At 40.8% G+C, this 60,948-nt stretch overlaps 4 protein-coding genes across 4 annotated transcripts; all 4 read right to left on the bottom strand.

Annotated features, from left to right (window-relative positions):
• Positions 1-3,264: 3,264 nt before the first annotated feature.
• Positions 3,265-12,529, bottom strand: LOC137297011 (universal stress protein in QAH/OAS sulfhydrylase 3'region-like). Its single transcript, XM_067828956.1, has 4 exons — positions 12,066-12,529; positions 8,026-8,106; positions 6,629-6,735; positions 3,265-4,732 (listed from the first exon to the last, which is right to left on the bottom strand). Exons 1-4 carry the CDS (start codon positions 12,145-12,147, stop codon positions 4,514-4,516), a joined length of 489 nt encoding a protein of 162 aa, XP_067685057.1. The 5' UTR covers positions 12,148-12,529; the 3' UTR covers positions 3,265-4,513.
• A 3,114-nt stretch (positions 12,530-15,643) lies between these two features.
• LOC137297008 (universal stress protein Sll1388-like) lies at positions 15,644-23,189 on the bottom strand. The gene is made up of 4 exons (XM_067828951.1): positions 23,048-23,189; positions 20,807-20,893; positions 18,619-18,731; positions 15,644-17,890 (listed from the first exon to the last, which is right to left on the bottom strand). Exons 1-4 carry the CDS (start codon positions 23,121-23,123, stop codon positions 17,651-17,653), a joined length of 516 nt encoding a protein of 171 aa, XP_067685052.1. The 5' UTR covers positions 23,124-23,189; the 3' UTR covers positions 15,644-17,650.
• Positions 23,190-28,590: 5,401 nt separating this feature from the next.
• Positions 28,591-38,201, bottom strand: LOC137296180 (universal stress protein YxiE-like). Its single transcript, XM_067827892.1, has 4 exons — positions 37,968-38,201; positions 33,319-33,399; positions 31,004-31,110; positions 28,591-30,093 (listed from the first exon to the last, which is right to left on the bottom strand). Exons 1-4 carry the CDS (start codon positions 38,032-38,034, stop codon positions 29,881-29,883), a joined length of 468 nt encoding a protein of 155 aa, XP_067683993.1. The 5' UTR covers positions 38,035-38,201; the 3' UTR covers positions 28,591-29,880.
• A 3,400-nt stretch (positions 38,202-41,601) lies between these two features.
• Positions 41,602-44,902, bottom strand: LOC137296117 (universal stress protein in QAH/OAS sulfhydrylase 3'region-like). Its single transcript, XM_067827805.1, has 4 exons — positions 44,482-44,902; positions 43,324-43,404; positions 42,963-43,078; positions 41,602-42,670 (listed from the first exon to the last, which is right to left on the bottom strand). Exons 1-4 carry the CDS (start codon positions 44,552-44,554, stop codon positions 42,479-42,481), a joined length of 462 nt encoding a protein of 153 aa, XP_067683906.1. The 5' UTR covers positions 44,555-44,902; the 3' UTR covers positions 41,602-42,478.
• Positions 44,903-60,948: the final 16,046 nt, after the last annotated feature.

Raw genomic sequence — 60,948 nt, 5'->3', positions numbered from 1 at the left:
AACCTGAATCAACGCATCGTGGACTGGACTGGGGAGCTGGTAAGCCGTCCATTGTTGGGCTTAACGAGGACGAATAGCCTGAGTAGTTTTCACAATAATAAACATTGTCACTATTATTAACTCGATGATGTTTATTTAAGAGGGTAAAGATTTGTTGTACAGTCATATTTTCGGAACCATATCTGATTAGGGCACTATTTTAATTTGATGTGTCTTCGATGGTACAAGGCGACCAAGGTTCCATTACAGGGCTTATGAACTACAACTTTCCGTGGTCATGTAGGCTCCGTTCTGAGAAAGCCATGTTATGCAGGATTTCCCTGTGAAGAATGTGGTCAGTAGATATAGGGGGTGTATTTTGCTGGTCAGTTGTTTCGAGTAGCAGGGAAGGCATAACCTTCCGCATTCAAGGTGAAGTGTAGGAATGAGCTGTGAGTGCTGTCCATACCCAGTGATGCCCTTGTTACCACTGAAAGGCTGGTGTAGTGTCGGCTGAGGTCTTCTGGAAACCTGTTCCTTTGCGATAATACATCGGTAGAGTAGGAAAAAACATCTTGGCAGGGACATAGAACGATGTTTATATTACGATCTCGGTTTGCTTGTCACACTAGTTTGTGGAGGGTCAGTTTACTTGTCTGTTTCTCAGCTCCAGAACTGCATTATTTTCCCCTCTGTCAAGCTCTTTCTGCAATGCTAAATCTCTTTATGAAGCGAATCCTGATTTCCTCGGGTTTTTAATCACACTATCCACTGTTCTTTTTCAATTTAAAGGGAATTATTTGTTTCCGTCAAAGCTGTATCTGTTCAAAGACTGGGCGTTAATTATTGATTTGAAAACCATCAAGTCGATATTCGATTTAAGAGGATATAACAATCGAGATCACTTGGAATCCTTTGGACACATTCATCCAATATCCAAATACCAGGACGCTCAATGTTTTCCCTCTCGAAATATCCCTAATTCCTCCTCTTGGGTGATTTTGAAAGACGTGCGTGCTACTCTGTTCAGTGAGACAGCGTTATATTAAGGAACAGATGACCTTGGCTGGTTCATTCCTGTCATGTAAGATCCCGTTACACCACCATGTCTACACAGGGCTACATAGACCATTGATTTTGCCAGCGGTAAATGCTACAGACGACGGAAGCCGATTGATATGTCGATATCACTTTCACATTGGTCTCCAGCATTGATGGCTTCCTCTTTCATACCTTGACACAACACACTTCCTGCTGTGATTGTGAAGACTGTGGACTGCGACCAAAATAGGGACATGAAAGTTGCTAATATAAGGCTCTACGTTTTGGGTTAGGAATCCTCGGTAAGGTAAATACTGTAACCATGGTAACGCAGCGAAAGGATCAACTTTCTCAGTTGTCCCTTATTCTTAGCAAGAAAAGCATGGTTTCAATAACAGACAAGGGCGAGGTCCCATCAAATCGACAAAATCAATAAGGCAATCATATTTCGTATTACTAGAAGCCTTATTATATTTAACGTTCTTACTGACTCGGCTGCAAGCTGCTATTGGTAGTATTCATCAACCCATGCTGGCCATAACAGGCGACTATATGCTTGTCGCAAGAGGCGACTAACGGATCGGGTGGTCAGGCTCGCATACATGGTTGACACATGTCATCGGTTCCCCATTCTCAGGTCATTCTGTTGATCACTGGATTGTCTGGTCCATATAGCTGGAATATTGCTGACTAAAGACTAAACTCACTCACTGGTATGTGTAATGTAATGTACTTATTGAGGGTCATGTAATCAAATCAAAGTTTTTGCAGTATTGATATTTGAAAAACAGAAAATCTGTGAATTTCTTCCCATTCATCGGCAAATTTACTTTGTTAGTAATCAAAGTATTAAATCTGATGCACCCTTGATAACTGAGGGTTTAAGTTTGATTTTGTTTAACATTCAACGTTCAATACAAACAGTGAGCTGCAAACTAGTAGTATTATCTTTCGCCAAACACATATATGCATGAGCCGATTTGAGAAATCGCTTGTTGAGATAACATACTTTGGGAAGAGAAAATATACACATGTGGACCTGTTGTGTATTCCTGATGGTTTATTGAATCAATAGTGACCTCAATTGGCATGTTGCGTGCCCGGTGGAAGTCGTTAATTTTGTATTGCCACAATTGCCAGACTTGTTTATACTGACAGAACCTAACATGCCTGGACAACAGAACTGTTCTGGGGAAGCTGCGCTCTAGAAAAAAAGGTTCTTCAAAAAGACAAACAATAGAATACATCTGAATGTATGTGATGGACAATCTGATGATACATTTAAACATATTTCATACTTCTGACAAAAAAACCCAGCATTATTCTTCAATATTTTGTTTTCAGTCTAAACAACAAGACGGCTCCCAAAGTCCTACATTCCTTTGTTGGTAGTCGTGTTTGGTGTTGAGTAAGTGTCAGACAGAGATCCTCAAGTAGATATTCTATCAAACAGGACTCTAATGTGATTACTAGATTGGCCTCATGCAATCTTGTGACTTTGACCTTTAGGAAACTGTAAAAAAAATTGATTGTCCAAACAAACTTACCTAATCATAGCTGAGAGCGCTTCAGTTCAATTTAGAGGTATCAGAAGCTGTCTGAAAGGTTTTATCGTAACTGGTAGTAGTGACCTTGAATGTTGACCTGTGACCTGCCTTGGTCATATGTCTTTGAAAGTATGAAAACTCTTACATAATGTCTATCTGGTACAACAGGGAAAAAAATGCTATTCATATGATTCAGTCTTACCAATTACTTTAACCAAGTTTTCTTTTGAACGCTGTGTGATGGTGGAAATATTGATTATTTTGTGTGAGTAAATTGCTGTGGTCATATCATGAAGAAAGATTTCCCTGGGTACATTAAATCAGAAAACTCTTTCTGTGCATGAAATAGCATCTTCTAAAATGCCAGTCAAGCAACTGTAGTCATATCAGTTACCTCTGTGAGGCAGGGTTAAATGTTGTATGTGCAGTTCACCATGGGAAGCTACTCAGATACAGCAAGGTGATTCTCAGCAGTTAGATCTTGTTTTATCTCCAAAAGACTGAGAACAAGCAAGGGAAACAGAGAGCCAACCTTTAACCTTCTTTTGACGCCATGCTGCCAGGAGTATAAAGACAGACCTTTCCTAAGACAGATGTGTGAACAGCTTAACAATGTAAGAAGTCATCAGACATGTAAACATGTGGACAATATGATACCGATATATTCAAAAGATATAGAAATACAACACAACGTGTCTTTTCCTGCCAACTGTTTAATCAATCATGTCTGATTATAACATGCCTCTGCATACACTAACAATATCAACAATCAATATTCATTGAAACAAACAGGCACACAATTGCAAATTAATATCTGGTATAATAATTTTACGTTTTACACACATTTCACTTGCCAGAACAATATTGATATGTCTGGATAAACAAAATGTTTCCTTAATGACACCTAAAAGACCAAGCTGATATTTTGATAACGGATAACCAATATATTTGCACTGTAAACAAGGCTTATGGTTATCCAGCCAAAACGCGTACAGCTGATGCTGCAAGTCAGCCATATCTCTCTTAATATCCCAGCCACTTTGAAAAAAGACAAATGCAGTGAGTAGTCAAACGACTTGATTATATGAATAGTAATAAATACATAGGAAAATCTACACTACTGAATATGGAGAGATATTCAATATTTGGTATCTTCTAAAGCACAAAATAAAGCTTCAACACTCTGACTAATATTTGAACATAATGCTTAATAAATCCTTTGGTCTTGTCCTGGAATGTTTTCTTGTCAGTTATGAAGCAAATTTTCAACACTTATTTCACCTACTGACACATGCAATAGTGTTCTGCATGGTTGAATTTGTTATTCTATGCAAAATAGTTGCAACTGACATTTGGTCCCATGCCTTCAGAAAATGGGTGGAAATGTTCCAAATTTGAATGGAAATAGTTCCAGTTTATCAGAATTTATGAAAATGAGAACACTTTTGACAGTTAGTAAAAACTCATAGATAAATATTCTTCATAACTGAGAGACATCCAGGAAAACAGAGTTTTCCCCTGAACAAGTCTATATACTGATTTGAAGTTGACTCATTAAGCATGACATTTATTACAGTGATTAAAGTTTAAGTTTTCACAGACATTAGTTCATGACACTGTTTTTCGAGCTAAGAGACATATCACTTGAAACCATCTTAAACCAAGAATCACAAACTGCTCCGACATTCAAAGCAAGCTCAATATGGACAGATTAAAGGATTGAATAAACTAATTAAATTGGGTATACTAAGGCACAGAGTATTTTCAACTTTTAAGCTTCATTTTTTAGCAGAACCGTCAGCAGAAACCACGAACTTTCTCCAGCTTACTACTTTGTCTGAGTAACAGAAGAATTGAGCTAAAAAGACACAACGGCCTTGATAACACAGTCCATGAGTGGTATTAACCAAAACGTCAGTCTCAAATGGAAGTGTCAATTCTAGCAATTAATGTCCATGTTTGTCATGGGAGCCCTTCAGTCGACATACGACGACAGGGACGTGTGAATGGTGAATAATGTAGTCACTGACACTGCCAACAAATGTGCGTCTGATCTGCCCCATTCCGCGTGTTCCTGTTACGATCAGACTCGCCTTCTCCTCATCGGCAACTTGACACACAACCTCGCCAGGGCTTCCACCTATGCTCTTAACTTTACCACCAATCTGAAAGTAAATAACTCAGCAATTTACTTTCCCCTTCACTTTATTCAAGTGTGGAGGAGGATATTTAGTAATTTGAAAGTTGTACTTTGACAGTGGGATCAAACGTCAAACTCTGTCTTCATAAAAGACACAGAACAAGTGGTGGGAAGATGGTTGGTCGGGACCAGATGGGTCGACAGTTGGGTGGGAAGGTGATTGGTGGAGAGCGGATGGGTTGAGAGCTGGATGGGAAGGTGGTTGGTGGGGAGCAGATGGGTTGAAAGTTGAGTAAAGAAATAATAGAAGGAAAACGAAGTTTTAAGGATAGTCAACTTCTTTATTGCAATGGATGTGACGTTTCAGTGTAGGTACTATTACCGAGTGATGCCAAGTGGCATCCACTGCAATAAAGAAGTTGACTATCCATAGAACTTGTTTTTCCTTCATCTATACAACTTCTAAAATGCCTTTCAAAGAAAATAAATATTTGTTCAAAAATAGAAAGATCATAGAAATTGAGCATTCTGCCTGTTTTATTCATAAACTTCACATTGGAATGGATAGTAATGTTAATATACTAGTGCTACAGAGTACGAGAACACCCTAAAACCCAAAGCACGCAAAAAGTTGCATTCACCTTAGAGAATAAATGACCTCACCATGTTTTAGTTATATATGAATGTCAAATCTTAGGGTGTTCCCAAACTTTTCTTTTGTAGTATAATGTGTCATGTATGTTTAAACAAAAAATCTACATGGAAACAGGAGAGCAATCTAACCAGAATACAGATTTATCTCAGATTCCATGATCAGTTCCTGGTTGAAAGCAGAAAAAAATCCCATTCTCACACCAGTATCCTTCAGGATGTCATTGTACAAAGTGATCTTAGCATTGATGCCATCATTACTTTCATACCTTAACACAGACTTAAGTTAGTCCTTCCCCCCCACCCAACTGCCATTCCCTATCCTCTTCTCCCTCAGTATCTTTCAGTTCCTCCCAAACACACTGATAATGTTCCTTCAACCCCTCTGATTCCAGTTGTTTCAAAAATAAAGAATGTTCCGTCTTAATGCCCCTTCAGCCATATCCTCTCCCCATCTTCCAGCTTCTTAGAAACCTAACAATCAACTTATTCACTCTAGCAACCAACTTCCCACCCAGTTCTCAACACATCCACTCTCTACCTACCCATCCAGATCTCAGCCCATCCACTCCCCACCAACCAACTTCCCATCCAACTGTCAACCATCCATTCCCCACCAACCACCTTCCCACCCAACTGTCAACCCATCCATTCCCCACCAACCAGCTTCCCACCCAACTGTCAACCCCTCCATTCCCCACCAACCACCTTCCGACCCAACTGTCAACCGATCCATTCCCCACCAACCAGCTTCCCACCCAACTGTCAACCCCTCCATTCCCCACCAACCACCTTCCGACCCAACTGTCAACCGATCCATTCCCCACCAACCACCTTCCCACCCAACTGTCAACCCATCCACTCCCCACCAACCACCTTCCCACCCAACTGTCAACCCATCCACTCCCCACCAATCCACCTTCCCACCCCACTGTCAACCCATCCACTTCCCACCAATCCACCTCTTACCAGCTCTCAACCCACCCAATTCTCAGCCCATCCGCTCACCACAAACCCACTTCCCACCAGCTCTCAACCCACCCACTCCCCTCTGACCAACCTCTGATCAGCTCTCAACCCATCCATTCCCCACTAGCCCACTTCCCTCCCAGATCTCAACCCATCCTCTCTCCACCAACCCCTCAATGAAAATTCAGCTTAGAACTGCATAGATTGGTACTCATGCTTTTGATACTGGATTGTCTGGTTGAGGTGTGATTATTTACAAATAGCCACAATATTGCTGGCGTAAAACTACACTTGCTCTCACCCCAGCATCCCTCAGCTTCTTCCCCAGGGTCTCCAGGAACTCCTTCACCTTCTTCTCCTCATCCCTGTACAGGTCAGTCAGTACAGTCACATCAGCCATCACCATCGCTGTTGGTGAAAATCAAAGTTAGATTATGCAAACTTGATAAGCTTGCATTGGGAGTCCTTCTTTCACAAGCCACAGGCAGTGATCTGTGCATGGTCAACAATATCATAGCTTATACTCCCACCATGCCAAATCTGACACAGATTGTACCGGTCTGTCATGCCTGCCATTTCCTTCGTGACTTGAGGAAGAATGGTCTTATCACAAATTGATCTAATCACTTAAAAATATCTAATGCAACTGACTGCAATTATAAATTTTTCTGTGACCTTGAATGCCCTGACTAACGCAATGTTCAATTTGTACTTTGATATGATTTTGGATACTTCCATATCAACAGTGTAACAATGAGAATTCTGAGTTCACACAACACTGCTTCTGAAAATGGTGACTTGGTTATACATAGCGTCAGCTCCCTGCAAGTTACCAGGAGATAGTATAAACCATACTTTATTATTTGCCTTTTAGTTCAATTTTCTAAAATCTGAACTTGAAATACTTTAGCAAATTTTTATGTTTTTCAGCTTGTGCCATTTGGAGTCATCCTTCTAAAGTATGTTACAGATTCTTTCTTGTGCAGGGTTCAATTTCACGATACTTGCAAGCAGTGGTGCAAATGACACAATAAAATTTACAATTACAATAACAAAGGCAGTTTCAGTGGCTACAGGGCATACTTAGGAATCATGTCACATGGTGATTATTAAATCAGTTATCAATGTAATGTGTTGTTCAGAAATGGAGAAGCATGGCAAATGAATACATGAATATACTTTGCAAATATAGTATGGGATAATACAAAATAATGAATGTCCATTGAAATTCAAAGAGGTGTTGAGCTGGCAATGGCGAGGAAAGAAGGAAGGTTGGTCAAAGATGAACATGAGAATTATCAGAACATGCCATATTGTAAATATGCAATGAACTAGTAGTGAGAGAATAGACATGGATGACTGGTACAATAATGGTGAAAAGGATCCCTAGTGCAATGGGAGATTCCGACTGAGGAAATATTGACTTGTTTCATTTAAATTTGGTGCTTTAGCATTGCAGAAGGGCTGGGCAGTAGGAACAACAAAGCAGTTCACGGACGGCGAGAGTAGGGAAATGCTGGTTGGAAACAATATGATTCTGTGAACAACTGAGCAAACAATAGACGGCTTTAATAACATGTCCCCAGCTGTTCACATATCAGCATGAATATTTATAAAGATGGGAGTTTGAGTGAAGTAATTTATTTTGACGTGAATGAATCATTAACATGGAAATTTTTCATGCATGTTGATACATACGTGACTGGATGATTGTGTGGTACTCTGGACAGTGGACAAAGATCACATGGTCATTTTTTCTGTGAATGTTCTTCATATACCCTGAAATGACGAAACAAATAATTTAAGACATCACATTTTCAAACCTCTTGTTGTTTTGGTTTTACATCTATGGAGAATATTCCTTAAACATTGGTGAAAAAGCATGATTTTGGATGTGCTTTTTAGTTTTGAGTTTTGAGCCATTACACAGATGTACCTGTTTCTCAAAATACATATTTGCAGGTCATCCAGACTCTAGGCACTTTATGCTGGGGGGCCTGAAGTGATCACCGACTTAACAGCAAATTAAATACAAATTCTTGGTTACGTTTTATGCTATTATCAATGGATGATTTAATTAGTTTCAAACAAGCCAATATTTACACCATTTTGATTCCACTGGGACTTTCAAAGTATATTAACTGAGTCATCTGTTAATCCTCATGCTTACCACAGTGGTTGTGAGTAGGGTGTAATGTTGATTTGACAAGTATTCCCCTATTCAGTTGGGAGGTAAGTGAAAAAACTATTGCCGGTTTCAGATATTTATCATGTACTTGAAACCCATGGGTATGCCGCTGACGAACCAAGCAACAGGAAGGTAAAACTCGAATCTGAGTGAGTGAGTGAGGCAGTGAGTGAGTGACTGAGGGAGGAAGAGAAGAAGAGAAGGAGGCTGGTTGGTTGGTATTACCCTGCTTTAAGCAGTATTCCAGCCATATCACAACAGGGAGAGACCAGAAATGGGCTTCACATATTGTATCGATGTAAGGAAATCAAACCTGGCATGGGGAGCAAATGCTTTAACCACTATGCCACGCTATCAGAATTTTAATGTTCAGTCTCATGTGGCAAAGATTTATTATTTTGATTGCTGACACCTGTACCTTGTGTTGGGATTCTCGTTGGTATGAATTATCCTTAGAAATGAATGTACCTAGCCTCAAAGGTAATAAACTTGTGCAATATTCTTGCAATGAAATAAACTTGAAATGACCTTAATCTTGCCTGGCTTGTGTACATGACATCTGTCAAGATTTCTATGACACCTACCTCCGTCTGTCACTAACAGACCAGGAAGTGAGGCAACAATACATCTTCACAAATCTAACAATGTACATGCATGTAAAGACAAGCTATAGTGGAAGGTAGAACAAACAGAGCAGTAGAAATTATTCTCATGAATTATTTTTTACAGAATATATATTATGAATAAGGGGAAAGTATCACAAAGCAAAATAATAATGTAACTAAATAAAATTGCCAATGCTGAAAAATTAATTGCATGAATGAATATATATTATATATAATCACTGCAGGGATAGAACTGAAATCTTTTCAGGTAATACAGTACGCCTTTGTGAAAATAAGTGTACCTATAACTTCTGATATTTCCAGTTAAACTAAAAACATCACATCAATTACTGTAAACTGTCTTATTTCCACCCCTTTAAATTTTCGCGAGTGATGGCCACTAAACCTTTTCACGCCTTCTTATTTTCGCGAGGTGATCTTGTTACAGGGGTGTCTCTGAATGTTTTTACATGACAAGCAGGTGCGTGACCTTTGAGATGTTATAAAATAACAGATCTGCAAAGTGATCTAACAACAAATTAATGTAATTGATCTCAGAATTAATCCTTTTTAATTAGGTGCTAGAGCAATGAAAACAGAATGTGATTGAGCCGTGTTAATCCAGCGGTGACACGTGATTGAGCAATGGCACCTGTATTGTTTTTGTGTTGTTGAATAGAGTGTATGATATATCTATATTATCGCCTTTTTATTCGCGTGTCATGAAGTCTGACGCGAAAATTCGCGAAAATTAAACGGTCACGAAAATTTGGCGTTTTACATTATATCATTTCAATTTACTGTTTACTACATCTCTTAACATCATGTAAACCTCTAAACATATCTTGAACACTATCCTGCCTGCTAGTATAGTTTAGCTTCCTTTGTACAGGATTCGTACACAAACCCACAAGCAATATTATCATCCTGGAAACAGGATATCCTGTTATAAGCACTGGCATACAAACTACCTAACCAATGTTAAGCTGTATAATTGAGAGTGTCAATGATAAACATTTGATGAGATGCAAAAACATGTTTTGAATCACTTCATTTGGTCAAATTTATTGTCTTTTCCATTCAATGTATCATTGTGAGCATTATTATCACAATATAAGTTATCACATCGTGTCGAGGGAAATACAGGGTTTTATCAGTCCCGAGTAAGGTTGTATTCCCCGAGGCCTGTCGATGCACACTTTCTCACTTCTCGCGTCGTCACCGAGGCGTAGCGGGAGGATATGACTTTCGCAGCGGGAGTATAAAAGTCGTATACTCCCGCTGGCGGATCGTGATGGATGTACATGGTATTTTATCAGAGTCACATGGACCCATCAAAACTTGACATTCTTACATGAGGCTAGATAATGTTAGTTGTGCTCTGAGGGCACATTGAAAATGTTTCATCCGTGCCATTTCAATATTTATCATGCAATGGTACACAAATTAAGCACTATTTTGATTCTTCGACAAAGTAACTGGTTGCAGCTTGGGATTGCACCAATTTGCATTATTCATATCTATGCTACTCTATTGTATTGTATAAATTTGTAGTGAGGGCTTCATATTGTTAAAATCAGGCATGCTTATTATTCTGGCATTATATATTAATGTATTCATAAAATTCTGTTTTTAAAGAAACCATTCCAAAATTTATGCCACATTCGGTATGCTAACTTTGTTATTCATATGGCTGTTGTAACAGATGAGTATGCAAGGAAATTCACACTACATGTGTGGGGAGCGTCATCTGTTACTGACCACATAAATACTAAAATCACTTTGTATTACCTTAAAGGTCACATGCAATGTAAAACACAACTTTGCTGATTCTGATACCTTTCAGTACGCATTTGCCGAAACAAACCATCAGAAATGCCAATTGAAACTTTAAAGTTGAAAAAAGAGAACATGAATAAAAAAAGCCTGCGTAATTGGAGTTCAAACGATTCACTGATTTTCCCCCAGCACTCATAACACATGCACAGTGAGTAGGTTCAAGTAGCTTGAAACAGTATATCCTCCGGAGTATGAGGTAGTGAGCAGTAGTCTAATCTTCCAGAATTGTGTACAGAAACGTCTAAATAATCTACCCATTACATTAAAAAAATAAAAAAGACATTCAAGATTAATGATGGAAAATGTGTGCCTTAAACTCATTATCAGTTTCAATGTAACATGTACCCATTGGCGCCCACTGAGGGTCACAAAATTTATGAACTGACCTCCAATTTACTATCCAGACTCCCTACTATAAAACATGTTATTGTAGAGGGCCTGGATAGTAAAACAGGGCTTAATTTTCCGATTTTATGATCTGCAGTGGGGGCCTGTGCATGCACCTGACTTGGCAGATGAACAGACTTACTTATATTCATGTGATTGGCCATCTTTGGTGCTTCATGTTCCCCTCAGCTATGCCTATGACTCTCACCATCTCAGACCATGAACAATGTCTGGGGATACATCTGCCTCTATCTCACCTCACATGAATCAGAGACCATATAATGGTCTATTGTAATTTGTATGGTCTCTGCATGAATAAAGTATCATATTTGAGCTCTTACATCTATTGCTATCCGCTTGCCATATTACATTAATATGATATTTATCCCACAGACAAACGTTTATACTGTTTTGTGCTGCTATATAATATATACCGTCAATGACTTAATGCGTGACCAAAACATTATGTCACAGGGAACATTTCTACTCTGCACCGGCACACCTCCTTTTATTCTCATTTTTTAAATTACTAAAACATTTCGTCTACGCTGGCAAATCGATATTTGCGAAAACAGTTTGTGTTCAAAACAACTACTGACATCCGTGTCCGGCCCGTATTCACTAAAGTTAACGATACTAGTAGGCTGCTCTGACACGTTGAACAACACCTACCCGTCACATGTCACACCAGTGTCCACAAACTGCACATTGCTACTCACACTGAAATGCTTCATCGGAGTGCTTGCTCCCGTCCATAGCAATGACAACTGTTCTTTCTGCCTCTGCATCTGTACCAGCCATTTTGCAAATCTATGAGTCCACGATCTTCCGAATGAAACTGCGAGCCCGTCTGCCACACCGACAATGCACCTTTTGTCCTGTTGCTCCGAGCGTCCTCGAATGCGAGGTCAGTTGTGACTAAATTTGATGTTCAGGCCTCGTGCTGCTGAATACGAAACTGGTAATAACGAAATGTAGTTGTACTTATATCTGGGAAAATGAACAACACATCATAATTATATAGTCTCCTTGCTTATATGCATCGTACAAATCATTTCTGTACATTTTGGAGCAAAATTGTTGTAATGGTAGGATTATTTTTGTTAGTAGAAGTTAGGCTTGTTTTGGGGTTCGGGCAGGGGTTAGCTAAGCAACAAATAGTGCTACAGGTTTAGGCTTCAGTGGGCTGGTCCATTCAGCTCCTGAGGGGTTAAGGGGCAATAGTGTAGGCATTTCCAGATATTTGGAGTCAGCATTGTTTCTGTTATTTTATTCAACATTGTTGATTGTTGATTTAATTTAGGAGTTTAAATAAATTTATTTTGTTTGCAAAATCTTGAGTTTGGATGTCATTATGATTTTAAACCCCTGAAACTCACCGAGCAATTGATATGCATCTAAGAGACTGACTGTGCGTGCGTGCGTTGTGCGTTCGTGCGTACTTGTGTGTGTTGTTAATGTCTAGACAAAAATGTATGTGCTCATCCCTTATATTGGTCAGCGGTAGTCGATATACCCCTGACATGACAAACCTCTTTTAAATATGGTTTTTCAAGACAGGTCTACAATGGCCAACGAATTAGTGTTATTGTCGAGTTCGCCACTGAGTAAGCTTAATTTGTCCGAAATGATTATCAACAGTGACTAGTACTCTCGCTTAGGACCATTGATAGACCACATAGGAGGTGGGGGGTGGGGGGGCTGCAAGGGTGCGCAGACCCCGTGTGAAAATGTGACAACCCCCACCCCCACTCAGGTAGGACAGAGCTAATCTGCATCAGACCAAAGTCCAGAAACCCTTAATTTCATCACAGTACCAGAGCTCAGGATAGGTGTTAATTTGATCGTGCCGAGTGCGTGTGCAAGAAATCTCTTGCGTGCTCTTTGATTTAGAACTGGCCCTCGAGAAGCACGTCAGCATAGTATGTGAAACGGCGTACTTGAGCAATATGATGTCCCAACTTTATGAAGGCATGTGTGTATAATGGAGCCTGGACCAGAGAATCCAGTGATTGATATATAATTTATATCCGACATGCAACAGCCACGATAAATTAGGAATCGCGCTTTTCTGTCGCCCCCTTGAAACTACTAGAGGTGGTGGGGTAGCTTATAATTAGTGGTTAAAACGTAACTGGATCGTCATGCCAAAATGCCGGCTCGATTTCCCACGTGGGTGGAATGTGTGAAGCCCATCTGTGGTGTCCCGAGCCGTGACGTTGCTGTAATATTGCTAAAAGCGGCTTAAAAAGTCACTCAGTCACTGAAACTATTAAGAGACAATGCAAGTATTCAAGGAACACGTTTGTTGTAACAAATAAGAGAATACATCTTTCCGAGATTAGGGAGTTAACTCACTGTAAAAGTTAAGTTTTCACCCCAGCGGACAAAGGCTGAAATTTTGTGGCTCCACCAGTGGCTATTAGGAGTTCTGTCTCTTGTATATGTCCTTCACAGACAATGCGGACATTTTGCTATCAAACAAAATGGTGGCGCCCTGTCAAGAATAGCTGAGGATAGTTTTGATCTCGTGGAGTGTTTCAGACACCGTACACTTTAATTAAAACATGAAATGTTATTGAAAATATTTGCCAATGCCCACCTGACACACGCCAATCGCCATGTTGGACTGGCTCGATCGATATGACTCCATGTAATTTCCGTCAGGAGTAGGGGTGGGAGCTAGATTTTTAAAGCCATTTAATCGCTTGACAAGGTAAGATGCTAGAGAGCAGCTTTTAACGCCACTAGCACGACTGAGAGTAAATATTTGAGTCCTCTTTGAGTTTCTCATATGTCTAAGAGCACGTACACACCCCGCAGGTCATCGACATGGCATGGAGACACGCTGTAGATAATGCACTACCTTTATGTTTGGGCAGTATCGGTGTAACGGCTGCTTTGAGCACTTTAAAATATGGTACAGAATAGTGGGAACGTTTGCGTCATTTGTGCACTTTATGAGAGGAATACATAATATATTGAACATTTGATGACGTAAGTATTTAAATATAAGAATCATTTATTGGAATGGGGAGCGTAGGGTAGAGTTTAAGTATCGAAGTGGTCGAATCCCCTCCCACCTCCCCACCCCCAAGACTTGGGTTCGAATCCTCAGATGCTTGTGACGACTGCCCCTTTTTATGCTACTGCAATGACAGAATCACCATTAAATGTACAATTGAAAACGCATATTATTTGTTAATTCACTGTTTTTCTGAGTCTATTAATGTGTCATGAGCCGCCGTTACATAATAGCTTTAGGATGACCTGATTTAGTAAAATTTTGCATAATATTTTCAGAGATATCTGAACTTGTCATAAACATGACAGGTGTGCAGAAGGTCACCGCGACCTTAATGAATTTGGTCATGTGACAAGGCGCAATCAGTTAAGAAGGTGCGCGTTATTCAGTTTAGGTCTTTGGTGATGTTCATACCTGAAAATGGCCCATCGTAAATCACCGCTACATTAGTGATCTTGTTACAGATATTTAGTACGGTGTCATGTCTATGAATTACCGAGGGTCACCGAAGTAGAGAGTCGGAAATCCGAACAGGCTACGATAAATTTACACAGACTGTCTAGTACATCTTGTTAGTTAACAGACTAGCTCTCAGGCATGCCGTGACAATATTGATATTTAGTTAAGTACCGCATGGCGAGTGAAAATGCCATTTTCTCAGTCCCGTGACAAAGTGAATGTAATGGTGCTTATATGCGCACGTTACCCTATCGTCCAAACGGAGCAGTGTTTGGGTGACTTGTGTTTTATGCCGCTTTTGGCAATTTTCGGGAAGGACCACGACGGTTGACACCAGAATTGGGCTTCACCCGTTGTACCTATGTCGGAATCGAACTCGGGTCTTTAGGAACTAGGCCACCAAACCGCCCTTTTATATGGACATTGGCCGCTGAGAGTATTAAGATGTAAGGTAGGCAAGTCAATAATCTGCGAACCCAAAGTACGAGCTTCAGACAGTATGTTAGTAAACAACAACAGTGATATGTTTTATGAATGCAGTCACTGGTCTAGAGCCGTACGGGTGGGAACAGGGTACATAGTGTTATTACACACCGAGGGAAAATATCGTTTACGTTTGTAAGAAAGGAAATTGTTCATCGCTACGTAATAGTAGCTTTTGTAAAACTGTTATTTGATAAATACCAATACAGTTGTACTTGCAACAAAATGTATTTTCGTCAAATTCAACTCTTTGCATGGTGTCAAAACAGAATCCAAAAAAAGGTACCATTTGTGATGAGTCAACAACTGACGCAATGATGCACAGACAGGTTGAATTTTTAAAAATTTATTCATTAAAATGTGTATACGTGAACAAAAACATAGATAAAATACTGATACAATCCATATTGCACTTTTTCAAGCCCGATAGACCAGGTGATAAAAATCGTAATAAAACAACGTGGTGTAAATACGATATAAGCATAAGTGAACGTAGCGTGAACACTGTGTTGCTATGCAACGGCTTCTAAGCGTGGACGTACTGTAACCATCGTAGTATTGGCAATTGTCAAGTTAATGCTATTTCGATGGTTGATATACCGCATGGTACTGGCAGAAAGGCAACGTGTATTAAACAGTCTGAGTACAACGTTAATTCTGTTGCTAGCATGATGACGTGAGAGATCATTTAATTTGATAACAATGGCTACAGAATGTTCCTCGGTAACCATGAACCATTCATTATTAGATCGCTGAAATGGACAGAAGCCAGTGTTGGAGCTATTGAATGGTAACGTTTGATATGAATGCGAAAAACACAAAACAGTCACAGACGAAGATTTTTAAAGTACGTAAATACATGAAAAATACTGCATAACACGTAAACAAACTTCTTTAAACACTTCACAAACGGAAACGTTCCGCGATCGGTTTGGTATATAAGCTTGGAAAGCATGCTGAGCACTTCTGTTTTTTCCAATTGCAATAGCCATTGTCAGACTGAGTATTCTGTGTGCATTTACCTTTTCCTGGTATACATTATACTGTATACTATGCACGTTCGTGAGGCCGGAATAGACTAAAATACGATTCCGCCGAAGTCAAAGACCACTTTGGATCCAGAAGAACTTTTATCACAAAAAGATGGGCTATCCAGTTCTTGGACTGACTAGGGAGTGTACAGCGCATGATATGCCATGAAACGATAACGGTTGGGAATGTCAGGGAAAAAAACTTGCTTGCGATATGCTCAATTAAGCAACACTTCACTGCATCTTGTACATTTAACAAAGTCTACAAACAATACACACGAACAAAAAGCACTACAGCCTGGATGCATTTTCGCCACATTCGTTACAATAAGACTCAGGGTTTGACATACCACCCCAAAGAATGCTGTGTCATTTGATCGGAAAACGGAAAATGGTTTTGAAACCAATAGCTTGTAAGTATATATATATATATATATTATTCCCATTCGATGAGTACATTTATTCGATGTGCTGTTAGGTTTCTCCTAAAAGGCGCCAAGAAACGACCGCATGTCATAAGTAGCCACAAATGCATCTTATGTTACGTGCAAATACAACTCCTGTATTTTGTATAGGCGACGTCACGACACATGCTTGACAACGACCTTAGAATCTGACTCGGAATGTCGCCTATATAGATACAGAATAAAGTAGTTGGATATCCATACAATTGTCGTCATTCCCCATCTTCTCAACTCCTAGAATGCCTGTCTACTCCTAGGCCAGATGTAGTGAAAGCATCAAAATCCGGTAATATGTTCCTGCGTATGTTGACCAAGTTGAACACCTGAGCTATTAACACGTGGACCTTAGTGCACTTTGTGTTTAGTAACCTGATACATCCTGTGGCTTGTTCCATATCAACAAAATTTATGGAGGGTGGGAAGTGTCATACTAATTACTGGATAACACTGTTGCAGGAGATCCTAAAAGATAGGGATTTTTCTAGCATTTGGCCTAGGACAACGTCAAAGAAGACACAAATGCATTTGTTATTTACATTCGTTAGTGGTCCCTCAAAATTATTTTAGAGAAAATGCTTCACTCACTTCCTCAGTGCGAAATGAACTACTAGAAAATTTTCTTGCCGCGAACTCCCATGGATTGTGGATTGACAGCTTCTTCTTGCTTTCCAAATGCACACTCTACGACAAAACACCCTCGATATTCCAGTGTTATGTCATCCTTCTGTTTCTGACTTACACTGGACAACTGTTTGGGAAACTGATTGTGCAAGAACGCCAGAGGTGTACATTTCAATTCGATGTGCGTGCTTCGATGTTAAAAACATTCATTTGTCTTCTCGTCAGTTCTTCTTGTGGGAGGAGTGAAAGTCGTGTTTGGTATAGTGACCTTTATGACGGCAAACGACAACAGGCACGTGAGAGTGGTGGACGATGTAGTCGCTGACGCTACCCATTAATGTCCGTCTGACTGTGCCCTGCCCGCGACACCCCGTCACGATGAACGCTGCCTGCTCTTCCTCAGCAACCTTTACAATCGCTTGGCCGGGGAACCCTGATTCACACCTGACCCTCCCACTAACCTGAAAACCAAGTCAAGTACGATGTAAAATATTTAAACCATGCATTGCTATATACTTGGACGTCGGGATTGCTCGATAATCTCCCATTGTACTGTTGCTATCTGATTATCTCTGCTGATAAGTGCCTGTTCCAACCGCCAAGCCTCTACCTGACACAATCGTTCTACAGCGTTGTCCTTCACGAGGTAGCAAAATACACTTCATGGTCAAAACACAGCCTGCACGTTCATCTTAATAGAACATAACCAGATCACATTTTGTTACAGTAAATTGGATAACGAACTCAGAGGGACCTCTAATTATGGTTCGATATAACCCTGGTTCGTTATACACAAATCAGCATACAGCGTGACGTCATGACCATGATACTTTCCAATCGATCCGTTATTTTGTTATTTAAGCGTGATCGTCACGAACGTAGTCTACTGTTTATGACACAAATGAATCTTTTTCAGTTAACCATGACTTCCTTCCTTCCACGACCCGTGAAGGTTACGGGTTATCACTGGTCTTCAGCAACCCATTCTTGTTTTGACTTCGTTGACACATGTCATCGAATCCCACCTGCAGACCGATGCTCATGCTGTTGATCACTGAACAAGACTCGATTATTTTTACAGACCGCCGCCATAGAGCAGGGCTGTTGCAGAATGAGGTCTTAAACAAACAACCAAACCCAACCATAAACTAAAACCCCTCCCTCCTCGTCCAAGGTAAAAAACCCTTACCCCAGCGTCCTTCAAACGCTGTCCCAGACTCTGTACGAGTTCTCTGGCCTTCTTTTGCTCAGCTCGGTACATGTCCATCACTACATTGCTCGTGGGATCCGCATAGTCCGTACCTGGAAACAGGAACGCGCATTTACAATGTGCATTTATACGTGCATGTCTATGCATCATGTAGGTACTCAGAATTGTCAGCTATAAACCTGTCTCTTCAGCCTGCTGTTACACCTGGCTCTCTGCCTACAAATCACACGCGAATCGCGCCATTTACAAGGGGCCCTGCAGACAGACCTGAGCGAGTTGTTGGGTCACTGGGGAGATGTGTGTATTACGAATAAACGAATGAATGAGTGAGCTGTACCTGTTTTCTGTTTCACGCCCATTTAGTAATAGTCCACCTGTATGATGTAAAGACCATGCAGCCATTGCTCCACACCGCTCAGGTTATCAATATAATCAAGATAATCAAGTTAGTGACGTTATCAGCATCCACCTGAGCAAATGGAGTACCGCGACACGCATCTACCAAGTTATTGACTTTACAGTGAGTAAGTGGGTTTAGTTTTACGCCGCACTCAGTAATATTCCAGCTATGTTGAAGCGGTCTGTAAATAATCGAATCTGGACCAGACGATCCAGTGACCAAAAACACGAGCATCGATCTGCGCAATTGGGAACCGATGACATGTGTCATGCAAGTCAGCGAGCCTGACCACCCGATCGCGTTAGTCGCCTCTTACGACAAGCATAGTCGCCTTTTATGGCAATCATGGGTTGCTGAAGGCCTATTCTACCCATGTTGACTTTACAAGATTCTTTAAGTCGAGTATGCTGTCGACAAATTCTAGCCCCAAATCTAAAGTAGGGTGGCTGTAGACAGCTAAGTCAACTCAGTGTCTGAATTAATTTTGAAAAGTCACTGGCCAGGATGGCTTGTTAAGTGAAAATGTCGCTAGCTCTCATCACACTTCACTGGCCCTGCAAAATATCAATATCAAAATGCACATGGGTCAGAACTGGTGTGATATTTGCTAACTGAAGACATATGTGACATTTGTACTGCAATGGTTCTTGACCTCTTTGCTATTAACGATCTTCGTGTGACAAAAGATTAATAGTCTCAAGAGACTTTTTCGGACTGATTTTTAACTTTTTATTAACTGACATAATCATTTCCTGTATATTAAATAAAGAACAAATTATCTGGTATTTTCAGCTAACCAGTCAGGATAGCTTTATCAATATATTACTGGTCCGATTCACAATCAGCTAGCATTTGGCCAGTAGCTATTCAAATGCTGAGTCAGCCAATCTTATGCAGAAGTGTCACCCATTACACGAGATCCATGGAGATCCTGGACCCTGATTTTCGAAGCTGTCTTAGCGCTAAGACAGTCGTAAGGTAATGTTAAGGTATGGCACTTACGACTATCTTAGCGCTAAGACAGTCGTAAGGTAATGTTAATTTATGGCACTTAAGGTTATCTTAGCTTTGAAAGAGCTTCGAAAACTTTCATGATGTCAGTTCCTGAATTCTCTGGTCGACACCCGATTATTCATTCAGGTTCAGCTTGACGATTGTCGAGTGCTACACAACAGATCTAGAATTAAGTAATAAGTAGACGTAACTGCAATTCACATTTCTTCAACGCCCTAGAATATACAAGCAAACTGTGGAAAATTCAACATTAAGAAGTTCTTAGTGTCTCCCAAACCGGACGAACTGAACTAGAATAACTTATTTGGCACTTGGTAAAAGCAGAATTATCTTCAAAGACAAATGCCACTGAAAAATTCTTCATACCTGATAATGAATCATCCAGTCTGACATCGACCCGGCAGCTAATGTAAACCGGTGTCGTTTGGGTGAGTGAATGAGTGAGTTTAGTTTTACGCCGCACTCAGCAATATTCCAGCTATATGGTGGCGGTCTGTAAATAATCGAGTCTGGACTAGACAATCCAGTGATCAACAACCTGAGCATCGATCTGCGCAATTGGGAACCGATGACATGTGTCAACCAAGTCAGCGAGTCTGACCACCCGATCCCGTTAGTCGCCTCTTACGACAAGCATAGTCGCCAGTTATGGCAAGCATGGGTTGCTGAAGGCCTATTCTACCCCGGGACCTTCACGGGTCCGGTGTCGTTTGGACCAAATAAGCATTAAATACATGGTAAACGTGTACTTACTTGAAGATGAACACACGACGTTGTGGAACTCGGGCGTGTGGACGAAAATAACATAATCCGTCTTCCGGTATGCATTGTCCATGTACCCTGCAGAATAAAGTATTTTGGTTGGTTGTTCTATCAAAATAGGAGCGGCTCGTCAGGCCGAAGAGCCGGGTTTGAATCCCCACGTGTACAATGTGTGAAACCCATTTCTGGTGTGCGCCGCCGTGATGTTACTGGAATATTGCTCAGAGTGGCGTAAAGCCAAACTCAGACAGTCAGTCTGTCTATCCAAACATTTATCCGTGATTAAATTATTGTTTCCAATGCACGCAATCTTTAGAAATGAACGAGGAACGGGCAATGAAAATTGCTCTTATTAATGCATGTGTGGCATGAAAGATCATTATTATGTTAGGTCAGGTGGAAATTGTTTCAAGCAAGAAGTGGTTTCCATGAATAAACAAGTATGTTTTACGGAAGTGAGGTGACGTGAATAGGCCGTTGAAATGTATCAAAGATGTATGACTCTACTTGGTTTTGTAATCGATCTTTTTAAAATGTCGATCTCATAAAGCCTTACAGCTATCTTAGTAGCATCATATAGCTATGATAGTAAAAATCAATTTGTCTTGTCTCACAAGACACGAAAGTATTCCCCTTAGAATCTGACAGGTGGTATATGATGCGATGCAAGACCGGTGTGTATTCCCCATTTAGAATCACTGAAATCGTGTTAATGTGCATTGGTTTGGTATTACCCCTTAGACATTCGCTGGGTGAAACGGGAGTTTGGGTAGTCTTGTGGGTAACGCGTTCTCCGGTCCGGCCGACGACCTGTGTTGTCCACATGGTCGGCCAGAAGCATTAGACACAAATAGCAGGTTCATGCATGATATCAAATTAGATTCCTTGTGAGATGAGCTGCCATTTGATATATCACATGGCATAATTATTGACAAAATCTCTGTGTGTATAATCATTTGAAAGAATTTGACGGCCATTTTGAAAATGCCACACGGTAGAGTGAGTGAGTGAGTTCAGTTTTACGCCGCACTCAGCAATATTACAGCATATGGCGGGGGTCTGTAAATAATCGAGTCTGGACTATACAATCCAGTGATCAACAACATGAGTATCGATCTGCGCAATTGGGAACCAATGACATGTGTCAACCAAGTCAGCGAGCCTGACCACCCGATCGCGTTAATCGCCTCTTACGACAAGCATAGTCCCCTTGCTGAAGGCATATTCTATCCCGGGACCTTCACGGGTCCCACACGGTAGAATTTGCAGAACTTTCTACTTAAAAGTGCACTTAATGCACTTAATGATGTTCTGAAGCTTTCCTGAAAAATTCAGCTTTCTGCTATTTTTTTTTTCAATTTCATGCCTAATATCCTGGCCCATGGGCACAATGTGTTGATCTCATTTCTGGTGTTCCCAATGATATTGCTGGAATAGTGCTACACGCGGCATTAAAGTAAACTGTCTCACCACTCTTTTTATAGTTCCATATTTAGATTTATGTGCTATAAACATGATACTCATTTTACTCTGTGGATATACTGGATACGTTTTCACAACATTTACCTGTAATTATAGAATGGAGTATAACCATTTATATACAATGCTAAAAACCTCGAAGAAACATACTCTCACTCACAAAGCCCATACAGCTGGAATATTGCTGAGTGCAACGTTAAATAACAAAACAAACAACCAAATAACACATATGTCACTCACCGATCACTTACAACAGTGGACGGAATATAAGATCTCTGGGGACTAAATTTTACTTTAGATATATTTATGAATAATATGTACAACCTTAATCTGATATTTCGTCTCTGTTATGTTGGTAAAATATAATATTGAACTATTCATGAGATACATATATCAATGAAAGGGCGCAGATACCATTCCATGCAAGTCATGCTTTCACAAACATCAAATATCATGGGATGGAGATTTTCTGATCACCGGTGAGGCGTCCTTCACCTCCCGGGCAAAACAAAACTGAAATGCAAGTGTTTTGTGAAAATTTTGACAGTACAGTGCTTATAGATTAACTTCATTTTAAAATGACAACCACTGACTGCAGATGCATATCTTATGTCATTCATAAATAACTACTGGGTGTCCATCGGCGGATATTATTGATAAATGAAGAGCTGAGCACGGCACCACGCTCCACAGCGACTGACGCAAAACTGATCGATGCATGAAATTATTATAAAAAAAAACATTCTAACTTACATTCGAAAGCATACGCTGCGAAGTGACTCCCGTCCATAGCTACGACAACTGTTCTTTCGTGTGAAGCTTCTGCCATCTTCCCTGTCTTCGACGGAACAAGACTGTCTGTGAATATTGTACCGTCAAAGGAATCGGCAGCGATCACTGCGCAAATAGGTCAGGCTGAATGAAAGGGTCAGAGGTCACGCAGCTACCGTACTCTACCCAAAAAATCGTTACCATTTACAGATAATTCTTGCTGATTGTCTACAAACGTATCTTTGGTTCCATGGACGGTTTATGCATAAACAAGGCTTATTATTGCAGGGGATGCTCGTGGTCACGTAATGTGATAGGCAGATTAGGCCATTCTTAAATGTAACGATGTTGTTGGCACGTGGTAATGTTTAAGCTTACAGTAAAATTCAGATATGCAAGGTACCAAAATATTTTTCTTACTGACGACATATTTTTTATAATTGAACTTTGATAATTTGAACTATCCTGTTTGGCAATGCAGTGTTGGTGGCAGGGTGACTTTCAGGTTAGCAGGGATGGGGTGTCCGGCACGTTTGTCCATACGTACGGTATCAAGTCACCAATGTACCTTCTCATAGAGCCTGATATATTAAATGTTATTGCAACTACATGTTTTACAAAATTTGCAACATCCACCTCTACTAGATCTAGGACAGCTCTTTGTTTTGTTTTGGGTCTGCTTTCTTTGACTCGTGAAGGTCCCGGGGTAGAATAGGCCTTCAGCAACCCATGCTTGCCATAACTGGCGACTATGCTTGTCGTAAGAGGCGACTAACGGGATCGGGTGGTCAGACTCGCTGACTTGGTTGACACATGTCATCGGTTCCCAATTGCGCAGATCGATGCTCAGGTTGTTGATCACTGGATTGTCTGGTCCAGACTCGATTATTTACAGACCGCCACCATATAGCTGGAATATTGCTGAGTGCGGCGTAAAATTAAACTCACTCACTCACTCACTCTGCTTTCTTTTTCACATTTACTTATAACCTTGTTCTTTCTGATCGCCTTTCTTGCCAGTGACCGTAATATTCACAGGCTACCATCGTTAGCTCAGTAGAATTGTGTGCAGATGCGACAAGCCATGTCACAAAGCAACGGAAATGCCACTACTACTGTAAATATCTACTGCTGCTGCTGCTGCTGCTGCTACTACTACTACTACTGCTACTACTACTACTACTACTACCTCTAGTCCCTGAGCCACATGACGTTCACTACATCCTAGCTCTTCTTGAAATGCTAAAGCCCTAAATGAAGCAAGTGTAGACTTCCCGTGGCCCCCATGGGGCTCCTTCGCAATGTAAATGGGTCTGTTTGTTACAATCATTTATATTCTGAGACTAATGGTTAGTCTACTACCACTACTACTACTGCTACTGCTGCTACTACTACTACCACCACCACTACTTTTAATACTACTGCTACCACTGCCACTACTTCCAATACTACTGCTGCTGCTTCTACTACTACCACTACCACTACTACTTCTAATATTGCTGCTACTGCTGCTACTACTACCATTACCACTACTTCTAGTACTACCGCTACTATGTCACGTCGTCAATTTCTTCAGTCTAAGTAAACTTAGTCTCAGTGTATTTCGTTACACTCTACCATTGAGTCTAACAAAACCTAGTAGAAGATCGCGTCAGGTCACCTTTGAGCGACCAATGACCGTCCAATCAAACGCGAGACGGTTAAACAGATTCAACCGATCGGACAACGGCTACTGTTTAGGGATCGGAGGGACTTTCAAAATATTCCGGTCACTGACACAGATCTCTCCACAAACAAAACTCCACATATAACACATTTAGTTGACCTGCAGTGTATACGCTTTGGGGTCTCTGTTGACATGGTTACCATTAGCTAATATTTCCACAAGATAACATCCTTGAATGTTGCCCAAAACACTATTTTCAGCGACTGTTCACTCACCGTTGTCATGGCAGTACGTACGCCGTGTGCATCACCCGGGAACGAGCGTACGCTAAATAGCATTCGGAATCGTTCGGGTACGAACCTTTACGAGATAAAAAGTTCAAAAGGTATGTGCGAATGTGCACTTTCGCGATTTGGTAAGCTGTGTTCTGATTGGCCAGTCTCCAAGGTTACCTGACGCAACCTCCTATAAGGTTTTGTTAGACTCAGTAGTGAAGTGTAGCGAAAAGTACTGAGGATAAGTTTACTTAGACTGTCAGCTTCTTTAGCTACAGTCCTGCGCCTACAACGACGTTTTCTACAGTCAACGCCACCATAAATATCTGATCCAAATTTTACAACGTCTTTGGATTCTTCTTCAGCCCAATCCCATTTATATTAACCGTTATTTACGGTAGTCGTACGAAAATATAAATATTTTATAGCTGCACGCAACCTCGGCCACAGCAGATGTACAGCTGCCATGGGGATGGGTGAATTATTGGCATGTAACAGATGCAGGTTACCAATCGATCGGACAAATGGTCCCTTGTCATTTGAGCTAATCGATAGTGTAATTAAACTAGAAAAAAAGCGAGCGACTTCAGTTGTACCGGGGTTACAACATTTAGTTAGTGTGTTTGTTTTACTAACTTGTAATGGACACAGAGAGTCTGGGGTCCGAAAAACGCTGGCATCTAGATCGTCCTGTACATGGGCCATACTAACGCTTAGTCCCTGAATAAATATATTTTTGACAGTAACAAATTAACAGACCCATTAACGTGGGGAAAAATAAACTTGCTTCATTTAGGGCGGAAAGACAAAATGGGAAATAATGTGGATTATGGGCAGTGAGACAGGATGATGTGTGGCCGGAGTTGGATGCTAACACGAGATTTGACATAGCTGGGGTCAACGATGGTTCAAATGCTCGGTGTTTGCTGATTGCTAAATTAGACGCACTTAACGGCTTCTCCAAAGAGTCTGAATCCCAGGAGTCGTGGCTTGCTGTAGGGCTCAGTGAGTGTTTAAGCTTCTGATCAGCCGTATGGTGTTGAATTTTCAGTGGACTGGGTTTTAGCGCCGTGGGAGCAAGATCTAAATTTGATCATGATGGTCTTAACTGTGAAGCTTTACCAGTGGCATGGAACTCGTGCGTGAGTAAGTTTAATTTTTTCCCAATAATCTAGCAATATCATGGCGGGAGACACCATCACACAATGGGCTTCATACATTGTACACATGTGTGAAGTCGAACCCGGATCTTCAGCGTGACGAGTGAAAGCGTTACAACTAGGCTACAAGGGGATATAAAAAAGTATTGAGCCCCATCCAGACATTGATATGAATGCAACTGTTTTTATGTGTCATGTTTCCACATAAATATTTGTCAACCTCAACCAAACTGATTTGCTATGATTCATCCTTTGATTTTTTTCTTGGTAACGCCCAAGAACGCAAAATCTGCAATAAATGCATCACAAACTTCAGGAAACAAAATGTGAAAGAAGCATTTTCTGTGTTTGAGATAGGTAGATGTCTTCTAGAATCAAACTTAGAAACTAAGGTGCATGAAAAACCAATTTGAAATTACAGCCCCCTGTTAAAGTGACCTCCCCTTTCATGTTCACTGAAAGATTTTTTTTAGGACACCCCTCACACACTTCCAGATGACGTAATGATAAGGACGTAACTGATTCTAATGTTTTCACCATTCAGACAAGATGCCAAGGGTTCAAACTAAATACGGAATGGTCAGACAAGTGCCAGCCCCAATATATTTAAAAAAGTGCCAGCTGGAATATTTGGACACAATGTTTTTGAAAGATCAAAATGGGAGTGTCCTTGAAAAACAGTCCGTCTAAATCTAAATCAAGCGATCTAAATCTTTGCTCTTGATTATGATGGGAATTCATCCAATACCACTCTGAAGAAATTTATAGGATATTATCTGAGGACATACCATTATAAAAGGTACCAATTGACATATCGTTTTCTTTTTCTGCAATTATTTTACAAATATTATTCCCCAATGTGTTGTGATGATTCATCTCTCGTGAACCACATTACCCACATATGTGAAACTTTGGAAATGGTTTTGCTAATGATTCTTTTTTAAAAAAAGATGGAAACTTGACAAACATTGGACATCGACAATATAGATAGATTCACTACTTTTTGATATCCCCTCGTACCCAGATGCACCCAGAGTGTCACGTATCACTGAGTCGCTATATGGCTAAAATAATGCCGATCCGTAGTAAAATTCTCACTCATTTAATAAGCACGGAGACTGGAGGGTTCGGTTAGTGAATCATTAATGCTTGTTTGTCATACAGACCCCGGAAGAAAGAATATGACTTTTAGCTATCTTCAGGTGTATCGGTATATTTCACATACGTTGTATGTGTTAAATACAATTGAATGAAGCCACGAAACCGAATAATTGAATCTCAGACCCATCTGTGGCTTGTACATTTATCATCAGCTCTGTAATCCGACACGCTGCCTAAACTGGATTATCTCTTCAGTCCCGATGAGTGCTGGTTTAGATAGCTTCCAATGTCGTATGTTTTCATAATATTTATCCCCGGGAAACGGTATCTGGATATTTTCAACTCTGTTCCAGGTTTCAGTTCAGTCGAAGGAGGTGAGGTTAGTTTTAAACCCCTTTGAAGACGACCGCCTCATCACCCAGAGAATGTTCAAGGTCAACGTCTTCATGTCATCGCCCGATTTGGTTGACTGGACACGGGTATCCTCGGTGTACACAAATGTCTCCGTTAGTTTCATGAAAAATACGCATGCTCGTTGGTTTCACCCTAGACTTGGACAAGTCTCAACCATGAAAAGGTTGGAGTGCACATGATCATTTCTTAAGAAAAACTATAAGAAAAAACAGACTTGCGTCCTTGGATAACTGTTCGCTTATGTAATCAAGCTCTTTGAAGGAAATGCCACAAAAGCCGACTATGCTTGTCGTCAGAGGTGACTAACCGGATCGGGTGGTCAGGCTCGCTGACTTGGTTGACACATGTCATTGGTTCCCAAATGCGAAGATCGATGCTCATGTTGTTGATCACTGGAGTGTCTGGTCCAGACTCGATTATTTACAGACCGCCGTCATATCGCTGGAGTATTGCTGAGTGCGGCGTAAAACTAACTCACTCACTCAATTTGAAGGGTATAATTACTAAATACCCATTGGTTTAGCATTCTGTACAGACTTGGAGCAAAGCTCAATCACCCAGTAGTAAACCTTAATCCTGCAGTGTGCATAAATGTACTTAATTGTTCAATTGACAAGGCAGAATTATGACGATTCGCAATCTTAATTTTACTTATTTCCATTTACGTTTTTGCTTAAAGTGAAATTCACCGGTACGTTTTCACCGCAAAGAGACTATAACATTAATGATTGGTCGGTGCTGACGTGGCCGCGTGACACCTGTCTCTTACACACTCCTCACCTGAACAAGAAAATGCGTCGAACTTCTATCGAGTTGTAATCACAGCGTGCCACTTATGCTGACACTGCAATGCTTACGTGCTGTCAATATAACTGAACGACAGTAAATTGTTTATCAATAAGACAACGATCATATCGACTGATTTTTATGAAATGCACGAATCGAACTCTAAGGCCGACATCATGTTCGGTTTCCTGGCAACGTAAATCTGACACACCAAAGAAGAAGTAAGGCTCCTTACACACCTAGGCTCCGAGGCGTACTTTGTTGGAGGCGGTACCGATCCGGGCCTGGTTTCACAAAGCGTTCTTGTAGCTACGACTGTCGTAAGTCAAAGTAAACTGTAGGGGACACGGTGGTCTTAGCACTTAGATTGCTTTGTGAAACGCGGCCAGGTCGAAACATGGGGCACTAGTTACGGACAAAGAAGTGACAAAATATAGTTTCATTTTACATATGAATGACAATCAAGGGATCTGAATAATTTCCCATGGTGTTTTGCTGCTGTTGCTTGACATATATGTATGTTATTTTATTCGCTATATCTCCATTTATACATTCTGAATATGATCCAGTTAAAGAAATATATACTGATGGTATGTTACAGAGGTATATTTCAAACATTATGTACCAATAAAAAGTCTGGTCCGGTACGAGTACAAACCTGAATATACTGACGGAAAGAAATAACGATACACGTTATGTAATGGCACTGACCTCCTGTTTCATTACCAAATTGGGCCTTTAGAAAGTAATTTCGTTATCTTGAAACATGCATGGATGCCATGTGCAAAAACAATTTATGGGGTCTTCGTTGTGATATTGCTGGAGCATAGCGTTCATAGCGTAAACAATACCTAGTTCAGTCTTTTTGTTTTCCACGGCAATGATTTGGCTCTCGTAAAGGAGTCTATTTCATGTCCAAGCGCATGTACAAACCAAGGAATACACAATGAAATTTCTACAATTATTAAAGGCGATTATCAAGTAATATGTATTGTACAATATTCGTTAGCAAAGTAATATCTGATCGACATTTCAATTCATCAGCGCACCTGGTAGTCCTAGCACTTTTGTCTCGATACGGTCCAGACTCCACATTGTCTGCAAACTCAAGTGTTATCGATCAACAAAGAATAACAGGAGCTAGCATCCTGATGCACAAAACGATCTAAGCGCTGTGAGTGTCCTAGGTCTATGTTAAAGTATGGCAGTTTATGGAGCACGGTCTTTATATATACACTCCCAGACATTATATAAAAGGCGAAAAAAGTGTCTTGGCGGTCTTAAGAAAATCAAACCACAGATAGGAAGGCAATTGCTTGCTTGTTGGTAGCCATGGAACAGGTCAATTATCCGGGTAATCTTGTCTCCAGACACTGGCACCAGCAGCTGCTCAATGGAAGGAAACTGCTTGGTCTAGTGTTCATGCGCATGCGCCTTCCGGCGACACACAAGCACGGGGACGTGACTGTGGTGTACGATGAAGTCGCTGACGCTGCCCATGAGGGTGCGGCGAATGGTGCCATTCCCCCGGGTGCCTGTTATAATGAGACTCGCGCCCTCTTCCTCGGCAACCCGCACCACAACCTCCCCTGGTTGGCCACCAACGCTTTTCACTTTACCGCCAATCTGAAATGTAGACAAGTCTGTCTTTATGTCTGGTTATTAGAATATTCTAGAATTGCGTGAATAATTATCGGTGACCAGGAAGTGTTGCGGCTATCTGACAGTCATGACCTGTATCAGGTGAGTCGTTGTTCATGTCATTTTAATTTGACTGGTCCAGCCTCTTCTATGCGTAAACCGCTCTGATAGTGATACACTGATGCACACAAGAAAATAGACACACCTGGTGTTTTGGGACTTTTTTCAAACAATACAAAGTAAATGTTTTGAAAAACATTTCATTTTACATGTCACACATATTGTGTAGGCTTAAAAGAACACCGTATACATCGTATCTGATTGCGACGTCGACATTGCCTACACCTCACTTTCCTCATAATGAAAACGCTTTTTAACTATTAGGAAAATAATACGAAGGTACGAGTTGTGTACTTTCTGATCTACGTCAGTACAATTTGTAGCCGACCGCGGTGTTAAATGACAGAGAATGAGAGAAATAGAGTCGAGGCAGACTTGTGACATGGATGACTAACATGATAGATGCTCTTGCCATTTTTACAGTCGCGAGGATTCCGTGTAAGAATATAGGTCCTTTGCAACCTGTGTCTACCATGACTAAATGGACAAGGTAATCTGACCGTTGATTGCATGCCATCGTGTTCAGCTGTGTGTGTGTTCATTACATAATCCACTGGACTGTTCACTTCAGACGTGATTACTGCAGACCGCCATCATACATTACAATTATAATATGCGGAGTGCGGTATTCAACTATGAACAGAAATTAAGAAAATGTCATCGGAATCACGTGATGCCATTCTGGGTCTTATGTTGCATTACGACAGAGCAAGCAAACCAGCACTCCTACAAGTTACGACAAAACGCGATAAGATTATGATGATTAATGTTTTACCCCAGCGCTCCTGAGTTTCTCCCCAAAGTTGTTTAGCAGCGCCTTGATCTTCTTTTCCTCCTCCGCCATGATCTCTGACACTGCCGTGACGTCAGCCAACACCATCGCTGTCAGCGTTAACAAACAACACGCGTGTTTAGGTGAAATAGGGGTTGATGTTGCTTTAAAAATAATATTGTTAAAGAGCAAACTACGCTTATACGAACTGAAATGAACCACGTGTCTTAGTTCGTCGTGTATCGTAGGTCGTCATAAGTAGACTAAAATATACAGTTAGTGGCCGGTACGGTTAGGTAACAGTGCTCTGTGCGGTTATGTTCGTTATAAGCGTGTTCGTCATGCAATAAGTATAAAGTGTAACTGCTTGCAATTGTCCTGGCTCACGTCGATTTACCGTGTATGTCCACTGATATACCTTAACATGGATAACTCGCAGAGACAATTGTAATGATTCGGAGCCAATAAGTCCTTGCTTTGTTCCCATAATGCGCCAGGAAAGGTAACAACAAGTACTATTGCTTAACCTCCCGTGAAAATCGGGGTTCGAATTTATCTTCAGCCACCCATGTTTGTCGTAAGAGGCGACTAAGGATCGGGTGCGTAGATCAATGCTCATGATGTTGATCACTGGATTGTCTGACCCAGACTCGATTTCTTACACACGTCCGCCACATAGCGAGAATATTGCTGAGTCAGTATGTCTTGATTTGTATGTATGTCTGTTAACCCTAATGTTACAGCTAAACTTGACGAGATAACCCAGTGACTAACAGCTTGAGCATCAATTTACGCTGCTGCGTGCATGCATGAAAAAAATCAGCGAGCCTGACCACCCGATCCCGTTAGCCACCTCTTACGACAATCAAGGTTGCTAAAGATCAGTTTAAACCGCAGCCTATGAATACGAATTTCAAATTCACCCCGATTGTGATCTTTCATATAGGAGTACACCACGCCGATCTCAAACGTGTTACATCTCCGGCTCTCCCATATAACTAAGTCTTACATGATCACGATAATGGCTTTGCCCGAGCCATTTGAATTATGCGAGTCACATAGTTTCCGTTGTATAATGTACACTGCTACTACACTGAATTATGGGTAATCATGTCGTGTGACGTGGAGGCAGTATATTAACTATTCTCGTTGCAGATATTTTCTCTGCGTCCATGTGGATGACCTTCCCATGACACTGTGTCGTTAGGACCTATTGTATAAGAGAGTTAGATAACTAATAGTTAAGAGCACGGCCCTCGGAGGTGTTGTGTAACTTCTCTGTCGAATGACCTTCCTAATTTAATATACACAGTCACGTATTCAGATTCAGTGACTGTGTGAGTGTATGTGCTTGAGTTTGTGACCGCGTGCATGTGTGTATGTGCGTGAGTGAGAGAGTGAGCGTGTTCTTTTTTTTCTTTTTGGCATACGAACACAAATATACGCATAAGTAACGTAAGTAAAGTATAAAGAATATATGTATGTAATTTTCAATATTATACACAAGAAATACAAACAGGGTCAGATGGTCAGATAGATGAAAAAAAGAGTGAAGGCATTTCACTGGCTACCAAGACTGATGACATTAAGTTTTCGACAGGTAAATGGGGTGACAATAACGGATCTCTCTGGTGTTGACCGTAAATGTGCCGATCTTGTCGAGGGGTGGTGACCTAAGGCGACCGCTCCAGAGAAGGTCATCTGTGGTCTGTGTGTAGCATTGTATCGATGCTGGTGAATCGTGGTTATGTTTACGACCAAATAACGGACAACATTTTGGACACACATTCAAGCTTCCAAACGTCCTATAGCCTGGTTTCTTTCAATTTGGGTTAAACTTGACAATACGCGCTTGTGATAGGCCCAACTTTTGTGCAGCCTCATACCCACCAATGGTGGTGACAATTCGTCCATGTTCGATTTTAAGTGAAGTGTATGCATGATACCCACATTTTCATTAATATGATGCGTTTTGGTGATTCCTGCTATTGAAGTGTTTTTACTCGTCCCTTCCACAACGCAACAAATATTATTCATACCTCTATAATGCTTCACTCATATCGATTTAGGGTTCCGAGTTTGTTTCCTGTTTGGATAAAAAAATTGCGTTTCTTGTGCGTGTGAGTATGTATAAACGGAAGCGCAAAAACCTGCCCACGTCCTTAAACCAAACTCTGCTATAAGCAAAGTCCATTGTACGATCCCGACTATATCATGAACATGTGCTTAAGAATATACAAATACAAATGAAAAACAACAATTGAATTTCTGACACAATGATTCGCACGTGGCGTCCGGATTGTACGATGAATACTCACGTGCTTGCATGACTGCATGATACTCCGGACAGTGGACAATGATAACGTGGTCATGAGCCTTATGGATGTTCTCCAAGTACCCTGGAATCAGTGAGTGAGTGAGTTTGGTTTTACGCCGCTTTTAGCAATATTCCAGCGATATCACGGCGGGGGACACCAGAAAATGGGCCTCACACATTGTACCCATTTGGGGAATCGAACCCGGATCTTCGGCGTGACGAGCGAACGCTTTAACCACTAGGCTACCCCACCGCCCCACCCTGGAATCAGACATACAATGGTTTGAGTTAATTTTATTTAACCTATGAACCCTTTTGTTTCGCTGTCTACTTAGGGCATACTGTAGGTACGGACGGCAAGGCAGTGTAGCCTAGTGACTAAAGCGTTCTCTCCTCAGAGGTCAGGGTCCATATCACATAACTGCACTATCCGTAGCCTAATGGTTAAAGAGTTCGCTCCTCAGAGGTCAGGGTCCATATCACATAACTGCACTATCCGTAGCCTATTGGTTACAGAGTTCGCTCCTCAGAGGTCAGGGTTCATATCACATAACTGCACGGACCGTAGCCTATTGTTTAAAGCGTTCGCTCCTCAGAGGTCAGGGTCCATATCACATAACTGCACGGACCGTAGCCTATTGGTTAAAGCGTTCGCTCCTCAGAGGTCAGGGTCCATATGACATAACTGCACTATCCGTAGCCTAACGACTCAGAGGTCAGGGTCCATATCACATAACTGCACTATCCGTAGCCTAATGGTTAAAGCGTTCGCTCCTCAAAGGTCAGGTTCCATATCACATAACTGCACGGACCGTAGCCTATTGGTTAAAGCGTTCGCTCCTCAGAGGTTAGGGTTCATATCACATAACTGCACGGACCGTAGCCTATTGGTTAAAGCGTTCGCTCCTCAGAGGTCAGGGTCCATATCACATAACTGCACTATCCGTAGCCTAATGACTCCGAGGTCAGGATCCATATCACATAACTGCACTATCCGTAGCCTAATGACTCAGAGGTCAGGGTCCATATCACATAACTGCACTATCCGTAGCCTAATGGTTAAAGCGTTCGCTCCTCAAAGGTCAGGTTCCATATCACATAACTGCACGCACCGTAGCCTATTGGTTAAAGCGTTCCGCCGTTGCGCCGAAGACCCTGTTTAAACACAAATGGACCACAAATGGAGCCCATTTCTAGTGTTCCCCGCTGTGATATCGCTGGAATATTGTTACACACGGCGTAAAACCATACACACTCTCTGTCGAGTAGTGCAGAATATAAGAGTTGTCAGACGCACAACGAATGTTTAATAATTCATACGTTGCCCTAATAAGACAATATTTCCAATGATTTTTTAAGTGAACCTGTGGCTTGAATAACCAAAGAAAGATACAATATTCTTATCACAATGGAAAATACTGCTTTAAAATCGTACGTGAGTATTTTTGACAAGCACCAAATCGTGCACAAGCGGGTTCGTCGATAGCAATTCAGTGTACACTTACTACTACTACTACTACTACTACCACTACTACTACTACTACTACTACTACTACTACTACTACTACTACTACTACTACTGCTGCTGCTGCTGCTGCTGCTGCTGCTGCTACTACTACTACTACTGCTACTACTACTACTGCTGCTGCTGCTGCTACTACTACTACTACTGTCTTTGGCTTTGAGTGAGTGAGTGAGTTTAGTTTTACGCCGCACCCAGCAATATTCCAGCTATATGGCGGCGGTCTGTAAATAATCGAGTATGGATCACACATTCCAGCAATCAACAGCATTAGAATCGATCTTTGCAAGTGGGAACCGATGACATGTGTCAACCAAGCCAGCGAGCCTGACCACCCGACCCCGTTAGTCGCTTCTTACGACAAGCTGATTCGCCTTTTATGGCAAGCATGGGTTGCTGAAGACCTATTCTACCCCGAATCTTCACAGGTTGATGCTTTGAGACACGATTACTCTACAGTCTGAGTTTGACATAACCAAATATTATCCGGGCAGGTCGATGTCACCTATACAAGCTCTACTTGCAGGTTTCACCTTTACAAGGTTGTCTTGAGAGTCCACTTGTTGACAAGATTGTAATTCAAATTCAGCGGTAGTGTGTATGTTTACCTTTGTTAATGTGACTCATATCTCATGTCTAGGGTTACTTAGATAACATTTTATCTGTTTATAGGTTCATAGGCTCAGACAAGTATGCATGTTTCGTTTGAAAGTGACCTCGTTTTCAAATTGAAGTCTACTCATGTACTTTCACTTGTGCTTGTATATATGCAGGTACTGTAATATAACTTTGAATAAAGGGATTGAACATTCTGGGTTAGAATAAATCGCCAGCAACAGCTGAAGGTGGGGTTTAGTTTGTTGCTTTACGCCGCAACACCGCAACGCCGCAACACCGCAACGCCGCAACGCCGCAACTCCGCAACTCCGCAACGCCGCAACGCCGCAACGCCGCAACACCGCAACGCCGCAAAGCCGCAACACCGCAACGCCGCAACGCCGCACTCAGCAATATTCCAGCTATGAGTATCACAAGGGATAAATATTTCCATGTCAAAACTGTTAAGGATCTTTTTACCACTGTTAGTTCTCATTTGGTCATGTTTTTTTTTTAAAAAGAAATGGATTTCATAATTTAATTTTGATTAATATGTGCTGTAGATAGTTGTATTTTAATGACTGGTACTATAAATTAGCAACTGGTATTGTTAGTGGCTGTATCGTCAAAGGGGGTTAAAGTATCGTAAAATTATTGTCCTCCTGAGAGGGTACGTAAGTCCCAAAACTTTCAGAGTTTAATTTTTGCTTACCCCATTTTAAACGTAGTATATGTGTTCTTTCAAAATTTGGCTAAACTTTCCAACAATGGTGTAAGGTTTTTAATGCAACTGGGGCCCAAGTAGGTAGTAAAGGTACTGTAAGTCCCCATGGACCCTGGTATGGTGATCTACCTTCAGTTGCTGGCGGTCTATAGCCCGTTTTTATATTGTATCGTCCTCTGTAGTTAAACTGTTTTAGATTTAATTGCTAATTTTAAATATCTGTCTGTGGTTATCTATCTGTTTTACTGTCTTTCGTTGACAAGTTTTTACCATTCACTATTATGTATAATATTAACAGAGATGCCAACCGTAACGAAAAAGTCGTATTTGTTACGAATTCTGGGGTGAAAATACGATGTTACGACCATGTAGTAAATAAGTACGATTTTTAATTATTTGTCTACACGTATTTTTTGTCTCGTAAATAAAGACAGAAATACAGCTTCGTTTATCGGCAGATTTACTTGCGTATATAACTTTTGCAACCAGTTTGTCAAAACCATATGGAATACACCGTGAAACATCGTTAACATTGCAGACAACCGTAGATGAAAGTATGTCAAGGCCTGTTTAAGTTACAGTAACATTACAATTTGTTACAGGTTAGTCAAACAGTTGGACACATGTGTTGAGATGAGTGTGTTACTATTTTTGTCTCTGAAATACTATTTTTATTTGTGATGAATACTATTTGAAGCAGATGGGGTTGGCATCTCTGTATTAATGGTTCTCGTCACGATATGGCTGAAATATTGCCGATGTGACGTTAAATAGTAAGTCACTCACTCACTCTAACTATGAGTCTGGACCAGATGATCCAGTGATCAACATCATGAGTATCGCTCATGTGTTAACCAGGTCAGCAAGCTTGACCCCCCAATCCTGTTCGTCGCTTCTTACGACAATAATAGGCTACTGCATACGAACAGTAATCCGGATCTTCACCGGTGCTGAACGTGTATTCAGGATCGGTGACATGGTTGAACCTGTGTCATATACCCACAAAACGTTGCTCTTAATATCAATCACTGGACTGTCTAATCCAGGCGCGATTTAATAGAATACCACCATCACATGCCTAATACTGCAGCAATCAGGTTTCAAAATTGACAGGTATTGACAGTCAACGTTAGAGAATGCTAAATCCTGTCCTACTGTAGGACTCACGTTGGGGTGAATGTAGACTTGCACAAGTCTCTGAGATTATATTTAATAATTTAACTAAAAAAACAACAACTGGCGTCCTTAGTACTATGCACTTACAAAGATGCACGTTTTTAAATGGTAGAATTACTATACATCCATGCGCATTCAATACAGCCTTAAATTACAGCACGGCTTTCAAAAACCGGGTCATGTTATGTTTGCAGTTGGTACATCGAACGTAGGCTTATACTCATGCCCTTCTCATATTTCAAGCTAGCTATATATATTCATTTGGTGTTCTTCTACAAACTGTCTACTTCGAAATTCCAAACCGACTCGACTCAGCTGATATGCTATATCGAATTGTCTGTCAGATGTGTTATATATCTAAATACCAAATGCTCCTCGCACCGTTGAGAAATGAATGCAATTTTATATATTAAGTTTCAGATTAAGCAGCAAGGGTCGATGATGATGACAAATGGCATGTTCGCTGACTTTTCACTCACTTTCATGTCTGCATATTTAACAGCACATGGGTGGTGTGGGTTGTGTTACGCATGTACACTCACACGCACATGTTACAAAATATACTGTTACACCCTTATTGCATCCCAGTACAAGCTTGTATCGAGGTACATATAAAGATTGCATTACTTACAGTCAAAGGCGTACATAGAGTGGTTGCTTCCATCCATTGCGAGGACGACATTCCGTTGCGAAGCCATACTGGTTTTAAGAAGAAACTACACTATTTCTTAGAGGACTGAGCTACGAGGTCAGAGGTGACAGGTCACAGAGAGATCAGCCTTCAATTTAGCCCCAAGGCGGTAAAGATAGGAGGCTTGAGCTTGTCACTGGCCATCTGTTCGTGGTATGAGTGCTTTTATGTAATACCGTGACGGTGTCATGGTGTGCTTATTATATGCAGCCTCGAAATGTTAATCACCAACCATGTTTACAGCTGTCAGAGAGACGGAGAGCTCTGTATCATGATTAGAATCAATTTGCGTTACTGGACCACATATAATTAATAATAATTTACTATATCATATATACAGTTTCAAACAAATAAAGGAGATCTCAAGATTGCTCTAGGCCACTATATACACTCGTATTAGTATAATGCATTGTTACTCTGACTTATTACATATCTTGTTTATGTACTTTATTGATTGTTGTCATCGTTCCTACATGGAACATCCGCACAATAAATAACTTGTGTCTTGTATAAAAGACCCGTGAAGATTCAGGGTAGAGTAGGTCTTCAGCAACCCATGCTTGCTATATAAGGCGACTAAAGGGATCGGGTGGTCAAGCTCGCGGACGTGGTTGATACATGTCATAGTATCCCAATTGCGTAGATCGATGTTCATACTATTGATTACTGGATTGTCTGGTCCAGACTCGATTATTTACAGACCGCCGGCATATAACTGGAATATTGCTGAGTGCGGCGTAAAACTAAACTCACCCACTCTTGTATAAAAAGCTTATGACATGTGAAAAGGTTATATATCTGCTTAGCTCTGAACTGCCTCGCTTTTACTATACGTTATGATTTCAAAGTTCTAAAATTGTTCCATTTCCTTCCGCCCCACCATTTCTACAATGGAAAAGCCGTAAATGAAACAAAGTGGAATTTTTCATTCTCCAATTCTCCCCCTTTTTGTTCACAATGGTCATGTGGTACTTTGACACATTAACCATTTCCGATTATCTGCTAAAGCATAGGACATAGGGCATAAAATGCAACATATTCGTGAAAATCACGAATCACCAATGGATACCTTTGGTGACATTAGGTGTTAAAATACAGAAACTTTGGACTTAGCGTCTCTTCGGCATAACAACCGCAACATTCCTTATCACAGGGCACACTGGAATAAAACTATAATTTCTCTGTAACGCCACAATCGTCCACATTACGCCAAATTCGTCCACATTCCATGATTTGATCTTCAGCTGATTCATGGTTTTGTCCCAATGTGAAAATACAACCACGGACTGAGTATCAATTTAAACGCTATCGCATATCTGATGTTCTCGTTGAAAATAGTGGGGTGAATGACAGTCTCCCGCCTCCCCCCTGAAGAGAAATACGTGAGAAGAGAGGTGATGGAGGAATTAAGTATTGTCACACTGCTGACAGAGTCCCCGTTGCTGAAATGTGATATCTTGGTGACCGAGGACGTAGTAAAGAGAGACGTGTGTGTACATTAGAGGAAGGTCTGCCTCCCGGGCCAATAAATTAAATAAGAAGCCCTACTGAAGCCTAGTATGACCGAGCAGGTCAAGATTGCCTCAGCCTCAGAATACTTTTAGGCCCTTTCAGCTACTTTTGGAGATGAATATTCAAAAATAAATTAACTAAACTAACTGAGACTAAATGTAAGGAGAACGGTGTTATAAGTAATACACAGCTGGCGGACACGGTGACGACGTGGGGTGATCGCAGGGGGATCATCATTGCTGATGATGTTGCAGTTACGTGTATTTACTGTACGGGGATATAATTTTACCATTGTCATCGTCAGATATAATATAAACTGTTCAAGGGTCACGAGGGGAGTATGGGTTGATATACTGTCGATGTTTGTTCATGTTCCTGGGCCCAAACGGCATTCGCGAAACATCAATGATTTCCTTACATCTAGTCTGTACAGACCCTGAAGCAAATACATCCAATAAAGCCCGCGTAAGTAAGAAAATGTGGGAAGTCTAGATTTCCTTAGTGTCAGGAAATGGATAAAATCTCAGGGCTCCATCTAATTACATTATTGTTTATTTACTATGAACATTTTTCAGTAAAAACGTTCTTTTGAGAGACTGGTTGTTAGTGTACCGTACATCATACGTGTTATTTGAGAGACTGGTTGTTAGTGTACCGTACATCATACGTGTTATTTGAAAGACTGGTTGTTAGTGTACCGTACATCATACGTGTTATTTGAGAGACTGGTTGTTAGTGTACCGTACATCATACGTGTTATTTGAGAGACTGGTTGTTAGTGTACCGTACATCATACGTGTCATTTGAGAGACTGGTTGTTAGTGTACCGTACATCATACGTGTTATTTGAGAGACAGGTTGTTAGTGTACCGTACATCATACGTGTTATTTGAGAGACTGGTTGTTAGTGTACCGTACATCATACGTGTTATTTGAGAGACTGGTTGTTAGTGTACCGTACATCATACGTGTTATTTGAGAGACTGGTTGTTAGTGTACCGTACATCATACGTGTTATTTGAGAGACTGGTTGTTAGTGTACCGTACACCATACGTGTTATTTGAGAGACTGGTTGTTAGTGTACCGTACATCATACGTGTTATTTGAGAGACTGGTTGTTAGTGTACCGTGCATCATACGTGTTATTTGAGAGACTGGTTGTTAGTGTACCGTGCATCATACGTGTTATTTGAGAGACTGGTTGTTAGTGTACCGTACATCATACGTGTTATTTGAGAGGCTGGTTGTTAGTGTACCGTACATCATACGTGTTTTTTGAGATAAAGAAGTACTACCACGAAGTACCAGTTGAGTTCGGCATTCTCAGTGACATTGTCAATTGGAACATCAGAGACCTTGACAGAATAAGTTAAAAGAATTACGCTGTTCAGTTGGGGATGTTGGCTAGTCAAGTGGTTAAAGCGATCGCTTGTCACGCCGAAGCCCCGGGATGGATTCCTAACATGCGTATTATGTGTGAAGCCTATTTCTGGGGCTCTCCTCCGTAGTGTTCCTTTAGTGTTGCTGAAAGCCTCTCACTCGCTGTTCAGTCTTTTGCCAATTGGCTGCTAACAAAGTACATCATGTCACCCACTTATTGCCACCATGATATAACACTGATTTCCAAACTCATTAATTTCAGGTGCCATCGGTCCATACACATGCGGATATAGATAAAAGTGTCCATAGCGAGGCCACTGTCATAACAAACGAACGCTTAGAACACAGTATTTCGCCATCAGCTCTCCAAAATGGGCGGACCCGTGGAGATCCAGGTTAGAATTGATCAACAGTAACTCATGTCTGTCGTAAGAGGCGATCGGATGGCCATCTTTGTTCGTGCTGTTGATCATTGGAATGTCTGGTCCACACCTGATTATTTAAGACCACCGCCACACATCTGGAATATTGCTGAGTGCGGCGTTAAACAACAACCAAACCCAAATGTGCAACAAATTACATGTATCTGCGACCTTGACCGTGTGAAAAGGGTCAAGAAGAAATATCGACCTGCACAAGGAGAGGCCAGCTTTAAACCGAAAATACACAACAAATATTTGCTGTCGTTATAACGGAATGTTTTATTCAGAAATGATATCGAAAACATTCAATTGTTGAGATCGCATACTTCAACATGGCTTAACACCCATCACGAGACCTACCGATGTCTCCAACGTGCTGTTTTACAAGAGTGTACAATACAAAGTTATAGCCAGTGCGACATATCTTCAGTAGGTCACACACAGCACAGGTAACGAACAGGGTAAGTATAGACTCAACTACTGTGTCAGATAATGAGGTCACTGGAAGTCAAGGTCTGTCCCCACAAACTGGAATCTAATCTGACAAAGGTATTACCTGATATGTACTTGACCCGGTCACCGTCCTGTAATGCGGCCCTCGAGATAACAGGGCTTTGTTGCAGCAACAAAATATTTGCGCTAAATGCTAGAAAAGGTATGTGCACTCTACCCGTCCGGACGTAGACCTCTTTGAAATCACTCTATACGTATTTTCCTTCAATGCCACTGAATACGACGAAGAACTGCGGAAGATCGGATTTCCCCGTCTGAAATATTTACAGGTATAAGAGAGCGGTGGGTTGGGCGTATGTGGGTATGAGAGTATAAAACTACACCAGCTATATATATAGGTCGAAAGGATATCTAATTATGCTAACGGGTGAAAGAAAGTATACATCAACGTCTGGTGGCAGCTAAGATACAAACAGCCGAGTAATGGTTGTTAGATAGTATTTCTTGCAGGTATAGTTTATGTAGCCTTTTCTATGTTTGCAGCGCTGTGGCGATTTCTATTGTCAAATCCAATTGTTTGGTGTACAACGTCCGTTGCCCGGCCTCACATATACCACAAATCTTGCTGATTCTGGGTGCCACTGGGAGATACTGTGCTTGGTAATGCACACTTGTGTAATGTCCTAGTGACGGCAGACAAGCACCGGCACGTTACTGTGATGTAAGACGTAGTCGCTGACGCTGCCTAGAAGCGTCCGCCGTATCGCCCCCAATCCGCGCGTCCCTGTGATGATGAACTCCACCTTCTCTTCCTCCGCGACCTGCACGATTACCTCCCCTGGCATCCCGTGCACGCACTTCACTTTTCCGCTAATCTGAAAGGGAGATCACTCATGATGGTAATTTCAACTGAAGATATTGGTTTCCGATATTTCAATCCACACATAACTTAAGAGCAGTGTAAAGACATCAAGCATTGATTTTAATGAGAAAAAGATCGGCAAAACAGTGAATAAAGTGTGCCAGCTAGCCCCGACCCTCATCGCCAGGAGGGTTTAATTCAGCTACACTACACTCTGAACAATGACATAGCTGGACATATATGTTGATAGCTTCTGTTGATATTTGCCGTTAACGGGTGGAGTCAAGTTTTGTTCCGTAAAATACCTTTGCTTTTTTCAGCTTCTCTCCCAGTTCAGCTACCATGGACTTGATTCGATTCGCCTCCTCCGCCAACACGGCTGCCATCTCGGCCTCCACCGTCAGGCTGTCACCCATCATTACTGTTAGACGTAACACTAAGCTTTATCAGATATATTTCACGTTACTATGGTAACTGAGGTTCTTTTTGTAGAAACACTAACATCATCATGTTGAGTGAGTGTCGTATTCGCGTTAATTTTGCGTTCTACAAAAGAGGCATCTGTTTCGACCAGTGCATGCGCGCACGCACGCAAATATGATTTGCCAATCAAGCTGTGAACAGGAATGATGCTAGAGCGGATCGCAGCACTGAACTGATACTGACCTGACTGAATGGATGCTCTGTGCTCAGGACAGTGGACAAATATCACGTGGTCATGAGGTCTGTAAATCTCTTTGACGTACCCTGGAGATACAAAAGTAGCAGTAAAAGTGTCATGACATTTTAGGTTTCATTGATTCTTACGTAAAGAATAATTGTGTGCTATTCACATTAAGAGTGAACGAGTGAGTAGGGTGTTGCGCTTGTTTTAGCAATGTTCAAGCGATATCACGACAGGGGACATCAGAAATGGCCTTCACACATTGTATCCATGTAGGGAATCGAACCCGGGTCTTCAGCGCGACGAGCGGGCACTGTAGCCACTAGGCTACCCCACGAGGTAACGGACCTAGTATATACATGTTCTCATACATCAAATTGATTTTTCTCTTTGAGAGCAAAGAGTACATACATGTAAGTCGCATAATGTTTAATAACGAGGGTATTGATACGAGAAGCAATGACATTAAGATTGTTCAAGTACTGCTTTGTACTTTTGTCTATTTGACACGGGCAACAAGTATGAGTATAATAATTTGATCTCATTTTACAGATTTTTAGTGTACCTCACACATATGATATTGGCAATCATAATTAAGAGAACAAGAGCATAAAGGTTTATGTAAAGTTGATGATAACCACTACTGACGATTAAACGTTTAAACAATACCCTCTTGAATACGAGCGAATACTCAGCAATATTCCTCCTATATGGTGGCGGTCTGAAAATAATCGAGTCTGGACCAGACAATCCAGTGATCAACAGCATGATCATCGATCTGTGCAACTGGGAACCGATGACATGTGTCAACCAAGTCAGCGAGCCTGGCCACCCGATCCCGTTAGTCTCCTCTTACGACAAGCAGAGTCGCCTTTTATGGCAAGCAATGTCGCTGAAGGCCTACGGACCTTCACGGGTCAAATTTATGTGTGTAGAAGAACGAAATATGCAATCCACAATTCGTTTTCTTTCTCGAGGAACCATATAGGTTTTATTCACAAATCCTTGTGGTCCACTGATCCGGTTTTGATTCAAATAACGGCCAGACTCTGATGTCATCGCCCTAACATTATCGGAATTTTGTCATATTTGGTGTAATAACATAATCACTTATTTTTATCAATATCAAGCTATGTTATTTCAATATCATTGGTACTCACAATCAAACGCGCGAACGGCGATCTCACTTCCGTCCATTGCAATCAAGATATTTCTGACTTCCGATTTCGCCATGTCTGTGATAGGTACTGTCAGATTCTGAACGTTGTTTACCGAATAGCCAGTTGTCCACGTCGTGGCCTGTCCACAGATATCAGCTGGCCCTGTGCAGCTTGACTGGGGCTGTATGTGAGTCCAAAGGTTTAGAAGATAGCATCTTATGTTGGTGGGTCTGACACAGCTGTGTTGTAGTCAGTCGTGGCAGACTATCACTCACATGCGTAACATGACTGATAGCTGAACAATAGACTTCATTTCATGTCAGTGCTTACTGATGGATAACGTCATGATCTTGCATTCGGGCACCTTTTGATCAACTGAGCTCTTCACCTGAGCTTTGGCTACGGTGGACTCTAGGCAGATGGTCGCATTACTGGCCTTAACTCCCTTATCTTAACTCCCACACTGCCCATAGACTTAACACAGTCGTGGGGTGTGGCATTGTGGAACCTGGAATATTCTGCTTGTGATTCGGTGCTTCAAATACATTTCAATTTTTCAAATACATTTCAAGTCCGGATTGCCTAGAAACAAACGTAAAATCAGTTTCACAATAAATCAACCGTTTAATGTTCCAGGTTGAGCGGACCAAGGTTATTTTGTTAGCGAGCACGGGGTTCCTTTCACGATGCAACATTTCAAAGGTTAACCTTTTCTCAGATTCTCTAACACTGCACTAAGGTTACCTTAGTGATTTACGATCACTTCGTGAAAGTCCCTGGTCTCTAATAATATATTTTGCTTTTCACAGTGCATTTTATCATAACAGCAGAATATATGGAGATTGATTTGTGTTGCAAAATCTGAGGTATTATATTTCTAATAGCATGTCAGAAATATGAAAATGCAGGACCCAACTGTGAAATGACCTAACACCAATTCGTGTTCTGGAAGTATGTAATCACGTGTCTTCCATCTCCGTGAAATGGCAGTTCCTCCTTGAGTGAGTAGATTGGGCCTGTGTTAAACCCAAACCGCGAATGCTGGAACCTAGACGATCACCAGCAGCTCATAAATGGTTGAGCTGTTTGGCGTTTTACAAGCTTTACAAGTCAAGGAACCTTTATGGATGACAACTTCTGTATTCTATTGCACAGTGTGGAAGCCTTTAGGGCCATGCATTTTTTATTGTTTTAATTCTTGAAATTTCAAGATCCTGACACCGTATTCAAGCAAGAGCGAAATACTAGATTACTGTGACTATGCAGCTATTATGGATAACAATCCTACAAAAAGGTACCGTATTTCGTCTAATAAGCTTTTGGTTTTTTTAATATGTAATCTCCCTTGATCCTAAATAAACCTGTTGAGGTGTGCTCCCCAACTTTGACGTAATGATCGCTTACAATTAATTAAGAAAGCGCAATAAGCATCGGGCCTGTAACAAGCTCCGGGTCTGGAAGTCCGTTGACAAAATGCGCACACAGACGCTTATTATAGGAAATGCGGTATGCCTGAGACGATACCGTAACGACAACCCTGAGTGTTATTGGTGATACGATAGCAACTGGAGAAGGCGAACTGTACGTGATCTGGTACAAAAAGCTGTTCAGATCAATCAGAAACGACAGTACGACTGCTCTGATCGGGTCATTGTTAACAGATGAGATGAGATTTTCTTGATCTGTATTGATGAAGGGCTTTTGATTGAAACCCTCTTTGCAACGTTTTCTTAGGGTGAAGTCATGGAGATTGGTTGATAAGATTTGTAAAATGTCCAACATAATGCTGTGGTTTGGGCGGTTGATGATGTGAAAGATGACTGATTTACGGTCTGGTTTAGTGATGACAATTATGTGTTCTTTTCTTACATAATAAATTATATCAGTGGATTGCCCATAATCGGCTAAATGGTTTATAGCTTGGGTCGTTGTTCATAATATCGATCACCGGATTAACTGGTCCGGATTCGAATATTTGCACCCCGTCGTAGGTGGAATATTGTTGGGACTTAGAAAAAAGGCCCAATTAAACTGACCAGCAAAAGAAAAAGAAAATATTCCCTGTAAGGAATTCCACACAGACATCTCAGGTCAGTATTTTCTTGTAAACATTTCGTCATGAGACGAGTTTCCACACTGTTTTAAGCATTATTTCGCAATTTCTGAGTTGAAAATTCACTGATCAGTAGCATGAGCATCGATCTTTGCAATTGGGATAAAATGACATGTGACTACCCCATCAAGTTAGTCGCCTCGTATCCATGGTGCTATGTGGTCCTTTTCACAGAGCTGAAGATGGTCACTGAATAGGTGACACCATTTGGCAGCATGATTCCTTAGAGTTTCTAAGACTTCATTTCTGCCAAACAACGAAGCACACGTGACCATATAGTCTAACCTAACTCGCCCGCAGTGAATGGGTACCCGATGGGACAAGTAACATGGCTGTTAAGCTTTTAGCGAATCAGTGGCACTTAGAGAGTTATCCGGGTTAATAATTTGTTAGCGCCTTGAGGATGCACAAGAGCTTGGAAAGGGGCGCTTTTATTAATAGCCATTGTTGTATATATCATGCATGTTACACCAAGTTTGGGTTCATGAAGACCAATTCTAATTATCGAATCTTTATAGGTGTCTCCGAGTTCATCACAACAGTACCAGCTTCAGATGAAAACGGTATTCATCTTTCTCGCCATGTTCACGTGCAGGACATGTACCTAAAGATAACTCGGTTCCAAATCTTCTACCCCGCTTCTTGCCAATCCGACTGCAGTCTTGTCCAATAGTCCTGTTACGTTGGTTCTTAATTGCAGATAGATGTTTTTTTAAGCTTTAACAAACTTTTAATCTCTCTGAATTCAATAGAATACTGAGATGGACACTCAAGGAGAAATATTGTGCTGTTGTGTACCAGTCATTTGGGTACTGTGATAACCACACAAAACGATGTATGAGAGAATAACAACGATCGCAAATAATCTATAAATGATAGAAGTGAACGAACATAGTGTAAATCTGATCCGTACCTGATTACTTTCTATAACAGTATTTGGGTTTTTCATTCTAACTATTCAGTCAGTCATTTCCTGTCCGGCTGTCTTGTGTTGGTAAAGCAAAAATATCTAGACTTTATCATGCAGTATATTTGATGCTTATACTCCCGAAGGACTCATTTCATCACGTGCTACAGTGCGAAGCAGCCGTAAAATCTTCCAAGATTTGCGAAGACCCGTGATGAAGCGATATCATTATGTCTAATTTTCATGTGTACCTTCATGAATACTTTGATGTGAATATTCATATCACAAAATGGTGATGATCTTGGCCAAGGAAGCAAACGCGTCTAGTAGTATCTGTTCATTCGTACAGCTGATGAATAAGTTTTTTTTAGTACAAATGTGCACAAGTATCCGTCCATGAACCTTCGACAGGAAAACGCCAGTTGAATGGACTAATTGTTCCCGTCAGCACCACGGCCTCATGGAGTTTATTTTTTGCTGTTAAAAAGCACCTCGTATATATTTCAGGAATATGCGTCGGTCTGTAAATAACAGAAACCGGAACAAAAAATCCAGTGATTGACATCATGAGCATCAGGTATCGTCAAAATGAAACTATAACTTGAGTCAGGCAAGTCAGCGGGTCTGGGTCCCGTTCCCAGAAGCCGTCTTTTACATGAACGTGGGTAGAGGAAGATCAGTACAAACCGGATCTTCATGGGTCTTTGAAGCCACTTGAAACCTCATGTTCATGTTCATATATGACAACAACCCAACAACATTTGCCGTCCGAACTGTTGTTCAGGATCAGAATTAATATCAGGATCATATTGCAGATTGAACCATATATTACAGCTCTATTCCTTGCTCTGCAGCATGGCAAGCAGATGGACGCTTCCGTGGTTTAGAAGGCCGACCCCTAAAATGGTTACAATTTTTCACAACCAGGAATGATATACTTTCATTTAATAAATGCTTAGACCATGATTTAAATGTGTGGACAAAATATTACATAAATGTTCCTCGCAAAAATACTTTGGCAAGGTCAAAGATAAATGTTAATACAGAGTGCATTTAATGAAAACAAATATGAATAAACCTTCACAAAGCTGATCTTAACAATATTATGTTTTTTTCTAATTCAGCGAAGATCATATGTACGTTTGATTGTCGCTGAATGCATGAAAAACCGTTATAATTACAAGGAAACAATCTTTGGCACTTCGTATTCAGATCAGCAAAATATTAGGTAATTACAACGTTTCAGTCAACAATGCCAAATATGTCAGTGATACTGCTGGCCTATCACACGGATAAATTTGTTTATTGACAGTCTGGCAGAAGCGAAAAACATCAGCTAATATTAATATCAGAAAGAGATATGTTTTGATAAGTATCAATAGTGTTTGTATCTGTGTCACATCACGCCTCACCTGAACTGCAATGTACTGCTCTGACCTGCTGTAAAATCCTTACAGCTCACATTGTCTTGATTGATTTCACACTGGCAATCATCGATGCTTGATAAAATATATTACACACTGATTAGAAAGGCGTGTTAGTATCCTACCACTAAATGTACCTCTGACATGTTTAATCATACAGTATTTCCAATACATTCCTTTTGATTGTAATGGTTGATGTAATTTCCGATTCTAAATATGCATATTTATTTGGAGGGGAAGCATTTGTAAATTTGTAAATTCTCTTTCGTGGATAAAAACCTTTTTAGTCAAGTTCCTCGCCTTGAGCATCACGCTCCTACGCGATGTTTAATTCCACGTATATGCAAGATGCATTTTTGTCACAGGTCATAAACTATCACGATACGTCAACTTACTTCCATAATATGATATATGTGGTGACTTTTTGTACACAAAATGTTACCCAAAACTTTCGTCTGCATCTAAAGTGTTTTTTTGTTTGCGAGAACAAAATCCATTGCTGTAATATGATTGGCTGTCTAAGGACATGCGCATGATTCTTACCAATCACGGTCATCACAGCAGACTGAGGCAGAAAAGCGTCATTAGAAACCAATCGTTATCCAATGAAATCGCTTCTTACAACTCTTTGCAAGGGTATAGTGATATGGTTGATGTTCAGAGCTTTCGAACTTTAACGACCCCTGCAATAAAACGATGTCTTGCATGTTACTGGTACGAAGCTTCCGAAACGGAGGTATTTTGCATTACAGAAAAGGATGGTCAGAAAGGAGAATGAAACAGACTGCACCAGCTGATGAATAAGTTTTTTTTAGTACAAATGTGCACAAGTATCCGTCCATGAACCTTCGACAGGAAAACGCCAGTTGAATGGACTAATTGTTCCCGTCAGCACCACGGCCTCATGGAGTTTATTTTTTGCTGTTAAAAGCACCTCGTATATATTTCAGGAATATGCGTCGGTCTGTAAATAACAGAAACCGGAACAGAAAATCCAGTGATTGGCATCATGAGCATCAGGTATCGTCAAAATGAAACTATAACTTGAGTCAGGCAAGTCAGCGGGTCTGGGTCCCGTTCCCAGTAGCCGTCTTTTACATGAACGTGGGTAGAGGAAGATCAGTACAAACCGGATCTTCATGGGTCTTTGAAGCCACTTGAAACCTCATGTTCATGTTCATATATGACAACAACCCAACAACATTTGCCGTCCGAACTGTTGTTCAGGATCAGAATTAATATCAGGATCATATTGCAGATTGAACCATATATTACAGCTCTATTCCTTGCTCTGCAGCATGGCAAGCAGATGGACGCTTCCGTGGTTTAGAAGGCCGACCCCTAAAATGGTTACAATTTTTCACAACCAGGAATGATATACTTTCATTTAATAAATGCTTAGACCATGATTTAAATGTGTGGACAAAATATTACATAAATGTTCCTCGCAAAAATACTTTGGCAAGGTCAAAGATAAATGTTAATACAGAGTGCATTTAATGAAAACAAATATGAATAAACCTTCACAAAGCTGATCTTAACAATATTATGTTTTTTTCTAATTCAGCGAAGATCATATGTACGTTTGATTGTCGCTGAATGCATGAAAAACCGTTATAATTACAAGGAAACAATCTTTGGCACTTCGTATTCAGATCAGCAAAATATTAGGTAATTACAACGTTTCAGTCAACAATGCCAAATATGTCAGTGATACTGCTGGCCTATCACACGGATAAATTTGTTTATTGACAGTCTGGCAGAAGCGAAAAACATCAGCTAATATTAATATCAGAAAGAGATATGTTTTGATAAGTATCAATAGTGTTTGTATCTGTGTCACATCACGCCTCACCTGAACTGCAATGTACTGCTCTGACCTGCTGTAAAATCCTTACAGCTCACATTGTCTTGATTGATTTCACACTGGCAATCATCGATGCTTGATAAAATATATTACACACTGATTAGAAAGGCGTGTTAGTATCCTACCACTAAATGTACCTCTGACATGTTTAATCATACAGTATTTCCAATACATTCCTTTTGATTGTAATGGTTGATGTAATTTCCGATTCTAAATATGCATATTTATTTGGAGGGGAAGCATTTGTAAATTTGTAAATTCTCTTTCGTGGATAAAAACCTTTTTAGTCAAGTTCCTCGCCTTGAGCATCACGCTCCTACGCGATGTTTAATTCCACGTATATGCAAGATGCATTTTTGTCACAGGTCATAAACTATCACGATACGTCAACTTACTTCCATAATATGATATATGTGGTGACTTTTAGTACACAAAATTTTACCCAAAACTTTCGTCTGCATCTAAAGTGTTTTTTTGTTTGCGAGAACAAAATCCATTGCTGTAATATGATTGGCTGTCTAAGGACATGCGCATGATTCTTACCAATCACGGTCATCACAGAAGACTGAGGCAGAAAAGCGTCATTAGAAACCAATCGTTATCCAATGAAATCGCTTCTTACAACTCTTTGCAAGGGTATAGTGATATGGTTGATGTTCAGAGCTTTCGAACTTTAACGACCCCTGCAATAAAACGATGTCTTGCATGTTACTGGTACGAAGCTTCCGAAACGGAGGTATTTTGCATTACAGAAAAGGATGGTCAGAAAGGAGAATGAAACAGACTGCACCAGCTGATGACTAAGTTTTTTTTAGTACAAATGTGCACAAGTATCCGTCCATGAACCTTCGACAGGAAAACGCCAGTTGAATGGACTAATTGTTCCCGTCAGTACCACGGCCTCATGGAGTTTATTTTTTGCTGTTAAAAGCACCTCGTATATATTTCAGGAATATGCGTCGGTCTGTAAATAACAGAAACCGGAACAGAAAATCCAGTGATTGGCATCATGAGCATCAGGTATCGTCAAAATGAAACTATAACTTGAGTCAGGCAAGTCAGCGGGTCTGGGTCCCGTTCCCAGTAGCCGTCTTTTACATGAACGTGGGTAGAGGAAGATCAGTACAAACCGGATCTTCATGGGTCTTTGAAGCCACTTGAAACCTCATGTTCATGTTCATATATGACAACAACCCAACAACATTTGCCGTCCGAACTGTTGTTCAGGATCAGAATTAATATCAGGATCATATTGCAGATTGAACCATATATTATAGCTCTATTCCTTGCTCTGCAGCATGGCAAGCAGATGGACGCTTCCGTGGTCTAGAAGGCCGACCCCCAAAATGGTTACAATTTTTCAGAAATCAGGGATGATATACTTTGATTTAATAAATGCTTAGACCATGATTTAAATGTGTGGACAAAATATTACATAAATGTTCCTCGCAAAAATGCTTTGGCAAGGTCAAAGATAAATTTTAACACAGAGTGCATTTAGTGAGAAAAATATGAATAAACCTTCACAAAGCTGATCTTAACAATATTATGTTTTTTTTCTAATTCAGCGAAGATCATATGTACGTTTGATTGTCGCTGAATGCATGAAAAACCGTTATAATTACAAGGAAACAATCTTTGGCACTTCGTATTCAGATCAGCAAAATATTAGGTAATTACAACGTTTCAGTCAACAATGCCAAATATGTCAGTGATACTGCTGGCCTATCACACGGATAAATTTGTTTATTGACAGTCTGGCAGAAGCGAAAAACATCAGCTAATATTAATATCAGAAAGAGATATGTTTTGATAAGTATCAATATTGTATATATCTATGTCACATCACGCCTCACCTGAACTGCAATGTACTGCTCTGACCTGCTGTAAAATCCTTACAGCTCACATTGTCTTGATTGATTTCACACTGGCAATCATCGATGCTTGATAAAATATATTACACACTGATCAGAAAGGCGTGTTAGTATCCTACCACTAAATGTACCTCTGACATGTTTAATCATACAGTATTTCCAATACATTCCTTTTGATTGTAATGGTTGATGTAATTTCCGATTCTAAATATGCATATTTATTTGGAGGGGAAGCATTTGTAAATTTGTAAATTCTCTTTCGTGGCTAAAAACCTTTTTAGTCAAGTTCCTCGCCTTGAGCATCACGCTCCTACGCGATGTTTAATTCCACGTATATGCAAGATGCATTTTTGTCACAGGTCATAAACTATCACGATACGTCAACTTCCATAATATGATATATGTGGTGACTTTTAGTACACAAAATTTTACCCAAAACTTTCGTCTGCATCTAAAGTGTTTTTTTGTTTACGAGAACAATATCCATTGCTGTAATATGATTGGCTGTCTAAGGACATGCGCATGATTCTTACCAATCACGGTCATCACAGCAGACTGAGGCAGAAAAGCGTCATTAGAAACCAATCGTTATCCAATGAAATCGCTTCTTACAACTCTTTGCAAGGGTATAGTGATATGGTTGATGTTCAGAGCTTTCGAACTTTAACGACCCCTGCAATAAAACGATGTCTTGCATGTTACTGGTACGAAGCTTCCGAAACGGAGGTATTTTGCATTACAGAAAAGGATGGTCAGAAAGGAGAATGAAACAGACTGCACCAGCTGATGAAGACAGTGATTCGCACGAGCCAGCTGTATGATGCGATAACTACTGACAGTTTATTAACTCTCTGCTTGACTGTTCAAATTGGCAAATTAATGACAGTTGGTCTTTTCGTGTCCACCAAGGGGTGTGAGGGGGGATCACCCCAAACTGTCAATATGAATACGATTTCAAGGATTTCGGCACAAAATGTAAAGCAGTTAATTCGTATAACGACGTGTATACTGTGACAGTATAGAATAGCTTATAACGACTAAATGCGGTGTGGCAGTTCCCTATCTGAGGTACGACTTACGCAGACACCAGTTGATATGGACAATATCCATTGTGTTGTTATGACCGCATTTGGAATGACATGTGCACTTTATGATTAATAACCATCAATACCAACTGGTATGATGGAAATCTTGATGACATTATGATGACATGGCTGACTCATCATTCTTTCATGAGAATAGACAGACATCTGGAATAACAATTATACATTTAAGAGCCCTCTGTTCTTTTAATGAAAGTTTAACAGTATCGTCTACATATTTAGTAGCGCTGATGCTATGCAAAGGATGGACCTCTTATTGCTCACCAGTTTGTAATATTTTGCTAACCTAATAACAAAGTGTTAACTTGTTAGAGTGTTGTTCGTGCATTCAGCGCGAATGAAACGTACAGATATGTGTATGGTCTTCAAATGGTATGGCTAAATTCGAAACATTAAACATACTTCAGGTAAAATTAGGTCGTCACGGCAGTCTTTAATGGTTTAATAAGGTTTACGCGTTCTGTCCCACCAATTAATGGCGAACGCCGATTTAACACCAATTTTCAAACCAAGAATTTAGGTAAATACACATATATTTACAATTTATGACACCTCAAAAAAGCTGCATGTCCTTAACCGCCCCTCATACTCTATCTTAAGGTTTCTATGGCTTTCTAACGAGCTAACCTGCGTCGAAATCGATGTAAAAGTTATTAAGTGTGTGTCTTTTTCCATCTCACCAGGAAGCTGTTACCCTCAGCGCCAACCAACGAGGACTTGGTGTCTTTTGTCAGTTTCCATTTTTTACCTAAGTTGCCAGGCCTCGTTAAATCTTTGGAAATGACTAAAACCACTTCAAATCTAACCATTGAGTATGTCCCGCCGTATTGACCAACTTATCAGTTACTTCGTAGCGATTCCAATTGATGTGTTTGATTGATTGATGTGTTTCATTGATGTGTTTCATTGATGTGTTTCATTGGTTGATTGGTTGATTGATTGATTGATTGATTGATTGATTGATTGTGTTTACGCCGCGTTTACTGATATTCCGATAGCCCTACGGGTGAAAGTGATGCTGTTTTTTGGCGCATATGACTTGTTTCCTTTGAACGTCGCATTCAACCATATTCCTGTATTAGGACTGTGGTCTGTAAATGATTCAGACCAGACAATCAACAAACTGGCATTTTGAGCATTGGTTAAACAACCGTTTCCGTTAATATATGCTAGGGACATAAAGAAACTGTGCATACAAAAATTTAAAATCTAAATTTATCAAACCTGTGTAGACACATAAGGATTTAAACTCAGAGATTAGTGACATTAGTATCCAATATGCACGCACGTGCCACGTTCCGCGACGTCAGTGGTTTCGTCCTGCAGACGTGCAATACGTTGTTGCATGATTGTGCATTCCGTGAAAGAAAAAAACAGCAAATGAATGCCGCACTATACTGTCACTTTGGAAAGCTCAACCCCTGCCCCTGCGATCGTTAAAAACATTAAGGGCTATTGAAAGGCATAGCATGTCAAGGCTAACGTCTGCACAACGTCACGAGGCCACAGGGATGATTCGTGGAGGAATGTCTCAACGACAAGTGGCTGCACATTTCCACTGCCACCGGAACACTATTTCTGCACAGGTGAGACGCTACCAGAACACAAATGACGTCATCGATCGTCCACGTTCTGGACGTACACGTGTAGCAACGTCAAGACAGGACAGGTGGATAAGGGTGACCCATCTTCGCCACAGATTTCAGACTGCAGTGATGACAGCTCGGACCATCCCAGGAATTCGCCGTATTCACCCCAACACGATTTGACGACGTTTACGGGATCAGACGGGATCAGACCACGACGTCACGTCATACAACCTATCCTGACACAACGTCATGAACAAGCTCGCCGAATGTGGTGCCGAAATCATGTCCTCAGACCCTTGTTTTGGTGGAGAAATGTTGTTTTTACAGATGAGTCCAGGTTTGAGGAATCGCTTTGGTGGTGGTTCCGGGATGCGTGGGGTGGAATAACAGCACACCAAAGAACTCCTTTGGTGATTGTTCGGGACAACTCAACTGGTATGGGCTACAGGGATCAGATTCTTCTACCTGTGACACTTCTTTTTTAGCAACGTCATGGCCGTGGGTGTTTGATTTCTTGCAACGCCACAGTTTGGCTCACTGTCTTGGTCTGCAAATTCACCGGACGTCTCTCCGATAGAGCATGTTTGGGACGAGACCTGAAGTATGTTTGGATCGACGTATATGCCGTCTTCCTCATCCGCCAAATAACGTCCTTGACCTTGCAACAGAACTGGTCAAGGGCGAGTACAGAGAGAATCTGGCGTGACGTCCCACAAGCCTTCGTTGCACGCTTGATAGGCTCTATGCGTTATCGATGCACAGCTGTTGTCAGTGCCGGTAGTAGACATACACGTTATTGAGCTTGTGACATGGTCGATTGACCCCTGTCCCGCTTGTGGACGTCATTGTGATTGACTTCTCAATTGAAATTCTCCCGACTTGTTATGTCATGATCCCACCATTAAAGTTTATATGTACTTTTGACAATAGGATCGCACCCATCAACTGGGATAATATTTTGACAACGCACAGTTTCTTCGTTATGTGGCTAGTATTTTTGTAAACTGCTATAATTCTTGAAAATATGGAAACAATCCAACCCATAGTTATTCGTTGAAAAATATCTTCCGTTACTAGGTCGAGGACAAAAAATATCCTCTCACAAATAAGGCTTGAAAAGACATGTCCCTGCGATACCACGTCCAGGGGAGTTCTCCGACATGGTGGCCACAATACGGGAATCAAACCCGGGCAGTCACCGTTGCAAGCAGGCACTTCAACCATTAGACTACACCACGGATACCTTTCAGACAACTTCCGGCATCAAGGTTGAGAGTGATGTACTGTCTATTTTGTATCTATCAATCCTCCCATATGTACGCGCTTAATATTCTTAAAGGACAACCCACTCCTTTCCTCACCCGCAGTTATTTCTGAGAGGATGCTTGAATCACAACTTCAGCTACCAACCCAATGCAAACATAGTTTTGAGTGCTGAACTAGGAAATCTACACCCTGACATTTAATGCTTTCTGAGCTTACTTCTCATCTTGTATTGTGGACTAAATGCAAAATGTCACCTACGACTGAGAGACGCAAAGCGGCATCGCGGGCTATTGTCGGAAATGAGAAGACAACGATTTCCTGAAGAAAATGAAGGTTCCTGCTATATCACAGCGAACAACACCAATGGCTACATGCATTCTACTCATATGGGGCATCGAACGCAGGAATCGGACGTTGTAACCACTAGGCAACCCCAACGCCCCACTAACATGAAGGAAAAGGTCGTCGTATACAGGTTTTATGGAATTATGAACACTTTTTCAAACATACATTTTGTGTGATACAGCTAACCAATTCCACATCTTACTGGGTGGGCGATAGCAATTTTTCAGTGACAATTTTTAAATTTTATATTGCAATAGGAAGCATGTGCTAATTGCTCTATGAAAGGATAAAGGTATGGTAAGGGTTGTAAATGAGTGAATCAGCTTTAGCACGTTGACTGCTCATCACAAAGATACACGTGTTATTAAGTGTAACAGAATATGCCACTACGTGTTATCCCGCCACTACACCGCTGGTATTAATAACACAGTTTACACATGTTGGCAAAATAGCCACACGGAACAATCGTCTCCTGGTGGCAAAGAACCCTTTGAGACGATTCTTTCTTGTAGCTATTGAACCTTCTGATAAAATACCACTGATGTAGCTACGAGATAATTCGCAGTGGTAAATTGTTACATTTGAAAACACGGGTACAGTCGTGATAAGTAGTCAAAGTGGGAACGTCACTTGTAGCATTGGTCTGGCTGTTTGTGCCCGCTGTGGCAGGAAAACCAGAAAGTGAAGCTGCTCGCAAATATTTACCTCACTGGTGAAATCCACAGTCAACGTGCAGACAAACCCAGAAACAAAATCAGGAAGAATCGGAATGCCAACGGACAAAAATCTACATAGGCTCTTGCAGCGCTTTAGACGGATAGTCAACATTTTCTATAAAACGGTTTGAGGTTGCCGTCTCTTTGATCCATGACTGTTTCATGATATGATTGCCTCAAGAGGGTATATTGTGGGAGACCTGGAAGAGCTTTATCTGTCAGGCGTATGATACCATCTCGTACTACGCAGGGAAAATATGAGATGGTGTTATAAACGTTCAAAGAAATAAGGAAAGTCGCTTTCAAGATGTCTGTCTAAAAAGAATCTTACCTTCCTCATACAAGAAATGCATGCAGTTGAGCGTATAACGAAATCTTTGTGACAAGGGCTTCTGGTGTTGGATTTGAAAATAATTCCAAGGTACTGATGGGATTTGATACCTGCAAAATGTTGGTGCCCTAGAACCCGTGAATATCCGGGTTAAAGGTCATCTTCAGCAACTCATATTTCTCGCAAGGTGCGACTAACGGGATCGGGTGGTCTGACTCGCTGACTTGGTTGACATATGTCATCGTATCACAATTGCGTAGATCGATGCTCATGCTGTTGATCACTGGACTGTTTCGTCCAGACGTGATTATTTACAGACCGCAACCATATAGGTGGAATATTCCTGAGAGAGGAGTAAACTAAAGTCACATCTTTCTACGGTATTAGTATATACCCGCCTCTAATACACAAAGGATGAGCCGGATGGGTATACTTTCGCCTAGCAAATCCAAATTGCCAGATTCAGGACCATTTCTATATGAATTTTATCTCTTTGAGCTTGCCGGATCATACTATCATTATCAAACGGCCGTGCTTTACAATATTGTCTATTAGTAGTGTCATTATTATAGACAAAATGCACGACTTTCTGACACAATCCGTTTAAAAATACTGATTGATTTCGATTTGACATATAATCAGGCAACGAGATAGCTACTACTAACTTTCTGTCTTTCCAATACATGAACAAACCATCTGCGCCAAGTATTTCAAAACACGATAGCAATTGTGCTCTGTTGTCGACATCTGATCATTCAGTTCTAGAAGTTGTTGAACAGCTGAGTTATTAGACTGAGAGCCTAATTGCATTGACGTTTGTATTTATATTGTTCAATGAAAATACATTGATGCACGGACCCCACTTTTGTTTGTGTAAAACTGAGAGAGTTTTCAATGGCATTTAGATCCCCTAGTAGAACATTTCTCGAGATGTTTTATGATGACTTCTAGCGTGAGGTTCATCCGTACTTTGCTTGCATTTTCTCCTTTAATGATTTACTGGCTTTCATCATTGTTGAGTCACAATTTTACACATCGTCACCTGTCAATTGGAATTTCCTCTAGCTACTAATGCATCATAACATTCAATAAGCATGTTTAGATTATGCTTATGTTGCATGACAAATCGTCAGCCTTTGATAGGAGATTATGTTTTATTTCACTCGTACTTTCCGTCCATACACAATGGAGTACTCGTTCTGTACTTTACTGTTGGCTTTCAACAGGGTACAGCGTCTATAATTGAAGTTGAAACGGTAGCGTTCTCAAAGCTGTGATTCACCATCCATTCATTTTGCTGAAGGCTGAGATAAGTACTGAATCGGTGACACTGAATGAAACAAACTAGAGGGCCTAGAAAGCCTGGGATTTATATTTGAGGAAGAGGTTTGTCTTCGGGTAAGTCACAAGCATATTGTGCTGTGACAAAACCAATGTTGTCTGGTTCGCTCATGCTTTCAAGTAAATCAGATTGCATGTTTCGAAGAGGCCAACCCAATGACTGGCAAAGGTTGGGACCCAAGAGATCCCTAATATATAATATTTGGGCGATTGCTAGAATTAAAGTCCTGTAGCGCATTGAAATGGTGTACGTTCATAAATCATTCAGAACCTTGAATGCTAGTTTGTTGTTTGATGCCGCGCTCAGCAACATTGCTACTAAATGAATGAGTTGAGTCTTACGGCGCAAGTCCGATACGATGACGTGTCAAACAAGTCAGTGAGTCTGACCACCCAATTAAGGTAGCCGCCTCTTAGGACAAACATGAGTTACTGAAATTCATTTCTAGCCCAGATCTCCAAGGGTTTCAACTGTATGAAGGCGGTGTTTAAATAATCGAGTTGTGACTACACAATACACCGAACAACAGAATGAGCATCGATCTACGAAATCAAGACACGATGACATGTGTTGGATCCCGTTAGTAGCGGGACAAGCAGGGGATGCTGAAGGCCAATTCTAACCGGAATCCTTATGGTTCATCTAGCAGGAAATTGATTCATTTGACTGATCTGTGAAAGCCAACATGACATTAATTTTCTCTTCACCACTACATATAGCATCTGCACCGTAGCACCTCGCCCGTGTTAATGAGGAAGTCTTCACTCAAGAACTTGAGACGTATAAAAATACGTCAATGGAATGCCAATAATGGTTTCTAGCAGCCTGATATTTCTCATTGCAAACAATACAGTCATACATCCTGTTTTTCCGCAAATAGCCAGAACAGTTGTTTTCAGGATACTTACCGTTTTCAGCACCATATTATCTGTCACATCAAAAATAAACTGTGATGAGGAAACGAATGTTTTCAGCCAATTACCATTACACATCTCTCCAGGTTACAAGGAAACTCCTCCTCAAATACATTGTTGCGATAGTCTCCGAAGCATACATGGCATACACAAAGTCCTGAGCAACATCTGACACCAAAAAGATAAAAAAATAAAATCAATAATATTTAATTTCGAAATTAATGCCCAGGTAACCTCTGTTGTTTATTTGATAGTGTTTTAAGTGGGCTTGGTATGGTTGTCCTCAGATCAAACATCTAACAGCCATCGCACAGATGGTGCCTATACATGGGTTGTCGATCTCATTTAATATTTTTGTTGACTCCTTTTGGAAGAAAATTCAATGCGAGATTTAGGGCTAAATCAGAACCTAATAGCCAATGATAGTCGTGGAAGTTGACGTATTGGTCAGTCTTGTCTTGCTCTTGCCTTCCTTCTTGGCTCATCATAAACCTTGTTATTCTTCAATCAGATTGTAGTCGCTAGGTACGAGTACCCAACCCACGGGAACCTAAGAAAATCGATTTTTCTTACCTCCATCCATAAGAAGAGCCTTATGACCCACATTAAATGATGATGAGTGGCTAGTTCCAATATTTCCAGGGGGTGTGCTATCTAACATGCATTCAAGATGGAT

The sequence above is a fragment of the Haliotis asinina genome, chromosome 9 (genome assembly GCF_037392515.1).
Source record: "Haliotis asinina isolate JCU_RB_2024 chromosome 9, JCU_Hal_asi_v2, whole genome shotgun sequence".
NCBI lineage: Eukaryota > Metazoa > Mollusca > Gastropoda > Lepetellida > Haliotidae > Haliotis > Haliotis asinina.
This window is presented reverse-complemented; position numbering and strand designations above follow the sequence as displayed.

Excerpts from the sequence above, each read along its gene's own strand:
- LOC137297011 (XM_067828956.1), bottom strand. The coding sequence starts at position 12,147 with ATGGCTGGTACAGATGCAGAGGCAGAAAGAACAGTTGTCATTGCTATG. Across the intron at positions 6,736-8,025 it reads CCACACAATCATCCAGTCAC|CGATGGTGATGGCTGATGTG; the intron begins GTATGTATCAAC and ends TTTCACCAACAG. Across the intron at positions 4,733-6,628 it reads AGAAGCTGAGGGATGCTGGG|ATTGGTGGTAAAGTTAAGAG; the intron begins GTGAGAGCAAGT and ends ATTTACTTTCAG.
- LOC137296180 (XM_067827892.1), bottom strand. The coding sequence starts at position 38,034 with ATGGCTTCGCAACGGAATGTCGTCCTCGCAATGGATGGAAGCAACCAC. Across the intron at positions 33,400-37,967 it reads CTCTATGTACGCCTTTGACT|GGTACTTGGAGAACATCCAT; the intron begins GTAAGTAATGCA and ends CACTGATTCCAG. Across the intron at positions 31,111-33,318 it reads TCATGCAGTCATGCAAGCAC|CGATGGTGTTGGCTGACGTC; the intron begins GTGAGTATTCAT and ends TAACGCTGACAG.
- LOC137296117 (XM_067827805.1), bottom strand. The coding sequence starts at position 44,554 with ATGGCGAAATCGGAAGTCAGAAATATCTTGATTGCAATGGACGGAAGT. Across the intron at positions 43,405-44,481 it reads CGCCGTTCGCGCGTTTGATT|GGTACGTCAAAGAGATTTAC; the intron begins GTGAGTACCAAT and ends TTGTATCTCCAG. Across the intron at positions 42,671-42,962 it reads AGAAGCTGAAAAAAGCAAAG|ATTAGCGGAAAAGTGAAGTG; the intron begins GTATTTTACGGA and ends TCTCCCTTTCAG.
- LOC137297008 (XM_067828951.1), bottom strand. The coding sequence starts at position 23,123 with ATGGCAGAAGCTTCACACGAAAGAACAGTTGTCGTAGCTATGGACGGG. Across the intron at positions 20,894-23,047 it reads CGCAGCGTATGCTTTCGAAT|GGTACATGGACAATGCATAC; the intron begins GTAAGTTAGAAT and ends TTTATTCTGCAG. Across the intron at positions 18,732-20,806 it reads CGTCGTGTGTTCATCTTCAA|GTACGGACTATGCGGATCCC; the intron begins GTAAGTACACGT and ends TCCTGTTTCCAG.